This window comes from Pelobates fuscus, chromosome 2 (genome assembly GCF_036172605.1).
Source record: "Pelobates fuscus isolate aPelFus1 chromosome 2, aPelFus1.pri, whole genome shotgun sequence".
NCBI classification, from domain to species: Eukaryota; Metazoa; Chordata; class Amphibia; order Anura; family Pelobatidae; genus Pelobates; species Pelobates fuscus.
In genome coordinates, this window is record NC_086318.1 from 292,397,950 (window position 1) to 292,470,038 (window position 72,089).

General features: G+C 41.8%; 1 protein-coding gene across 1 annotated transcript; it reads left to right on the forward strand.

The window, feature by feature from the left end:
• The first annotated feature begins 23,827 nt into the window (after positions 1 to 23,827).
• LOC134585788 (protein unc-93 homolog A-like) lies at positions 23,828 to 60,271 on the forward strand. Its single transcript, XM_063441257.1, has 9 exons — positions 23,828 to 23,904; positions 38,135 to 38,263; positions 44,656 to 44,837; positions 50,928 to 51,157; positions 51,240 to 51,368; positions 51,455 to 51,663; positions 54,312 to 54,447; positions 56,310 to 56,441; positions 59,637 to 60,271. Exons 2-9 carry the CDS (start codon positions 38,174 to 38,176, stop codon positions 59,888 to 59,890), a joined length of 1,362 nt encoding a protein of 453 aa, XP_063297327.1. The 5' UTR covers positions 23,828 to 23,904; positions 38,135 to 38,173; the 3' UTR covers positions 59,891 to 60,271.
• The last annotated feature ends 11,818 nt before the right edge of the window (positions 60,272 to 72,089 follow it).

Sequence of the window (72,089 nt, forward strand, 5' to 3'; positions counted from 1 at the left end):
GGTCAGGTAGGAGCAACATTGCTGGGTCATCCCCTTCTGGGGTGAAATTCGCTTGTTGATAGCTGCTTAAAGTGAGATATTGAGGGAGCTCACACGAAGTGCGTCTTTCCTCCATGACAGCTAGGCCCTGCCCCCTGGAAGCTGCATTCTTAGTGAGAGGAGGGACAGTGTAGCTGCTGCTGATTTAATAGGGAAATCGATAGCTAGGCTAGTGTATTCAGTGTCCACTACAGTCCTGAAGGACTCATCTGATCTCTGCTGTAAGGGCAGCACCCCAAAAGGTCCTTTTTAGGGCTAGAACACCAGTGCAACTCATATCTGGTGTAACAGTAGTGTACATTTAAAAAAAAAAACTCGAAATTTGACTGTGAAATAATAGCAGTCAGTTTCCTTCACACGTGTGTGTTTCAGGGCCTGCCAGGGCACAGTGTCACACCAGTGCAACTCATATCTGGTGTAACAGTAGTGTACATTTAAAACAAAAATACAATTTTGACTGTAATAGATTGAATAGCAGTTAGTCGTCTGCAAGCGTGTGTGTCAGGCCTACATCGTCTACTCTGCCAACTTCTGCCAGTGCACAGTGCCACTCATATCTGTTGTCACAGTAGCTTGCACACATAGTACCACTAATCGAAAAAAAAAATGACAGGCAGAGGCAGGCCACCCGCAGGGGTCGTTGTGGTCGTGGTGCTGTGATTCCCTTTGGCCCTAGAATAATGCCCAGTGTTCAGAGGCCACGTACCCTGAACTCAAAAAGTTCTGTGGACATAGTTGACTGGCTAACACAGGACACCCAATCTTCTACAGCTTCCGCTCGGAACCTTGACGCACCATCCTCCTCCAGCTTAGCTTCGGGCACCTCTCAACTTACCACTCGCCCGCCTGCCGCCACCACCAACACTAGCACCACAGCCGCTTCACTTGATCTGTCAGAGGAGTTATTTACACATCAGTTGGAAGAAACGAGTGATACACAACCGTTATTGCCAGAGGATGTAGATAACAGGGATATGTCTCAGTCAGGCAGCATTACACACATGGACGTACGTTGTGATGATGATGATGTTGTACCAGCTGCTGCTTCCTTTGCTGAGTTGTCAGATACAAGTGAAGCGGTTGATGATGACGATGCGTCCGTGGATGTCACGTGGGTGCCCGCTAGAAGAGAAGAAGAACAGGGGGAAAGTTCAGATGGGGAGACAGAGAGGAGGAGGAGATGAGTTGGAAGCAGGGGGAGGTCGTCGCAAGCAACTAGTGGCACAGTTAGACAGCATGCATCGGCACCCGGGGTCAGCCAGACAGCACGCCAATCAACGCATGCTGTTGCCACCACCAGAATGCCGTCATTGCAGAGCTCAGCAGTGTGGCATTTTTTTTTGTGTGTCTGCCTCTGACAACAGCGATGCCATTTGCAACCTGTGCCAAAAGAAACTGAGTCGTGGGAAGTACAACACCCACCTAGGCACAACTGCTTTGCGAAGGCACATGATCGCACATCACAAACACCTATGGGATCAACACATGAGTACAAGCAGCACACAAACTCAAAGCCGCCATCCTCCTCCTGCTCCAGCATCTTCAACCACTCAACCACCACGTCCTCCTTGCCCCCTCTCAACCATCCGCCACTCCGTCTCTCGCCTTGAGCAGTTCTTGCTCATCTGCCCACAGTCAGGTGTCTGTCAAGGACATGTTTGAGCGTAAGAAGCCAATGTCACAAAGTCACCCCCTTGCCCGGCATCTGACAGCTGGCTTGTCTGAATTCTTAGCCCGCCAGCTTTTACCATACAAGCTGGTGGAGTCTGAGGCGTTCCAAAAATTTGTAGCTATTGGGACACCGCAGTGGAAGGTACCCGGCCGAAATTTCTTTACACAAAAGGCAATCCCCAACCTGTACTCGATTGTGCAAAAGGAAGTAATGGCATGTCTGGCACACAGTGTTGGGGCAAGGGTCCATCTGACCACTGATACCTGGTCTGCAAAGCATGGTCAGGGCAGGTATATCACCTACACTGCGCATTGGGTAAACCTGCTGACGGCTGCCAAGCATGGAATGCGTGGCTCTGCAGAGGAGTTGGTGACACCGCCAGACTTGCAGGCAGGCCTGCTGCCACCTCCTCTACTCTTCCTACTCCATCCTCTTCCATAACCTCCTTGGCTGAGTCCTCTTCTGCTGCTGCATCTTGCTTCACATCAACGGCACCCCCAGGTCCCCAGGTGCTATTCCACATCCCGGATACGGCAGTGTCACGCCATCTTGGGGTTGACTTGCCTGAAAGCAGAGAGTCACACCGGACCAGCACTCCTGTCCACCCTGAATGCATGGGTGGATCAGTGACTGACTCCGCACCAACTGGAGATAGGCAAAGTGGTTTGTGACAACGGAATAAATTTGTTGGCGGCATTGAATTTGGGAAAGTTGACACATGTGCCGTGCATGGCACATGTGTGTAATCTGATTGTACAATGCTTTGTGCATAAGTACCCAGGCTTACAGGACGTCCTGAAGCAGACCAGGAAGGTGTGTGGCCATTTCAGGCGTTCCTACACAGCCATGGCACACTTTTCAGATATCCAGCGGCGAAACAACATGCCAGTGAGGCACTTGATTTGCGACAGCCTGACACGTTGGAATTCAACACTCCTAATGTTTGACCGCCTGCTCCAACAAGAAAAAGCCGTTAATGAATATTTGTATGGCCGGGGGGCTAGGAGAGCCTCTGTGGAGCTGGGAATTTTTTTGCCACGTTACTGGACGCTCATGCGCAATGCCTGTAGGCTCATGCATCCTTTTTAGGAGGTGACAAACCTAGTCAGTCGCAACCAAGGCACCATCAGCGACATCATACCATTTGTTTTCTTCCTGGAGCGTGCCCTGCGAAGAGTGCTGGATCAGGCCATAGATGAGCGTGAAGAGGAAGAGTTGTGGTCACCATCACCACCAGAAACAGCCTTATCAGCATCTCTTGCTGGACCTGTGGCAACACTGGAAGAGGATTGTGAGGAAGGGGAGTCAGAGGAGGAATGTGGCTTTGAGGAGGAGGAGGAAGACCAACCACAACAGGCATCCCAGGGTGCTCGTTGTCACCTATCTGGTACCCGTGGTGTTGTACGTGGCTGGGGGGAAGAACATACCTTCAGTGAGATCACTGAGGATGAGGAACGGGACATGAGTAGCTCGGCATCCAACCTTGTGCAAATGGGGTCTTTCATGCTGTCGTGCCTGTTGAGGGACCCTCGTATAAAAAGGCTGAAGGAGAACGACCTGTACTGGGTGTCCAAGCTACTAGACACGCGCAGTGCCCCAAATTTGAAGTAGGAGGACCGACCAAGCATCTTTTTCCATCTCCCGCTTCCTAAAATTTATGCCTTATATACACGTCCCCTGATAGGGGACGTAACAGGGATTAAACTGATAGGAGTGGTGTGTTAAGTAGTACTATTCCTATCTGGTGGCAGGAGGACCAAGCATCTTCAAATTTGGGGCACTGCGCGTGCAATCTAATGTGCCACCAGATAGGAGTGGTGTGTTAAGTAGTACTATTCCTATCAGTTTAATCCCTGTTACGTCCCCTATCAGGGGACGTGTATATGGAATCGATTTTAGGAAGCGGGAGATGGAAAAAGATGCTTGGTCGGTATAAGCAGAAAGTGCCTGAAATGTTACCGAATTACCGCAAGTCGGAAAGGATGCAGCAGTTCCAAAATAAATTAAAAAGTATGCTTTACACAGCGCATAAGGGTGATGTCACAGCACAACGGGAATCTAACAGGGGGAGAGGTGGAAGTCATCCTCCTCCTCTCCCGTCCACCCCGGCAAGGACAGGACGCTTTACAGACGTGTTGTGTCACGATACCTTACCTTGCCTCCTCGGACCCGCGCAGCAAGGCATCCTCCTCTGGTGAGCGGCACGGCCCTTCTGACGCCGGCCGCTCACACAGCTCGGAATTTCAAGTTTCGGCGCATGCGAGCCACAGCCGTCGGGTTAAAGCCGACGCAGTCCAGACGCGGCCACGCCCCTGGACCTTTTGGGGGCGTGGTTTTAACCCCTTAACCCCTTAAGGACACATGACATGTCTGACATGTCATGATTCCCTTTTATTCCAGAAGTTTGGTCCTTAAAGGACCACTCTAGTGCCAGGAAAGCATACTCGTTTTCCTGGCACTAGAGTGCCCTGAGGGTGCCCCCACCCTCAGGGACCCCCTCCCGCCCGGCTCTGGAAAGGGGAAAGGGGTTAAATCTTACCTTTTTCCAGCGCTGGGCGGAGAGATCTCCTCCTGCTCTCCTCCTCCGATCCTCCTCTTCTCCTCCCCGTCGGCTGAATGCGCACGCGCGGCAAGAGCTGCGCGCGCATTCAGCCGGTCACATAGGAAAGCATTCATAATGCTTTCCTATGGACGCTGGCGTGCTCTCACTGTGAAAATCACAGTGAGAAGCACGCAAGCGCCTCTAGCGGCTGTCAATGAGACAGCCACTAGAGGACATAGGGGGAAGGCTTAACCCATTCATAAACATAGCAGTTTCTCTGAAACTGCTATGTTTATGAAAAAATGGGTTAACCCTAGAAGGACCTGGCACCCAGACCACCTCATTAAGCTGAAGTGGTCTGGGTGCCTAGAGTGGTCCTTTAAGGGGTTAAGGACCAAACTTCTGGAATAAAATGGAATCATGACGTGTCACACATGTCATGTGTCCTTAAGGGGTTAAAGCAATATACCCCACACTATAAAAGAGCTTCCCTGAGAGCAGTCAGACGCCCTAGTGTGGTTCTTGTTGGTTCCCCTAGTGCTCTTTACTGTGATATTCTTTTCTCTCCTGGTATTTGACTTTTGGCTTCCCTACTCGACTATTCTGCTCTCTGGTTCCCTGTACTTTGGCTTGGTTTACGATTATCCGTCTTCTGTAATCCCTTGATCTCGGGCTATTCCTTTTGACCACTCCAACGTTAGTCCGGCCATTCTAAGGTCCGTTATACGTTCTATTTTAAGGTTACACTCTGCGAGAAGGGGTCACTGTCGTGACATTACACTAGGGCCATGGACCCTGCAGGTGTTAACCCTCTTGGGCCAGTAACTGATAATCGGTTTGAGGTACTGGATCACCGTATGGACCAGATCGCTCTAGCCGTACAAACGTTACTGAACCGTACTTCTCATCTCCAACCGGAGGAGCAAGTCCCTACCCAGAGACCTCAGGAACACCCCATGGAAGTGCTGGCTGCTAGCACTTCCAATCAGGCTACGTCTCCTCTCCGATATGGGGGTGATCCTAAGGTATGTCGAGGGTTCTTGAACCAAGTCAGCATTTATTTCGAACTTCACCCTAGAGCGTATCCGAATGACCGGGCTAAAATTGGTTATATAATCACCCTGTTAGTGGATAGGGCATTAGTCTGGGCTAATCCCTTGTGGGAAAATGATAACCCGATAGTCTTTAACTACACCGACTTTGTCGCAGCTTTCAGGAGAACCTTTGACCCCCCAGGTAGAAAGACTAACGCTGCTAAATCCTTGTTGCGTTTAAGACAAGGCACCCGTTCCCTAGTAGACTATGCTCTGGAGTTCCGTAATCTGGCTGCAGAAGTTAGATGGAACGAACAAGCTTTCGTAGATGTGTTCCTGAATGGAGTGTCTGACAAACTCTTGGATGAAGTGGCCAACAGAGATTTACCAGACACTCTAGAGGAATTGATCACTTATTTGGCGCACATTGACGAACGACTTCGGTATAGGCAGAATACTAGGGAGAGACCTAGAAGGGTGCCGGAACGCCTAGCCTTGACTTATCCCTCATCCGAGACACCCACAGTTACTCCTCCAGAGCCAATGCAATTAGGTGTTACACGATTGTCTGAGACAGAGAGACAATACCGTAGAAGGGAGGGCTTATGTTTGTATTGCGGCAGGAAGGGACATACTCAAATTACATGTCCTAACCGCCCGGAAAACTCCCGCACCTAAGTCCTCAAGGAGAACAGGCCTTGGGTGTTATGTGTATGTCCTCCTTCAATGATAAGAAATATCTTAGGCTTCTTCTACCTGTGACTATAGAATGGGAGGGAAAAAAGGTATCTACCATTGCTTTAATAGATTCTGGGGCAGCCGAGAATTTTGTGGATCACGAATTCGGGCAGGAAAATGCTCTCCCATTCCAAAAGAGATCTGCAACCTTGGCCGTTGAGGCCATAGATGGTAGACCACTGTCGGTACCTCTTATTACCCAGGAAACTATTCCTTTATTATTATCTGTAGGTCTCCTTCATAGGGAGATTATTACCCTGCAACAGATAATATCCCCCATCTTTCCTGTGATTCTTGGGTTCCCTTGGCTCTCCCAGCATAATTCTTCAATTGACTGGGAGAAAAAATAAATTCTTAAATGGGGAGAATCTTGTCACAGTAAATGCATTACACCAATTAAACCGGTAGGTCTGATTAATACACCTACTATGAAACCTTTGACGACCCAAATACCCAAACAATATACCGATCTTTCGATCTGTCTTTGAATCTAAAGAGGCAGAAAAATTACCTCCTCACCGTGCTTATGATTGTGCTATCGACTTGTTACCCGGCACTATGCCCCCTCGAGGTACGGTTTATCTCCTTTCTATAGCTGAGAATAAGGTCTTGGAGGAATACATTACTGAAAACTTAAGAAAAGGGTTTATTACTAAATCGTCATCTCCTGCGGGCGCTGGGTTTTTCTTTGTTTCTAAGAAGGAGGGAGATTTAATTGTATTGATTACAGGGGGTTAAACAAGATTACTATACGGAACGCATATCCTATTCCCTTAGTTACTGAACTTTTTGACAGGTTGAAAGGAGCAACTGTCTTTTCTAAATTGGATTTGCGGGGAGCATATAATTTAATCAGGATTAAAAAGGGACATGAATGGAAGACTGCTTTTAATACTCGTTATGGTCACTATGAGTATAGGGTTATGCCATTCGGGTTATGCAACGCCCAAGCAGTCTTCCAAGACTTCATTAACGATGTCTTAAGGGACTAGTTACAGATGTTTGTAATAGTGTACTTGGATGATATCCTGATCTACTCCAAAAACATGAAAGAACACTATGAACATGGTCTCTATTGTAAGTTGGAGAAATGCTTGTTCCACAAGGAAGAAGTGCATTTCCTGGGTTACATTATTTCAAAAACGGGTTTCCAAATGGAACCAAAAAAGCTAGAAGCCATTCAGCAATGGCCCTTACCCGTTGGACTTAAAGCCATCCAACGCTTCCTGGGGTTTGCCAATTATTACAGGAAATTCATTAAGGGGTTTTCCTCTATAACAACCCCTATTACTGCCATGACTAAAAAGGGAAGGAATCACATGGAATGGTGTCCAGAAGCTAAGAGAGCTTTTGATAAGTTAAAGGAAGCCTTTTCTTCAGCACCGGTGTTACGACATCCTAATCCTTCCCGGCCTTTTTTGCTTGAGGTAGATGCATCCGAATCAGGTATAGGAGCTGTGCTATCTCAAAGGCCTTCGGATGATCTACCCTTACACCCCTGTGTTTTTTTCTCGAAGAAATTAACAGAGACCGAGAAAAGATACGATATAGGGGAAAGAGAATTATTGGCGATTATTTCTGCTCTTAAGGAATGGCGATATTTGCTTGAGGGGTCACCCGTCCCTGTTACAATTTTAACTGACCATAAAAACCTTTCTTATTTCGCAGAAGCTAAGAAAATGTCTGACAGACAGGTTCGTTGGTCCCTATTTCTGAACCGTTTCAATTATATTGTAACGTATAGGCCGGGGTTAAAAAATACTAAGGCGGATGCCCTATCCCGCCAATATGAACACTTATCACCCTCCGAAGACGTCTTGTCATCCATAATCCCCAATGATCGCATAGTAGCCACTGTCCATGCTAAGGTCTCATCGGGATTGATAGAGGAACTCTCTAAATTCCAAGATCGCACTACCTTGACTGTTCCTCAAGGTACATTATACGTGCCCTTAGCCTATCGGAACAGAGTACTCTCCCTCATGCATGATTCCAAATTGGCAGGGCATCCAGGAATACATAAAACTGTATCATTGCTTGAGGAACAGTTCTGGTGGCTTCATACAAGAAATATGTTCGTGAATTCGTCCTTGCTTGTGGTATCTGTTCCGCGACTAAATCTCCCAAAAGCCGACCCTTAGGTCTTCTCATGCCTTTACCTATTCCAGATGCTCCGTGGTCGAGTATTGCCATGGATTTTGTAGTGGACCTGCCTCGTTCTAGAAATCACAGCATCATATTGACGATTATAGACAGATTCTCCAAAATGTCTCATCTGGTCCCCCTTAACAAATTGCCTACCTCTTCTGAACTGGCTTCTGTATTTATAAGGGAGGTAGTCCGCTTACATGGTATACCCCACGATATTGTTTCTGACAGGGGTCCACAATTTATTTCACGCTTCTGGAAAGCTTTTTGTGGACAGTTAGGTATCAACCTTAACCTTTCATCTTCCTACCATCCCCAATCTAATGGAGTTACGGAAAGGATGAACCAATGCCTAGAACAATATATCCGCTGTTTCATTTCAGTTAATCAAGATGACTGGGCTGATTTGTTGCCATGGGCAGAATTTGCCCACAACCATCATGTACACGAATCTACTTTACACAGCCCCTTTTTTATCAATTACGGTTTTAATCCTACTACTCTTCCGAGTTCTTTTTCTTCTACGGGAGTGCCCAGTGTGGACGAAACTGTCCGGAATATGAAGGAGACTTGGTTAGGGGTTACATGTATCTTGATTCAAAAGGCCAGTGTGCATAAGACCAATGCAGATAGGCATCGGAAAAGTGCCCCCACGTTTATGGTCGGGCATAGGGTGTGGTTAAGTACCCGTAACATAAAACTTAAGGTCCCGTCCATGAAGTTTGCCCCACGTTTTATTGGACCGTTTCAGGTTCTTAGGCGTATCAACCCTGTCTGTTATGGTCTGTGTTTGCCTTCTGCCATGAGGATACCAAATTCGTTTCATGTCTCCCTTCTTAAACCGTTGATATGTAATCGTTTTACTCGAAGACCCTCTGCACCTCTTCCTACTGTTGTGGGGGAACAAAACGAATATGAAGTGAGGTCCATTTTGGATTCACGTGTTTCTAGGGGGCGATTTCAATATCTCTTGGACTGGAAGGGTTATGGTCCTGAGGAGCGTTCATGGGTGGACGCGTCTGATGTTCACGCCCCTCGCCTCGTTCGTTTATTTGAGAGGAGGCGTTCTGCCCGCCCTGGGGGCGGTTCTTGTGGGGGGGGTAATGTCACGATACCTTACCTTGCCTCCTCGGACGCGCGCAGCAAGGCATCCTCCTCCGGTGAGCGGCACGGCCCTTCTGACGCCGGCCGCTCACACAGCTCGGAATTTCAAGTTTCGGCGCATGCGCGCCACAGCCGTCGGGTTAAAGCCGACGCAGTCCAGACGCGGCCACGCCCCCGGACCTTTTGGGGGCGTGGTTTTAAAGCAATATACCCCACACTATAAAAGGGCTTCCCTGAGAGCAGTCAGACGCCCTACTGTGGTTCTTGTTGGTTCCCCTAGTGCTCTTTACTGTGATATTCTTTTCTCTCCTGGTATTTGACTTTTGGCTTCCCTACTCTGTATACAAAGAAAGAGGTGCACACAGCAACAGCAAGGTGAAAGCAGGCTCTTACACTTAAGTGAAGGAATCCCTTAACCTTCAAAACACAAAACATGCAAATAGAACAAATTATAAGTGGAGCTCTGGTTTACCTGTAAAAACAGTAGTATAATATAAGTGGACACAATGCTTCTACAGTATTCTGTAAAATAATGAACAAACAAATCTAAGTGCAGATGGTTTGTTACAAACTTTGAATAAGTGAAAACAAGTTGTAGATGGGTAACTCACAAGAGTAGAGCCAATAATACACTTGGCTCTAGTGTTCAGCGCCTCAGGATCTTCTAGGGGAGATCCACCACCCTCTTTGTTTCCTCCTGATCTCCTCCACCTTGCACCAATTAGGTAGAAATGGGAAACTCCAATGAAGGTTGAAACAAAATTTATTCAATTAAAAATGATCAATATAAATAAAATATTAAAAATCAATAGTAAAATGACGTCCAATAAATCCAAAACGCGTTTCGCCAGTAGCTGGCTTCCTCAGTTGGCATAATATTCGCAGCGTCCTCTTGTTCTTTTATATGTTCCTAATGGGATAATTGCCGGCATCTGCCGAACCGGAAATTCGCTTGATGGAACGCACGTATGGCTGATTGGAACGCACGTACTTACGTGCGTGTATACGTGCGTGCGTAAGTCATGTGTTCCATTCGCTTCACTTCCTTATTCCTCGTGGAACGCACTATATGCGTTCCACTGCCGTGAATCATATAATTCAGCTGCTTAGCTTTCTTGTTCTTTGTGGAACGTAACACTTGCGTTCCACTGCCGGGATCTATACTTCATGGCTCAAAGTCTTTGAATACATTGTCCATTAAGTCTCAGACACATCGAAATAGTAGGGATGAGAAAATATAACAGAGATGTGGCTTCATTAATAGTTACATTCCTTCCAATATATTATTGTTTGTTCCATATAAATAATAATTTACCTCTACAGTTATAAGAATGATGTATAAGATAGATAAAAATGGGTAAGAAATGGATAAAAACATGGAAGGGTAGAGAGAGAGTAATACAGTTTATGATTCCTTTTTTATATAAGAAATTATTTAATTCATAATATTACAATAAATTAGGGGGGAAAAAAAAGGGGGGTAAATTGCAAAAGGGGGGGGGGGGTGTTTATGACAAGAAATGACATAATTCAAAGTCCAGATTCAATCCATGGGGGACCATAGTATTAAAATTAAAGATAAAAGTCATCTCTTCTATACCAATTTTCTTTATGAAATCTCCACCCCTCCAATTTTTTTTAACCAGTTTAAGTGCACAAAACACAAGACCCTGTGGATTTTGATGGTGATGGTGTTTAAAGTGTTGAGAGACACTGTGTGTTTCAACTCCTTTTCTAATATTTCTCACATGTTCGGAGACCCTAACATGGAGACATCTAATAGTCCTCCCTATATACATCTTATTGCAAGGACAAATTAATAAGTAAATAATATTCTTAGAGAAGCATGTCAATTGGTCTCTTATTGTAAACTCTTTATTAGTAATTTCATTCGTATTCTTTATGTCTCTTTTTTTGCTTGTTGTTCCCCTACAAGCGGAACACGTTCCACACCCATAAAAACCTTTATTCTTTGACAAGAAATTGTCATTCTCGTTCTGATGATTCTTCAAATTACTATTTACTAAGAAGTTCTTAATATTCTTGCATCCCCTATGTACAATTTTCGGTCTCACTGGTAATACTTCTTTAAGAATTGGATCATCTTGCAGTAAGTGCCAGTACTTGTTAATGGCATGCCGTACTTTCTTATTATTGGCTGAGAAATTGCAGATAAAAGGAATGTTGCATTTATTATCTTCTATCCTCGTTTTTTTCTTTTTATAAGTTAATAAATCTTTTCGTTCTAGTCTTTTTATTTCCTCTACGCTCTTTTGAAGATCTTCTTCCTTATAACCTTTTTCTAAGAATTGTTTTTTGATTATCTGAGTCTGTCTTAGGAAGTCGTTATCTTTTGTGCAATTTCTTTTCAACCTCATGAACTGGCTCTTGGGTGCATTTGTAAGCCACGGGGCATGGTGACAACTGGTTAAATCGATATATCCGTTACAATCTACTTCCTTGAAATAATTTCTTGTACAAATATTGCCCTCTTCTATAAAAACAGTAAGATCCAAAAAATTGATTTCTATTTTACTTTGGGTGGAGGTAAGATGAATTCCCCAATCGTTCAAATTTAAAAAACTTAAAAAATTAGCCAGACTCAAGTCATCTTTGTACAAGATGTTATTTCAAGGAAGTAGATTGTAACGGATATATCGATTTAACCAGTTGTCACCATGCCCCGTGGCTTACAAATGCACCCAAGAGCCAGTTCATGAGGTTGAAAAGAAATTGCACAAAAGATAACGACTTCCTAAGACAGACTCAGATAATCAAAAAACAATTCTTAGAAAAAGGTTATAAGGAAGAAGATCTTCAAAAGAGCGTAGAGGAAATAAAAAGACTAGAACGAAAAGATTTATTAACTTATAAAAAGAAAAAAACGAGGATAGAAGATAATAAATGCAACATTCCTTTTATCTGCAATTTCTCAGCCAATAATAAGAAAGTACGGCATGCCATTAACAAGTACTGGCACTTACTGCAAGATGATCCAATTCTTAAAGAAGTATTACCAGTGAGACCGAAAATTGTACATAGGGGATGCAAGAATATTAAGAACTTCTTAGTAAATAGTAATTTGAAGAATCATCAGAACGAGAATGACAATTTCTTGTCAAAGAATAAAGGTTTTTATGGGTGTGGAACGTGTTCCGCTTGTAGGGGAACAACAAGCAAAAAAAGAGACATAAAGAATACGAATGAAATTACTAATAAAGAGTTTACAATAAGAGACCAATTGACATGCTTCTCTAAGAATATTATTTACTTATTAATTTGTCCTTGCAATAAGATGTATATAGGGAGGACTATTAGATGTCTCCATGTTAGGGTCTCCGAACATGTGAGAAATATTAGAAAAGGAGTTGAAACACACAGTGTCTCTCAACACTTTAAACACCATCACCATCAAAATCCACAGGGTCTTGTGTTTTGTGCACTTAAACTGGTTAAAAAAAATTGGAGGGGTGGAGATTTCATAAAGAAAATTGGTATAGAAGAGATGACTTTTATCTTTAATTTTAATACTATGGTCCCCCATGGATTGAATCTGGACTTTGAATTATGTCATTTCTTGTCATAAACACCCCCCCCCCTTTGCAATTTCCCCCCCTTCCCCCCCCCCACTTATTCAAAGTTTGTAACAAACCATCTGCACTTAGATTTGTTTGTTCATTATTTTACAGAATACTGTAGAAGCATTGTGTCCACTTATATTATACTACTGTTTTTACAGGTAAACCAGAGCTCCACTTATAATTTGTTCTATTGGCTTCCCTACTCGACTATTCTGCTCTCTGGCTCCCTGTACTTTGGCTTGGGTTACGATTATCCGTCTTCTGTAATCCCTTGATCTCGGGCTATTCCTTTTGACCACTCCAACGTTAGTCCGGCCATTCTAAGGTCCGGTATACGCTCTATTTTAAGGTTACACTCTGCGAGAAGGGGTCACTGTCGTGACAGTTGTTGATGGAGGACATGCAGAGCTTTTTAAGTCCTACGCATCGCCACCGCCCTTTGGGATCCACCCTCAGAGAACGATTCGACCGACAGGTAGCAGACTACCTCGCCTTAACTGCAGATATCGACACTCTGAGGAGCGATGAACCCCTTGACTACTGGGTGTGCAGGCTTGACCTGTGGCCTGAGCTATCCCAATTTGCGATAGAACTTCTGGCCTGCCCCGCTTCAAGTGTCCTGTCAGAAAGGACCTTCAGTGCAGCAGGAGGTATTGTCACTGAGAAGAGAAGTCGCCTAGGTCAAAAAAGTCTAGATTACCTCACCTTTATTAAGATGAATGAGGGATGGATCCCGAAGGGACTGACACTGGGCGATACATTCGACTAAAAAAGGCCTGATGAGGGGGACGTAACGGGGATTAAACTGATAAGAATAGTATACTTAACACACCACTCCTATCTGGTGGCACATTAGATTGCATGCGCAGTGCCCCAAATTTGAAGTAGGATGACCGACCAAGCATCTTTTTCCATCTCCCGGTTCCTAAAATCGATGCCATATACACGTCCCCTGATAGGGGACGTAACAGGGATTAAACTGATAAGAATAGTACTACTTAACACACCACTCCTATCTGGTGGCACATTGGATTACACGCGCAGTGCCCCAAATTTGAAGTAGGAGGACCAACCAAGCATCTTTTTCCATCTCCCGGTTCCTAAAATCGATGCCATATACACGTCCCCCGATAGGGGACGTAACAGGGATTAGACTGATAAGAGTGGTGTGTTAAGTAGTACTATTCTTATCTGGTGGCACATTAGATTGCACGCGCAGTGCCCCGCATTTGAAGTAGGAGGACCGACCAAGCATCTTTTTCCATCTCCCGGTTCCTAAAATCGATGCCATATACACGTCCCCTGATAGGGGACGTAACAGGGATTAAACTGATAGGAATAGTACTACTTAACACACCTTATAATAACACAGAGAGAGGCAACGCAGAGAGAGGAGTCTGAAGAAGAGGAGTCAGAGGAGGAAGGTGGCTTTGAGGAGGTGGAAGACCAAACACAGCAGGCGTCCCAGGGGGCTTGTTGTCACCTTTCGAGGACCCTTGGTGTTGTACGTGGCTGGGTGGAGGAAGAGACCTTCAATGACATCAGTGAGGACAAGGAACGGGACATGGCTAGCTTGGTATCCAACCTTGTGCAAATGGGGAGTTTGCGGTTGTGCAAATGGACTGTTTGCGGTTGTTTGCGGTGCGTTAAACGGGGAGTTTGGTCTGTCACTGTGAAGCGGGCGTAACCCTTACACTACCTGATCGATACAACATCATACCTGATGTTTTAAAGCATGTTATTCCAAACAATTTAGGAATGTTAGGTGATTTATGCCCTTTATGGATTAAAACTAGACTCTGCATCAACTATGTAATTTTCCATGGGAGTTTTGCCATGGATCCCCCTCCGGCATGCCACAGTCCAGGTGTTAGTCCTCTTGAAACAACTTTTCCATCACTATTGTGACCAGAAAGAGTCCCTGTGGGTTTTAAAATTCGCCTGCCTATTGAAGTCTATGGTGGTTCGCCCGGTTTGCCTGTTCGCGAACATTTGCGGAAATTCGCGTTCGCCGTTCGCAAACGGATCATTTTATGTTCGCAACATCTCTAGTTCTGTAAGATCTTTCTATAAACCGAATGCCAAAATTGAAGCACATAAACATTGTCATATTCTGGAATGGCACATCCCCAAGCAGAAGTACGTGTTATCTAAAATTAATGTTGTATGTTACATGGAATGCTTTACAGAGAAAAGTCTCTCCTACCACAAAATTTGCATACCCTGATTGCAAACATTTGTTGGTATGCTGGATTGTTATCCCCATCAAGGCTGTCTTTAATGAGGGGCAAACGAGCAGCTGCCATGTACCCAGTTACTCCTCGGTGGCCCAAAGTTGCTTCCTCGCGGGACCTGCTGGCCTTAACCATTTCTCCGCCACCCTCAAAGTCATGGACACAGACAGGAGTATAAACGAGAAGACAAAGCCAATGGGTCAGGGATACCAGAAATACAGATAGTCAGGAGAAGCCAAGATTAAACACCAGAATAACAATATACTGTCAGGGTACCTGTGGTCTCTACCTCCGAAAGAGGTAGACTTAGCTGTTCCTCCATCCAGACGGTCTGATGGCTCCCTTCCCCGCGGTCTATCCGGTCATGCTAGGCCGGCCGCGAGGGAGTGACTGCCTTTTACAGCATCTAGGCAGGAAGTAGTCATCAGGACACTCCCCCGGAACGACCTGTCAGTCAATTGCTGCAGGACCAATCAAGACGCCTCGGAGGCGTGGTTACTGCTCTGAACAGGGTATTTAACAGAGCTTCTTTCATTAGCTCATTGCCCTGTCGTGGTTCTAGCTTGTTCTAGTCACTCAGTGCTTGTGTATTCTATTATCCCTTTTGGTTTTGACCCGGCTTGTTTACCTTACTCTGCTTATCTCTGTTACCCTTGATTCGGCTTGTCTCTCGCTTACCTGTCTTCTGTTACCCTCGACCTCGGCTTGTCTTTGACCATTCTATACTGTACTACTTACGTTAGTCCGGCCATTCTAAGGTCCGGTATACGTATCTGGCTACTGTTTGTACTCTGCGTGTTGGATCCCTGTCCTGATCCTGACATTACGACAGGGCCAATGGATCCTGCAAGTACAAACAGTAAGCTGGCTGCTCCTGATCCTAGGTTTGAAGCCATGGATCACAGAATGGATCAGATGGCGCTTGCGCTACAGGCTCTATTAGCTTGTGCCAATAACCCACCAGAGGAGATACGTAATACCCCTGTTTCTCCTGTCGGTTCAGGTCTAGAGGTAGCCACAGTGGGTGCTTCTTCTCACATTACCCCCCCAGTACGCTATGGTGGGGCTCCTGAGAAGTGTCGTGGTTTTTTAAACCAAATTAGTATCCACTTTGAATTGCAACCTCGCTCTTATCCTACAGATAGGGCAAAAGTAGGATTTATTATCACCCTACTCATTGAGAAAGCTCTGAGATGGGCCAACCCACTATGGGAGAATGATAACCCATTAGTTTATAACTATAACGCATTTGTAGCTGCTTTTAGAAGAACATTTGACCCTCCAGGTAGAAAGGTTAATGCAGCCAGATTACTGTTGCGCCTGAGACAGGAGAACCGAACACTGGTGGATTATGCACTAGAGTTCAGGTCTCTGGCGGCAGAAATCAAGTGGAATGAGCAGGCGTATATGGATGTATTTTTGAATGGCCTATCTGATGTAATCCTTGATGAGGTTGCTACCAGAGAACTCCCTGAGAATTTAGAGGATTTAATTTCATTCATCTCTCGTATAGATGAACGTCTAAGAGAGAGACAGAACACTCGAGAGAGGAACCAGAGACCTTCTTTTAGGTTAGCTCCCGCTTTTCCAAGTCCTGACTCCACGATATCTTTGCTTACTGAACCTATGCAGATAGGGTATACCCGCCTCTCTGAGGAGGAAAGACAGCACAGGAGAAGAGAGGGGTTGTGTATGTATTGTGGGGCCAAGGGTCATTTACTCTCGAACTGTTCTAACCGCCCGGGAAACGCTCGCACCTAAGTCTCTCTAGAGGACAGGCCTTGGGTGTTTCTATTTTGTCCTCTACTCCGAATTATAAAGATCACAGGCTTCTGCTACCAGTTTCCTTAACTTGGGGGAAGGAAGTAGTAAGGGCTATGGCATTGATAGATTCCGGTGCTGCTGAGAATTTTATCGACCAAGCCTTTGCTAGTAAGAACAATTTCCCATCCCAGCTAACGGAGACACCTTTGGCCGTTGAGGCCATAGATGGTAGACTACTACTAGACCCTGTTATCTTTCGTGAGACCATACCCATTGATTTAAATGTTGGTATCCTACACGTGGAGAATTTATCTCTTATGCTCATTTCGTCTCCTTCCGTTCCCATAGTTCTGGGGTACCCATGGTTGAAAAAACATAACCCTATTATCGATTGGGAGTTAGGAGAGATACTCTCGTGGGGCCAGGGCTGCCAGGATCGGTGTTTGTGCAAGGTTTCTCCATTAGCTAATATTAACATACCGGAGAATCCTACTCAGTCCACAGAAAGACAAATACCAGACCTTTACCTAGACTTAAGGGCAGTGTTTGACAAGAAGAATGCCGATTCTTTGCCTCCACACAGGTCATTTGACTGTAAGATTAAGCTTCTACCCGGCACTATGCCTCCGAGGGGCCATGTATATCCTTTGTCTGTTCAGGAAAACTCGGTTCTAGAGGAGTATATTCGGGAGAATTTAGAAAAGGGATTCATCAGGAGGTCTTCTTCTCCGGCCGGGGCTGGGTTCTTTTTCATTAAGAAGAAGGATGGCACGCTGAGACCATGTATCGATTACCGAGGCTTGAATAAAATAACTGTCAGAAATGCCTATCCTATCCCACTGATTACCGAGTTATTTGATCGTCTTAAGGGCTCCAAAATCTTCACCAAGTTAGATCTCAGAGGGGCTTACAATTTGGTGAGAATCCAGCAAGGTCACGAGTGGATGACGGCATTCAATACCCGGTATGGCCATTACGAATACACTGTTATGCCATTTGGACTATGCAATGCGCCTGCAGTATTTCAAGATTTGATTAATGAGGTACTTAGGGAGTTTCAGCATGATTGTGTTATTGTTTACCTGGACGACATACTAATACACTCTAAGGAGATTGAGACTCACCATAGACAGGTCAGAAAGGTATTACACAAGCTGCTGCAACATGGTCTATATTGCAAATTGGAGAAGTGCAGTTTTGATCAGTCTCAGGTAGATTTTCTTGGATACGTGATTTCTGGGGAAGGTTTTAAAATGGATGCTGTAAAACTCCAATCTACTTTAGCCTGGCCCTTGCCCAAAGGACTCAAAGCTATCCAAAGGTTTATTGGTTTTTCCAACTACTATAGGCGCTTCATTAAAGGATACTCCTCTATCATTGCGCCTATTACCAATATGACCAAACAAGGGGCTGATACTAAGTTCTGGTCTAAGGAAGCTCTTGGTGCTTTCAAGACTCTCAAGGAACTTTTTGCCTCGGCTCCCATTCTAGTCCACCCTGATACGACTCTGCCTTTCTTGCTTGAGGTCGATGCCTCTGAGACAGCAGTTGGGGCTGTTCTGTCTCAAAGGTTAGGGGTGGATAAACCGTTACACCCTTGTGGTTTCTTCTCTAAGAAATTTTCTGGGCCTGAGAGCAGATATGACATCGGGGAAAGGGAACTGTTAGCAGTCATTAAAGCCTTAAAGGAGTGGAGACATTTGTTGGAGGGGACCCTACACCCTATTACGATTTTGACGGACCACAAAAACTTGTCCTATATTGGGGAGGCTAAGCGCTTATCCTCTAGACAAGCTCGTTGGTCCTTATTCCTGACTCACTTCAATTATGTACTGACTTACAGACCTGGTTCTAAAAACTCTAAAGCCGATGCATTATCTCGCCAATATGAACCTTCTACTGTACCTGAACCAGTTCTTTCTTCTATAGTTCCGAAATGCAATATCATTGCTAATACGAATCTCAGGATTCATTCTCCATTACTGGCCGAGATCATTAACTTGCAACATCTAGCACCTAAACAGACTCCTGCGGGTCGTCATTTCGTTCCTCCTGCTCTTCAACTGGAACTTTTACAGTGTTTACATAATAGCAGGATGGCGGGACATCCTGGTATTCGCAAAACTTACGCGTTGATCTCTAAGGACTTCTGGTGGCCTGCTTTATGGAGGGATATTGAGGAGTTCATCGCTGCATGTGAAGTTTGTACTAAAACCAAACAACCCCATACGCTTCCATGTGGATTCCTGCACCCCTTGGAGGTTCCATGGACTTTATTGTCGATCTACCTATCTCTAAAAGACAGACTGTTATCCTCACCGTGGTTGACAGGTTTACTAAGATGGCACACTTCATTCCCCTGCCTAAACTCCCGTCTTCTCCCGAATTGGCAGAGATATTCGCTAAGGAGATTTTTCGCCTACATGGGATACCCTCTCAAATTGTATCGGACAGAGGCTCCCAATTTGTTTCCCGCTTTTGGAGGTCCTTCTGCTCTCAACTTGGTATTAATTTAAACTTTTCTTCTGCCTATCATCCTCAGTCTAACGGAGCTGCTGAACGTACCAACCAGAAAATTGAACAATATTTACGATGCTTTGTTTCTGAACACCAGGATGATTGGGTCGGTTTGATTCCTTGGGCGGAGTTTGCACACAACAATCTCGTTTGCGATTCTACTCATTCAAGCCCCTTCTTCATGAATTATGTCATCCGTCTATTCTTCCTTCGGATTCTCCTTCCCAGGGGGTGCCGTCGGTTGATGTTCATGTTGCCAATTTGAGGAAGTTGTGGGATCAAACTCGACAAATCCTTGTGCACAACTCTATGTTGGTTAAGAAACACGCTGATAAACGTAGAAGGGCGGCTCCGGTCTTTGTTCCAGGTGATAGGGTATGGCTGAGCACGAGGAACATCCGTTTAAAAGTGCCATCCATGAAGTTCGCTCCTCGTTATATTGGACCCTACAGGGTGCTGACCCGTATCAATCCAGTTGCGTATCGTTTAGCTCTTCCTAATACCTTACGCATCCCGAACTCGTTTCACGTTTCATTGCTGAAACCACTCATATGTAACAGATTTTCCTCCACAATAGCCCCTCCTCGCTCCGTTCAGGTGGAGGGTCAGGAGGAGTATGAGGTTAACTCTATTATTGATTCTCGAATCTCCCGGGGGAGAGTACAATATCTGGTTGATTGGAAGGGATATGGTCCTGAGGAGAGGAGTTGGGTACCTCAGGAGGATGTTCATGCTCCCCGTCTCCGCAGGGCGTATCACTCTCGCTTCCCATCTCGTCCCGGTTCATTCCGCCCGGTGGGCGTATCTGAGAGGGGGGGTACTGTCAGGGTACCTGTGGTCTCTACCTCCGAAAGAGGTAGACTTAGCTGTTCCTCCATCCAGATGGTCTGATGGCTCCCTTCCCCGCGGTCTATCCGGTCATGCTAGGCCGGCCGCGAGGGAGTGACTGCCTTTTACAGCATCTAGGCAGGAAGTAGTCATCAGGACACTCCCCCGGAACGACCTGTCAGTCAATTGCTGCAGGACCAATCAAGACGCCTCGGAGGCGTGGTTACTGCTCTGAACAGGGTATTTAACAGAGCTTCTTTCATTAGCTCATTGCCCTGTCGTGGTTCTAGCTTGTTCTAGTCAATCAGTGCTTGTGTATTCTATTATCCCTTTTGGTTTTGACCCGGCTTGTTTACCTTACTCTGCTTATCTCTGTTACCCTTGATTCGGCTTGTCTCTCGCTTACCTGTCTTCTGTTACCCTCGACCTCGGCTTGTCTTTGACCATTCTATACTGTACTACTTACGTTAGTCCGGCCATTCTAAGGTCCGGTATACGTATCTGGCTACTGTTTGTACTCTGCGTGTTGGATCCCTGTCCTGATCCTGACATATACCAAACAAGCTCTCAGATAACCAAAGTAGTGGAAACCGCGGCAGGGCACTGAACACCAGCAGGTCTGGGTTTAAATAACCCAAAAACCCTGCTCATTGGTCAAAATATGACCCCAAACCGTGCGTGTGCATCGAAAATGTGATGCCGCACGCACGTTTACATCATAAATGACGTTAGGGGCGACACTATTAAGTAGTGCGGGACTTCCACGGCCGGCGTCCTCCATAATGCTGTACTGGTCGCTACACCAGATGCCGCATGGTGGGAGAGGTGCTGCGGATTAGGTGAGCCACAATATGCCGATTGAGCACTGTGCCAATCAGTATGTCTGTTTGTGTCAGTATGTCAGTGTTTGTCCATGAATGTTTCAGCATGTCTGTCAGTGTGTGTCAGTATGCCTGCGTGTGTATCAGTATCTGTGTGTATGTTTCAGTGTATGCCTATGTGTGTCAGTATGTCTATCACTATATATATATCTGTGTGTATGTGTTATTGCATATATATGTGTGTATCTGTATGTATTCTGTGCATGTATCTGTGTTTCTGCAAGTGTGTCAGTGTGTGTGTGTCTGTGTATCTGCATGTGTATTAACAAACAAAAAAGGTGTAGTTTGTGGCACTAAGAAACAGCTGCTGGAACACACTAGTGGGATTTAATCACCACAGTCCCACAATAAGCATAACACAAAAATACAAGAAAGTGTGCAGCGCTCGTGATAAATACACACAGTAATATATTAGTGGTATATCCCAAGGTATATGTATAAGATAAGGGTAAATACCTTATTGTAATAGGTCTCTATAAACATAGCTCCTATACATAATAAACAAAAAAGGTCATAGTATAATACTGCAGTGTAAAATAAATCAAATACAGCAGTCTTAATGGTCCCACTCACATGGGTTGGAGCCTGTTAATGAATAAACTGGCTCAGGTAAAAGCGCTTAGGGAGGAGTTTCCTCTGAAGTCCACAAGGCTGAAGCTTGAACCTCAAAATATGAGGGAAATAGAGCATGCAAAACACCAATTTTCGAAATATATCCAAAGTATTATTTATTAAAAAGCATATAAAATCTTACATTTCAAATTGGGTAATGTCAGCATCAAGCACAACGCGTTTCGACGTCACAATACGTCTTCCTCAGGTGATTTTATATGCTTTTTAATAAATAATACTTTGGATATATTTCGAAAATTGGTGTTTTGCCTGCTCTATTTCCCTCATATTTTGAGGTTCAAGCTTCAGCCTTGTGGACTTCAGAGGAAACTCCTCCCTAAGCGCTTTTACCTGAGCCAGTTTATTCATTAACAGGCTCCAACCCATGTGAGTGGGACCATTAAGACTGCTGTATTTGATTTATTTTACACTGCAGTATTATACTATGACCTTTTTTGTTTATTATGTATAGGAGCTATGTTTATAGAGACCTATTACAATAAGGTATTTACCCTTATCTTATACATATACCTTGGGATATACCACTAATATATTACTGTGTGTATTTATCACGAGCGCTGCACACTTTCTTGTATTTTTGTGTATCTGCATGTGTGTCAGTGTTTGTATCTGTGTGTCTGTATGTGTGTCAGTGTGCTATTGTATGCTGTCTTTGGGTGTTTCAGTGTATCTGTATGTTATCAGTATGTGTATCTGTGTGTGTGTGTCTGTGTATCTGCATGTGTGTCAGGTTGTGTATCTGTGTTTCAGTGTGTATATGTGTTTGCATGTACTTTGGCGTAAAGAATGCACAAGCAATTTATACCCTTAATGAAAGTGAATTAGGGATAGCAACACACGAGAATGACTTGGGAATTGTTATAGACAGACAACTATGCAATAATGTGCAATGTCAATCAGCAGTGGCTTAGGCCAGTAAGGTATTGTCATGCATGAAAAAGGACATTTATTCTCGGGATGAGAATATCATTTCGCCTCTTTATAAATCGCTGTTAAGACCACATCTTGAATATGCTGTGCAATTTTGGGCACCTGTTCTAAAGAAGGATATTATGGCACAAGAAAGAGTGCAGAGGTGGGCTACAAAATTAACAAAAGGAATGGAACACTGTAGCTATGAAGAAAGGTTAACAAATTTAAACCTCCTCAGTTTAGAAAAACATTACCTCTGTGTGGATATGATCAGGGGTGTATCTACTGCGAGACTGACAAGGCATTTGCCTTGGGTGGCACTTTCTGGGGGACGGCAAAAAAAGCCACCTCCAATCGCCCTGGCAAATGCCTCTTGTGCTAGGGGACCCAGGAGCTGGCCGGCTGGCCACCTCAGGGCCCTCCAAGGCTGGCAGCGGAGGCCCTTTCCGGGCGGGCGGCGAGGGAGCCCTGATCCTCCTGTTCAGCTTCCTTCGAGTGCACCGCAGTGATGCCGGAGCCGGAATATGATGTCACTCCGGCCCTGGCATCACTACGTGGCCCACGAGGGAGCTGAACAGGATCATCAGTGCTCCCTCGCCGACTGCAGTATGCATGTTTAATAATGTAATCTGAGTTAATAATAAGTTTATAAATATGTATTATATAGTATACGTTTTTCTTGTTTTTTCTAGCTTGTATATTTGTTTAAAAGTTTTGCTTTCTGGTTTAAAAAAATAATTGTCAAGTCTTGCATGTCCCTTTAATAAACGTCTGTGGCAGTTAAATAAAAAAAATACCCTATTCCTATATGGTTGTAGGGATCCATCTTAACCCCAACCTTAACAAACCATAATAAAATACATGGATTTAAAAGGTAAACTACCAAGTCCAACTTTTGTCCACTTAGCCTTAATTTTATCCAATGGAACGGACATACATTAAAAATAAATCTAATCTCTTGAACATAAAAAAACACCCAATAGTCATTAGCCAACAACACAACACACAAATATTTAGAATAAAATGGTTTATCAAATAACTATGACGTTTAAATGGCTAAAACCTGTTGACAAAGAAGAAAGGTGTGATCTGAAGCAATTTCCTCTAATTTCAGGGTGTGCATATTTGTCACATAAGTTGTACTATAAAAAGGTGACAGCGCTAATAGTTCACTCATTCATTTAAAAAAACACAATATAGTGTTTGGGATTTTTTTGGCTCCTGTATTAGGGTAACAATATAATTTTAAAAATATTTGACCGATTAACCCGCAAACAGTGAGTACTTGTTAATTATTAAATTTTCATTTATATACGTTGCATATATTTATAAATGATGTGTACTGTTTTTTGTTTTTTTACCTTTAATTTGCTAACTTGCATTTCAGTCACTAGTTAAAATAGTGCATCAATATATTATGTTTATTAAGTAATATATCAATAAAAACACAAAGCGCAGTACTGAATTATTTTTCATATTTTCCAATTGTGCAGCAACCAACCAACATAGAAACCACTGAATATTTTTTGTTACTTGCTGCTTAGTACTTCATAGAATGCATGACTGAAAACATATGTTAACTAATATTCAATCATCCAAAGTTATTGATTTCATATAGGTTTTTTTTTATTTATTTTTTATTTTAGATTTACTTATACAAAATTAATAGGAAAAAATAATTTACCTACTGATACAGGACTATTCACTAAGCAATCATATGTTAAGAGCTGAGGATGGACTTCCAATATTTAGACTAAATTATCTGAGCTGAACGAAAATCATCTTCAACTATACTGAAATATGTTATATTCACAGCTCAGTAATTTGTCCTAAAGTTTCCAAAATTGGCCCTTTAGTTAAATTATACTAAGATTAGAATAAAATGAGGATATAGCTCTTACATGAATAACTGAAATGTTTCTCACTTAGAACAAAAGTATCATGTTCTCAATGTGGTTAATGTATAGTACTGAATAAGAACTGTCTAAATTGTCTATATTTTAATTATATCAAAATGTATATATTTTATAATGTAAAAACAAGCATGTTCTAGATCTGGGAATGTTACACTCAAAAGCTCAGAAGCTAAATAGCTCAGATCATTATTTAATGTCACGTTATGTTTATGTATTCCTAGACAGAACAGGTACCTTGAAACTGACAGTTTTATAGTTTCAAACACGGCTAATGATCCCTAATGATTGTTATGTTGCTTGAATCATCAAGAGTCTCAAACATGTTACACACTATGTATTTTAAAATTAGAGTTGCACGTTAACAAACTGCATTTCAGTTTTATCTCTGGAAATGCATTGTATGTAAAATAAGGTGAATAGAAAAGGGAAAAATAAAAAGGTTCATATTTTATACTTGATAGTTGAATTACAATTATTCCTTGCAGATATTTTCAAACTTACTGAAATAAAATAATTTTAAAAACATATATATCTAAATAAATAAAATACCCAGCATAGTGATGTATGAAAGCAATTAATCTAGGAGATGTATCTTGATGACGACTCTGTGAATATAATGGTTGGGCTGCAACTCATATTGTGTTAGGTCAAGCCTCACTGATCCCAAAAATATAATTTACACCAAAAGCATTTTCTGATAGCAAGTCTAGCACAGCAGTGATAACCAGGATGTGAATTCTGTAGACCCAATGCACTCAACTCCTAGTGATGAAGGAACTTTCATAGCCTTTTTCTATTCTAAACCAATGTGCCAAGAGGATCAGTGCTGTGTTGTGGTTCTTTCTTGAAGATAATGACAATGATTACAAGATCAGTTATACACGACTATCCTATATTATTCCTGTACAAATGTTTGATCTGTTCTCTGCAAGTAAGACGTTAGACTAGTCCTGGCACATTGCATGCTGTAGTTCAAGTCAGGTAGGTTTTATAAAAATACCAATTTGCTACGCAGCTCTAGTAAAGAAGCATTTATTAAGATAGTTTAGGCATCTAATCAAATACTGAAGCTTTGAAACGCAGTTATGTTGGCTAATCAAGTCAGCAATGTAAAAGCATCTGTATAGTGTAAAAGCTAGATGTTACAATTGCCACATTTTTAGTAATTACATAAAAACAATACAACTAGTGAAAGTCTTAGGAATACTACTAAGCTAGGAGGTAGTACATATTTACCTAATCACTATCCACAGCATGCTCAGGAGCAGAAGAGATAGAAACATTGTGATTCCTCCATTAACCAAATTTGGAAAGATGGGAGGTAAAAATAACCACTGGGAGGGCTCCATATGGTAAGGAAGCGCCAGTGCGTCTGACATGAAGTGCCTAACGTCCCATACTAATTTATTAATTTATGTGTTGTCTGACACAATTTGTTCCCCTTTTGCAACTCTTCACACATAATAATGGGATATATGCAACAGACCTGTGAGCTTAAAATGAAGGGCTATTAAGGGATAATATTCAATAATACATTTTGATCAACAATACGATTAGTAGGAACCAACATGGTTTTATGAAAGACTAACTTAAAGGAACACTGTAGGGTAAGGAACACAAACATGGATCCCGGACCCTACAGTGTTAAAACCACCATATCCCCCCCTTGCCCTAAATATAGTAAATTCTTACTTTTGTTCCAGTCTGCAGCTGCTGGCTCTGCCCCTGATCTGACATCATCAGAAGTGTTGTTCTGAGCCAATCACAATGCTTTCCCATGGCATTGGCTGAGACTGTCAAAGAGACATATCAGGGGCAGATCTAACATACGTCAAATACAGCCCTGGCCAAACAACATGAGGAAAGTTCAGTGTCTGCATGCAGAGGGTGGAGACACTGAATGGCAGCACTGCACACTGTCTGGAGGACTGGTTAGGGAAACACTGGATTAACTTGTTCCAGTGGATGTTGTGACGAACCCTGCTGCATAGACCTGTATTGCGGGTTCATCTGTTTTCATTGGATTCGTGGATTTCCTGTCCGTACGCTGTTGTTTTTACGTTTTCTAAAGTACCGAGTAAAACTACTGAACATCGGCCACCCAGGAGAGGAGTGTGCGGCTCATTAACACCTTGACCACAAATTATAACGCTGTGGTTAACCGCAAACACCTCTCCATTCCATCGTACGGGTGGTCGTCGTTCGTATGCCGACCACGAGGCGGCGGCCATTTTGGACACGAGGCGAATCAGCGGTGTTCGGTGCGAAACCCATGGATCTAAAAACGGACTCTTTATCTACCGAACACCGCTGGAGACGGCCGTCTCCCCTTCTATTCCCTTGGAGGCATACGAACCCTGTTCCGTTCGGGGGTTTTCTTCATCCGTATGAACCTACCCAGATAGCCGTCCCATGGAGTCATTCGTATACCGAAGAACTTATGAGAGACTTTGACTCCATGGCGATTGGACTGTGTACTTCGGATCTGAGCGCTATTCGGTAGGAATATGCCCTCAGATTCAGGCTATCTGGGGATACGTGACACGAACACTATAGATTCGGTACTTCGGATTGTATGTATTTTATTGCATTTTTTGTGTTTGTGTTTAAAATGGCGATGGTTCCTATCCTCGGAGTTAATTAGGTTTCTCCCTAATTATCTCCAGGATAGGAAGAGATGTATTATGGGTAAAATGGGGAGGGCTTGTGTTATAGCCACTGCGATTGGCTACTGTTTAATATATTTTACAGTCTTCCACCAGGTCCCCTAGGGGAGTGTCTACCTGGTGGAGACCTGCATAAATACTGGGCAGGTAGCCCCCATTAAACACATTCTGCTTGACCTTCAAAACGGAGCTTTGTCTCGTTTGTGGAGGGATTGACTATTGGGACAGCGTTTTCGTTTATTTCTAGCTGTGGAAGGATTTCGGATGGATTGCTGATCGGGAGTTACCGTGTTCGTATGCTCCGGTCGGGAGTTTTATGATCGGTTATGCTGAAATTGCATTTCTGGAGAAAGGGGAATATCGACTAAACGGCGGCTTCACTCTCCAGGCGGTGAGTGTCGTAACAATTGGTGGCAGCGGTGGGATGAATCCCACCGCCCTGAAGGCCAGCTACACACCCCGGATTGGAAATGCAATATGAGGAGTTAAGGCGTGCTACCCTTAAAGACATTTTGGAGCGCAGAGGACGATCAGCGAGCAATCTCAAGAAAAGAGAGATTATTGCTATATTGGTAGAGATGGATACAGCACAGGGAAGGGAGATAGCTAATGTGCCTGGCCTGCTGGATCTAACACCCGAGGAAATAGCGTTTAACCGGGCAGTTCAGATAAGGCTGGCACACTTTGGCCCCAACCCTGCAGCGGATATTGTGGTACAAGTACAAGCCGCAGTAGCAGCACAACAGGCGCTCCAGAGAAGCGGAGCTGCAGCAGCAGAGGTACCCCATAATAACAATGGGAAGAAAAAGGTACCATTTGCTGCTTTTAAAAACTTTATTGAGACTGAAGGAGAGATAGACGGGTTCCTGGCGGACTTTGAACGACAGTGTGCTTTACACCAGGTGCCCGCAGAAGAATGGGTTCCTATCCTCTCTGGGAAATTATCCGGCCGGGCCAGTGAAGCTTTTCGGGCCATCCCAGAGGAGGAACTCACTAGCTACCGGACAGTAAAAGATGCCCTTTTGACCCGGTACGCTGTTACCCCTGAGGCGTACCGGAGGCGATTCCGAGACAACAATAAACAGGCTGGTGATTCCTATGTGGAATGGGCATGCCGGGTACACCGCACGGCAGCCCACTGGAGGACAGGGTGTCGAGCGGTAACTGGGGAAGAGGTGCTGCAAGTGTTCCTGCTAGAACACTGCTTTGACAAATTACCTGCAGGAGTTCGAGAGTGGGTCAGGGACCGTAAACCCGCTACCTTCCATGAAGCTGCTCGTCTGGCTGACGAATACACTGATGCCCGTAAGCTCGATCAGACAGCAGCCAAGGTCCCTGCCCGAGTGGAATACAAACCGGCAGCACCTCCAACCACCAACCTATATCACCCCCCAGCACAACGTACCCCCGCTATACCGCCAGCAACCAACCATGGGCAGTCAGCCCGATTCAACAAACGGGGTTACTCCAACCAGGTCCAGTGCTTTGGATGCAAGCAGATGGGACATAAAAGACCAGAATGCCCTTTAAACCACGCCAACCAAGCACCATCCTGGAGAAACCCAGCCGGCGGAGCCCAGCAGCCACCTCAGCCTTCTGCTCACTGCCTTGAGCAGGAGGAGTTTTGGGGTTTCCTTCACGAAGCAGACCCAGTTCACGCAGCTCAGCAGGACAACCGCCAACACCACAGACAGACCGTTAAGTTAAATGGGAAAGAAGTCACTGGTCTAAGAGACACCGGAGCTACTATGACCTTGCTCCAAAAGAACCTGGTTTCGGAACACCAACACACCGGGAACACTGTGGCAGTAAGGGTGGCAGGAGGCGCCGTGTTCCGTCTGCCTGTTGCCCGGGTTCATTTGGACTGGGGAGCGGGAGCTGGACATGTGAATGTGGGGGTTATGAAGGACTTGCCTGCCGATGTTTTGCTGGGAAATGATTTGGCCCCTCTGATTTCTGCCTATGCTACTATGGGACCTGGCGAAGCCAATCCAGTGACTACCCGTGCTCAGACCCGTGCTGCTGGAACCGGCCCACCTGCTGCTGAGACCCAGGTAAGAACCGATTCCCCGACTGACACCCCAGGGCAGACGTTAGCTGGTTGGGATTCCCCGGAGGAGTTCGGGAGGGAAACCCAGACAGACCCATCTCTCCAGAGGTATAGGGGCAGAGCAGACACTGGAGAAGAAGGAGCAGAGGGGGAGCGGTATGAGTGGGTGGGGGACAGGTTATATCGGATCCCTAAGCCGTCCCAGAAAAGTGTTGCCCCTCCGCCAAATCGACAGCTGGTAGTGCCCGCGAAATACCGGCGAGAGATTCTGCGGATAGGGCATGATGTCCCGCTAGCCGGACATCTAGGGTCCCGCCGCACAGGCCATAGGATTAAGCACTTAAGCAGGCCCTCGTGAATGCCCCTGTCCTGGCTGCCCCACTTCCTAACAAACGTTTTCTCGTCCATACAGATGCTTCCATGTATGGACTGGGGGCTGTGCTAAGCCAGGTCGGGGAAGATGGAGGAGAACACCCTGTCGCATATCTCAGTCGAAAGCTGTTACCCCGGGAAGTGAGTTATGCGGCAGTGGAGAAAGAATGTTTGGCCCTGGTCTGGGCATTGAAGAAATTGAGTCCCTATTTGAATGGACAGGAATTTTCCCTTATCACGGACCACAATCCCCTTGTTTGGCTTAACCGGGTCTCGGGAGACAATGGTAGACTGCTGCGGTGGAGTTTAGCATTACAACCATATAACTTCACCATCAGCTACCGACCCGGTAAGCAGAATGGGAACGCAGATGGGTTATCCCGGCAAACCGACGTCCTTGCTACTTCCTAGTCCGGTCATCCCCACGTTGACCCGCTAAAGGGCCAAGCCGGGTCTGCCGGAGTGTTCCACAAGGGGGGAGCCGTGTGACGAACCCTGCTGCATAGACCTGTATTGCGGGTTCATCTGTTTTCATTGGATTCGTGGATTTCCTGTCCGTACGCTGTTGTTTTTACGTTTTCTAAAGTACCGAGTAAAACTACCGAACATCGGCCACCCAGGAGAGGAGTGTGCGGCTCATTAACACCTTGACCACAAATTAGAACGCTGTGGTTAACCGCAAACACCTCTCCATTCCATCGTACGGGTGGTCGTCGTTCGTATGCCGACCACGAGGCGGAGGCCATTTTGGACACGAGGCGAATCAGCGGAGTTCGGTGCGAAACCCATGGATCTAAAAACGGACTCTTTATCTACCGAACACCGCTGGAGACGGCCGTCTCCCCTTCTATTCCCTTGGAGGCATACGAACCCTGTTCCGTTCAGGGGTTTTCTTCATCCGTATGAACCTACCCAGATAGCCGTCCCATGGAGTCATTCGTATACCGAAGAACTTATGAGAGACTTTGACTCCATGGCGATTGGACTGTGTACTTCGGATCTGAGCGCTATTCGGTAGGAATATGCCCTCAGATTCAGGCTATCTGGGGATACGTGACACGAACACTATAGATTCGGTACTTCGGATTGTATGTATTTTATTGCATTTTTTGTGTTTGTGTTTAAAATGGCGATGGTTCCTATCCTCGGAGTTAATTAGGTTTCTCCCTAATTATCTCCAGGATAGGAAGAGATGTATTATGGGTAAAATGGGGAGGGCTTGTGTTATAGCCACTGCGATTGGCTACTGTTTAATATATTTTACAGTCTTCCACCAGGTCCCCTAGGGGAGTGTCTACCTGGTGGAGACCTGCATAAATACTGGGCAGGTAGCCCCCATTAAACACATTCTGCTTGACCTTCAAAACGGAGCTTTGTCTCGTTTGTGGAGGGATTGACTATTGGGACAGCGTTTTCGTTTATTTCTAGCTGTGGAAGGATTTCGGATGGATTGCTGATCGGGAGTTACCGTGTTCGTATGCTCCGGTCGGGAGTTTTATGATCGGTTATGCTGAAATTGCATTTCTGGAGAAAGGGGAATATCGACTAAACGGCGGCTTCACTCTCCAGGCGGTGAGTGTCGTAACAGATGTGATCTGCATGTATTTTGCTAAGTCATTTGATACAGTTCTACGCAAAATGTTACTGTTAAAGCTGAAATCAATTGGCTTAGATGACAAGTATTATTATTGGATAGAACACTGGCTTGAAGATAGCGTACAGAGAATATTTGTATTTACAAATTAAAACTGTTGTCCAATTTGAAAATGTTCCATTTGGAACATTTCAAATTGGACAAAAGTTTTAAGTGCAGTGCCTCAGGGTTCTGTCCTGGTTCTATTTCTCTTTAATCTATTTATAAGTGATCTTGAAGTGTGCAATGAAAGTCGTGTGTTGGTGTTTGCAGATGACACAAAATTAGGTAATATCTAAACATGATATAATTTCTCTATAGGAGGTTTTGGATAGATATATAGAGATGGTTTTGTCTTTAGGCAGCACTGTTGCACCTTATCAAAGTTGCATTATTGTAATATTCAAGTGTCAGATGAGATTCAATACAGTTAAATAAAAAGTCATGCATTTTGGTATAAGGAAGCCACAAGCCTCATTCACACTAAATGGGGTTGAGTTATGGATAACAGTAAATGATAAAGACTTGGGAACAATTACAGAGAACAAACTAGGCAACAGTATGCAATGTCCATCTGCCACTGCAAATGCTAGTATATGCAATGGCAGACCGGCATTGTATATTGTGCTGTCTTGTGTAAAAAGGGATATTGATTCTGGTGATCAAATTATGATTTTGCCTCAATACAAATTAAAGACTGTGCCTTGAATTTGTGGTGCAATTTTGAGGACCAGTTTTTAAAAGAATTATTGCAAAACTAGAAAAAGTGCAAATACAAGCTACAACAGGGCTTCCCCAACTTTTATGGGCCGAGACCCACTTTTTAAAAGAGCTAATTTTTCTGTATGGGTCATTGACCCACTTGCTTTCAATGCATTTTTTAAAAATGAACACCATGGCAATCAGCTTTAAAGGCATACAATTGGCACACCATAGCACGTTTTAAATGCATACAATCGGCACACCATCGCAATCAGTTTTAGAGACATAAAATTGACACACCATGGCAATCAGTTTTAGAGGCATAACATTGTCACACAATGGCAATCAGTTTAAAATGCATAAATTTGGCACACCAAGGCAACTTTATGTGCATAACACTGGCACACCATGGCAATCAGTTATAGAGGCTTAAAATTAGCACACCATGGCAATACGTTTTAGAGGCATAAAATTGGCACATCATGGCAATCAGCTTTAGAGGCATAAAATTGGCACACCATGGCAAACAGTCAGATGCATAAAACTGGCACACCATGGTAAACCGTCTTGGATGCATAAAGTTGGCACATCATGGCAGTTTTAGAGGAATTCAATTGGCACACCATGGCAATCAGTTTTAGAGGCATAAACTTGGCACACCATGGCAATCAGCTTCGCACACATACAATTGGCACACAATGGCAATCAGCTTTAGAGGCATACAATTGGCACGCCAGGGCAATCAGCTTTAGATGCATACAATTGGCACACAATGGCAATCAGCTTTAGAGGCATGTAATTGGCACACCAGGGCAATCGGCTTTAGATGGATACAATTGGCACACCAGGGCAATCAGTTTTAGATCCATAAAATTGGCATATCATGGTAGTTTTAGAGGCATAATTTGGCACATCATGGCAATCAGCGTTAGATACATACAATTGGCACACCAGGGCAATCAGTTTTAGATCCATAAAATTGGCATATCATGGCAGTTTTAGAGGCATACTTTTGGCATATAATGGCAGTTTTAGAGGCAGAAACTTGGCAACTGCTTACTCACAGACTCAGTCAGAATCAGTGCTGTGTCCTGCTCGTTCATCCAGGCACCTCCCAGTGGTGGAACCAGGGCCGATGCAAGCATTTTTGCTGCCCTAGGCAAAAACAAATTTGCTGCACCATTTGCTCCACCCAATCATGCAGACTAACACACATGCTGACTCAAGTAGACACACACTGACCCATGCAAACTGACACACACGCACTAACCCATGTAGATAGACGCACACTGATTCATACACACACACTGATCCATGCAGACACACACATACAGACACACTGACCCATGCAAACACACACACATAGAGACACACTGACCCATGCAGACACACACACTGACCCATGCAAACTGACAGACATGCACTAACCCATGTAGATGGACGCATACTGACCCATATACACACACTGATCCATGCAGACACACACATACAGATACACTGAACAATGCAGACACACACACATAGTGACACACTGACCCATGCAAACTGACACACATGCACTAACCCACTGATGCACACTGACCCATATGCACAAACTGATCCATGCAGACACACACACTGACCCATGCAGACACACAGTGGCCCATGCAGATACAAGCACTAACCCAGACACACACAATGACCCATACAGACACACACACTGTCCCATACAGTCACAATGACCCATACAGACACACAATGACCCATACAGACAGACATTACACCCATGACATACACACACTAGCCCATGCAGATACACTGACCCATACAGACATGCATATTGACCCATAAAGACACACACAACGACCAATAAAGACACACACAATAACCAATACAGATAGACATTGCACACTGGCCCATACACACACACACTGACTCATACAGACACACATACTGACCCATTCAGAAACATGCACTGACCCATACAGACAGACATTACACACATAACATACACACACACTGGCCCATACAGACACACTGACCCATACAGACACACACTGACCCACACAGACACACACTGACCTATACAGACACACACACTGAGCCATACAGACAGATATTACACACATGACATACACACACACTGGCCCACACAGATACACACTGACTCATACAGACACACTGATTCATAGAGACACACTGACTCATACAGACACACACTAACCCATACAAACACACACACTGACCCATACAGACAGACACTGACCCATACAGACACACACTGACCCATACAGACACACACTGACTCATACAGACACACACTGACTTATAAAAACACACATAATGACCCATACAGGAACACACAATGACCCATACAGATACACACTGACCTATACAGACACACACAATGACCCATACAGGCAGACATTGCACACATGACATACACACACACTGGCCCATACAGACACACACTGACCCATACAGACACACTGGCTCATACAAACACACTGACCCTGTATGTGTGTCTGTATGTGTGTGTCTGCATGGATCAGTGTGTGTGTATGGATCAGTGTGCGTCTATCTACATGGGTTAGTGCGTGTGTGTCAGTTTGCATCGGTCAGTGTGTGTCTACTTGAGTCAGCATGTGTGTTAGTCTGCATGATTGGGTGGAGCAAATGGTGCAGCAAATTTGTTTTTGCCTAGGGCAGCAAAAATGCTTGCACCGGCCCTGGTTTCCACACTGACCCATACAGACACAAACAATGACCCATACAGACATTACACACATGACACACACACACTGACCCAAACAGACTGACATACACAAACGTAGTGACTAACAAACATTCTCTGACACACCTTACCTTCATTGCTGTTAGTTGCCTGCGCCTGGCTGCCCATCACGTCCTTTCTCAGCACATTTCCTGTTATGCTCCTGCCACTTCTCTCCATGTACAGGGGAAGGGGCGGGAACGATGAATTGAAGTGCCCTTGCGCTGCGGCCAATGCCACCACAATGGATGTCTAAGAGGGGGTCCTGGCTGACCGGGCTGATGTGTATGCCGTCAGACCTGTATTCTGAGTGCTCGGTAACTTGGCCGGCGGCATGCTCAAAATAATCTAACTCGATGGAGGGGTGGCCGCTGCACAAGCTATCATGAAATCAGGGTCGGCCCCCCCCTTAAGCAGATCTCTAAGCGGCTGCCTAATTTGCCTATAGGGAGCGCCGACCCTTGGTGGAACAAATGTGAATAGGACCATGGTGCAAGTAAGTTTTCTGGGCACCCCTCTAGTGCAAGTGTGGCCAAAAGGTAGGTCCACATCTGTCGGAGAACTTCAACAATGCTATGCCAGCTGGGGATCTACCATTTGCCCATTATTGCAGGGTTATATTTGTGAGCAGTGTTTGAGCGTTTTAATGTAAGCATGTTTTTGTATTAAATATATGTGTGCATATATGGGTGTATTTGTATGTACTGTTGCCATTAGAATGTAGTGGTGTACTTGTTTGTAATGTTTGCGTCTGAACAGTGTGAGGAGGGGGCATGGAGAGAAGGGGTTACAGTGTGGGGATGGAGACACAGAGAAAATGGGCTACAGTGTGGGGGGAGAGAAGGGGCTACAGTGTGGGGGCAGGTAGAGAAGGGTTTACAGTGTGGGGAGGGGGTCAGGGAGAGAAGGGGATACAGTGTGGGGGGGCAGAGAGTGATGGGGTTACACTTGGGGGGGGAGGGTGGCAGGGTGTGGAGGACTTTGTTCTACCTTCATTTTTAAGATAATAAAGTCTCTGGTTATCCAGTGTCTCTCCCTGGTGGTCCGGGGGATTAACCCTCTGGTCTGCAGCTTCGCCGGTTGCAGAGCTGCTGACCATGTAATAGAAGTCTCGCGAGCACCCCAAGTGTTGCCTTGGTAACGCTCTGGGTGCTTTCCAGATCTCTATCACACGGTGGAGCTGCAGACTGGAGTTGCTGGGCAGACTGATTGGAGGGGCCCGGCGGCATACAGGGCAAGCCCTGGCCCGCTGAGTGCCAGCGTGACCCACTGGGAATCACCCGACGACCCACCAATGGGTCGCGACCCACACTTTGGGAAACCCTGAGCTACAACATTAATAAGGGGGATGGAGAAGATTAGCTATGAAAAAAGGCTAGACAAACTACATAATGCATCTCAGAGGTAGCATGGTAGCACTATACAATTGTATACAGTGTCAGTACAAACAGCTAGGTGCTAACCTTAGAAGAATTTACAATAGACAAAAAGGTGATCCATTCAAATTGGAAGAAAGGCATTTTTTGCTACAGCAGAGCAAAGGGCTCTTTAGAGGAAGAACAATAAAGATGTGAAACTTTTTTATCCAAAGAGGTTATCTCATTAAAGGACCACTCTAGGCACCCAGACACTTCAGCTTAATGAAGTGGTCTGGGTGCCAGGTCCCTCTAGGATTAACCCTTTTTTTTATAAACATAGCAGTTTCCGAGAAACTGCTATGTTTACAATAGGGTTAATCCAGCCTCCAAATCCTCTAGTGGCTGTCTCACTGACAGCCGCTAGAGGCGCTTGCGTGATTCTCACTGTGAAAATAACAGTGAGAACACGCAAGCGTCCATAGGAAAGCATTGTAAATGCTTTCCTATGAGATCGAATGAATGCGCGTGCAGCTCTTGCCACGCATGCGCATTCAGCCGAAAGGGAGGATCGGAGGCAGAGAGGAGGAGGAGAGCTCCCCGCCCGGCGCTGGAATAAAGGTAAGTTTTAACCCTTTACTCTACCCAGAGCCCGGCGGGAGGGGGTCCCTGAGGGTAGGGGCACCCTCAGGGCACTATAGTGCCATAAAAACGAGTATGTTTTCCTGGCACTATAGTGGTCATTTAAGTTATACAGATAATCCAAATAAAAAGGCATTTTAAGGCCTGGCTATTTATATATTTTTTTTTTTGAAAAACAAAATGATTCAAGGTTATGAATAGCTTGTATGTAGGTTGTTGTTTCAATTACAAATCTGACCATTTGATTTCAATTATGACGTCAAGAGGCATCACTTTTATGTGTCTTTTTTTTCCCCCTTTGGATCAGCAGATTAAAAAGAGTTGTTGTTTTATAAGTTGAATTCAAATGAATTTTTCAAACAAAATTACTATGTAACTATGAATGGTTTATTATTCATTGTCTAAAATTTTTCTAGATTTAAAAAAGAAAATTGCAAAAATAATGTAATACATTTCTTTAGATTTGTCAAATGGTCACCTTCAGCCAATGAAACAGATATCTGTTGTGATTAGTGAATTCCCTTTTTATGAGACTCACACTTTAAGTTCCAATATAATATTGTTCATGCAATAACTTATTTTGTAAAGAGAAACTATTTTAATAAAATGCTCTTTTAAAAATAAAATATTAGGGTCTAAATAAACTAGAATCAATGAGGTAAAAGCAAAATTACAGTATATTACAATAACAAAAATTATAAGAATTCAAAGTAAATGTAAAAGTATATGGCAAAAAGGATATCTTTGTTTTCAGGTCGACCATATTGATATAACATTTTAAATTAAGTTTGAATTTCTATCAATAACCTCTATTAACAAATAACCCTATCTGAATCTCTAGTTCAGCACTATATTCCTGACTGCTAATGTAGGTTTATTTTTGAAATATGATTACAAATACGGCTGTTTAGGACATTCCTTCCCAGCCCCTGAATCAATGACAAATCTGATAATCTCACTAAAATGTGAGATCCTCAATGCCTTCCACCAGTTTAAACATTTTCCGATGCTGTTCGAATAGGGATTCTGACAAAACCTGGACCATTGGTGTGCTTTGAAGAACATGTTGCAGCTCCTACAAAACAGTAATGTTTTCAGTAGCATGGTTAAAAAGAAAAGGGTATTGCGCCCAGATCACTTAATGAAGTAGTCTGGGGGTCTATACAGGGTTCAAATCTGTTGGGTCGCTTTAGGGTTTGGTGTGATTGACTAAACACATTTCTACAATCATCACAAAAGTAATTGTATATGACATTTGCATGCACAGATGACCGATTTAGATATAGATATATAGATATCTGCATATAGATATCTGCATAGAGCACAATCAATCATTCATAATATAATAAGCATGCTCTTTCATGTCAATCACTTTTTAAAAATGGTTTCCTAACTTTTGTCTTTTTCTTGCCTTGGCAGATTGTGTTGTGAACCAGTACCATTAAAACAAAAATCACAATGCAGTGTTCACAAATGAAAAATATCCTTATTCTATCATTTGGAATTTTACTGCTATACACAGCTTATATGGGACTTCAAACTCTGCAGGTTAGTGGTTTCTGAGACATTTTTCTAAAGAGGTTATTGCTTTTTTTTGTTGTTTTTTTTAAAGTCACAATATCACTTAGAATTGTAAAATGTGAGGACAGTTCTTCAAATTTGATCTGAACTTGTGATTCAGGTATTTGGTAAGTGCAGTTCAGGGTCACATTATGAGGCTATACATCATTACAGATGTTTAAAATTGTCACAATTAGTTGGTAAAATAACAGAAATAAAAATTGTCAAAGTTCTATACTGTGTACATAGAATTATGTAACTATGTAACTATGTAATTAGAATGTATAAAACATCCAAGTGCTTAAAGAATGTATTATTTAAAGGTATATTTGGCTATAATTGGAAAATGCAGAAAAATACAACATGGCCACATTTACATCATAAGAATTAGTTTAAATATAAAATAAAGCTAAAAAAAAATAATTGCAGGGATTACCTCAGGTTCTTATTTGGAATTGTTGAAAATTGGAGTGGTAAGAAATCATACAATTCTAAAATGGTTTGATTCCTTACAAAGAGGGTGGGCTAACATTAACCACTACAGCTCACCATGGTGATCACGGTGCTTTGAGTATTTCTTTAATTGACTTTTAGCCTTCTGCCTGTTGACTGTACTTATTTATTTGTTTAATTTAAGAATATGTGCTAGATTCTATTAGATGAGATAAGCTTATGTAATTGAATAGCAATTTTCCATTTGACTTCCATTAGGTACATGCTGTTCAATCTCAAGAGATAAGCTGAGGTAGAAACATAGAAACATAGAACGTGACGGCAGATAAGGACCATTCGGCCCATCTAGTCTGCCCAGTTTTCTAAATACTTTCATTAGTCCCTGGCCTTACCTTATAGCTAGTATAGCCTTATGCCTATCCCATGCATGCTTAAACTCCCTCACTGTGTTAACCTCTACCACTTCAGCTGGAAGGCTATTCCATGCATCCACTACCCTCTCAGTAAAGTAATACTTCCTGATATTATTTTTAAACCTTTGCCCCTGTAATTTGAGACTGTGTCCTCTTGTTGTGGTAGTTTTTCTTCTTATAAATATTGTCTCATCCTTTACGGTGTTGATTCCATTTATGTATTTAAATGTTTCTATCATATCCCCCCAGTCTCGTTTTTCCTGAAAGCTATACATGTTAAGTTCCTTTAACCTTTCCTTGTAAGTTTTATCCTGCAATCCATGAACCAGTTTAGTAGCCCTTCTCTGAACTCTCTCTAAAGTATTAATATCCATCTGAAGATATGGTCTCCAGTACTGCATACAATACTCCAAGTGAGGTCTCACCAGTGTTCTGTATAATGGCATGAGCACTTCCCTCCTTCTACTGCTAATATACAACCCAACATTCTGCTAGTATTTCCTGCTGCTCTATTACATTGTCTGCCTATCTTTAAGTCATCTGAAATAATTACCCCTAAATCCCTTTCCTCAGATGTTGAGTTTAGGACTCTATCATAAATTCTGTACTCTGCCCTTAGGTTTTTACGTCCAAGATGCATTACATTGCACTTATCTACATTAAATGTCAGTTGCCACAACTCTGACCAGTTTTCTAGTTTAACTAAATCATTTGCCATTTGGCTTATCCCTCCTGGAACATCAACCCTGTTACATATCTTAGTATCATCAGCAAAAATGACATACCTTACCATTAACACCTTCTGCAATAACACTAATAAAAATATTAAAGAGAATGGGTCCAAGTACAGATCCCTGAGGTACCCCACTGGTGACAAGCCCAAGCTTCGAATATACTCCATTGACTACAACCCTCTGTTGCCTGTCACTCAGCCACTGCCTTACCCATTCAACAATATTGGAATCCAATCTTAAAGATTGCAGTTTATTGATAAGCCTTCTATGTGCAACAGTGTCAAAAGCCTTACTGAAATCTAGGTAAGCAATGTCTACTGCACCACCCTGATCTATTATTTTAGTTAACCAATCAAAAAAATCAATAAGATTAGTTTGGCATGATCTTGAAATCCATGTGATTTTAGATGTTCAACAATCATATCCTTTAACATGGTTTCCATTACTTTCCCCACTACTGAAGTAAGGCTATAGTTGCCCGACTTCTCCCTACTTCTTGTGAATGGGCACAACATTCGCTAACTTCCAATCTTTTGGGACTACTCCTGTTAAACAATGATTGGTTAAATAAATCTGTTAATTGGTTTACTAGCACACCAAGATCTTTTAATAACTTTGGGTCTTCAAATAAAATAGAGCTAGATTATGTTATACGAGATAAGTATATATCTGATAATACATACATTTTAATAGGAAAACTATTATTCATTTAACAGAGTTTAAAAAAAGTAACATCAGATAGTAATGAAATTTTGTAATAAAGTATGTGTTACTTTATCAACTGTGCAAATGAAATATTTGCTGTATGTGCATTCTTCTCACAATAACATTAACCCCTTAAAGACACAGGACATGTGTGACATGTCATGATTCCCTTTTATTCCAGAAGTTTGGTCCTTAAGGGGTTAAGGCAGATACTTGTTTATTGTCTTCAAGAAAATCCAGTTTAGATGCAGTTTTTTTTCATAATGGATCATATTTTCATGGTTATACAAGTCCGTAGTTAGGGTTAGTGGTTTATAGCAGCTGTAAAATTATAAGGCAGCACAGGGTTATGGAAAGGGTTATGGAAAGAGTGTCTCTTACCAACAGGAGCCGAACGGATGAGTAATTTTTGGGAATAGAGTAATGTTAAGGCTTCTGCATGTATTTAATTAATTTAATTTCAGTTAAAAAGTTCATTGTCGGTATCATTATATTTAATAATAAGGCATGACATAATCGTGTGTTACGCAGGGAATAAATAATATAATTGGGTGGGTTAAATGCTAATACCTAGCAATTTGGAAAGTGTGATATTTAAAAAAAAGAAATGAAAATGATGTCAGGTGAATCTCTCCAAGGTGTGTTAGCCTCTGCCCTTGAGCTGTTCCTGGTTATCCTTACTCTTTGATAATTTTAAAACTGTTCTATATAACGATAATAACTTATTTATATTTATGTACTTTTTAGTAATTTTTGCACATGTGAATTTGAAGTACATTTAGTTAGACTTATTTACATATTTACATATGTTGACAATGTACTCAACACATGCGTGTCTTTTTAAGACATTATGAACCCTTCCCATCTTATAAAACATGTCGACTAAACTAAGTACTGGTTGTATAGAGGAGTTTGCACGTAAAGCCTAATGCTAAGTGTGCTTAAAAGTATATTAAATTAATACTTCAATAAACTTAACAGTCAGGGAAGTGTGAAGTCATATTGTAAAAATAAACTTAACCCTTTCTATTTTGAAACTATCCTAATTTGACCCACAGGGGTTCATTGATGGGTCACTGGGTCAAAAATATATTCTATGATCAACAACATGAGTTGATCATACAATATATATTTTTTGGCATATTCCAATGTTTCTCCCTTTGTGTTATAACATTAATTGTCCCATTTTGCTCCTTCCTTTCCATCAAGGCAAAATGAGTTAGCAATGGTCATAAAATATGATTAGGTCACCTGGGTAAACCAAGATTAGGTTAATATCATTGGATATGGCAACATGAAAAGTCCTGTACAGTTCACATTTTTATGATTTGGGACAGAATATGCAAGGGCAAATTTCATATTTGCCATGTATTCAGAAGACAAGATCTGAGATTTTTAAGGATGCCAGTGAAGTACAAACATTTTACAAGCAATTTAAATGTCATTTTTTTTCATTTAAGGTTGTTCAATCTCAACAACCATGTGTCAAACACCAGGTGTTCTCTATAACTGTTTTGTACACTGGCATCTGATTGTGAATTACCATTATTAATTAGAATTATAAGGGTTATTAATTTCATTTAATTTACATTAACTACCTAATTTTCACTTCTTTTATTTTGTAAATGTTATTAAAAACCACTAAAATTAACCTTGATACATTTTTTAAATGGGACCAGTTTGGCATATTCTTTGTTATAATGTAACTAATCAAACATTCATGCATTTTAAAGGTTTTGACTTTGTTAACATTCAGCATTTTTGCATTCTCAAATCTTTATAGTTATTGCATAGAAAAAAATAATGTTTTTCTGAACTATAATCCTGCCTCCTTAGCTACACCCTCTAATTCTAGAATAACACTCTTTTTAATCAAAATTATGTGCACAGCTCAGCCACTAACAGCACTGTATGATCTGACCTACAAAACAACCTGCGTGATGAGAGGCTACCCAGACATACATATAGTAAGGATATTGTGGCGAACCGCTTGGCACCCCGACTGGGTACCTCCGCCAATCTCACTTCCTGTTTATCACAGAGCTACTTTAAGCACTTCACTGGGACACCATAAGCACTTCCAGCCCCTAGCCACCGCAACTTGGCTGCGGTCTCGCCACCTATTTCCGCCCTGGACCAACCACCTGGATCCAACTCTCAGAGGTAGAGCTGTCCTCCAGAGAGTATAGCTGTATAGCAAGTGATTATAGCAAATATAGCATTTCCACCACACATTACCCGAGACTTAATGCTGGGAGTAGTCTGTATTTATTCAAGGCAATACACTGCCTTTTATGCAAAAGCTCCATGCAAGGAGTCTCCAACATGACATTACAGTCATCCCTCCATGATTCTGTTCCCTCTCAGGTATAAAGAAATCCTTTTATTTTGTCACACATGGTTTGTTAGGCACAGACCCCTACATGGGGTCTACAGCACAATACAACAGGAAAAGGAAGGGGGAGGGGGAGAGGTATGGACAAGCAAAACATTCACAGACAAGCAATACATTGTTAAATAGCCCCCTAAGCAGGCAAGCCTGTGGGCATGATACGCAGCAACAGTGTTCCGTCACAGATATCACTACCTGTATGTCTGTAGTTCTCACACTGTCTGCAGACAAGCTGAAAATTAAATTTAACCTGTTATGGAAAAAGTAACTTACCTGAAATTACTCCATATACACTGAATAGAACATGTATCAGAAATAAACATGGCGTGTTCAATTTAAGATTTACTCACTTTTCCTTCATTCCAGCACTGCTTTGTGACCGTCCACCACTCTAGTTGCATTCCTCCTGCAGTCTTCTTTGATCGGCCCTGCTTGGGACACATCCCCAAGCAGGGCAAATTTTATCAGTGACATTGGCACACCGGCTTTGTTGCCCGTGTGTAGGTGTCGGAACAGAGTGACTTCACCTAACTCCATTGCAAATGTTAGTACTAGAAGGGCTGGCTAGGGAGTTTTCATAGCAACCACAGTGCATGCTGTGGGTGTAGAGCAGAGCACAGGGATCTCCTCTTTTCTGCTCTTCCTTGTAAGTCAATGCTGAGGCATGCCTCTTTTAAATAGGTTTTTCTACTAATCTATATATTTGCTAGCAAAACTGCTAGCACACTGTATAGATAAAATCTTATGCTCAATGTAATGAGCATAAGTTGTTTGGGGCATGAGAGGTGCCTCTTAAAAGCATCTCATTTTATGCTGCTAGTGGCTGAGCTGCACTGATACACTAATAAGTAAGTCTTTCTGACATGATGGGGTATTGTTAGGGACACTTAACAACTTTAGCTTAGTGAAGTGGTTTTGGTGTATAGATCATGTCCCTGCAGTCTCACTGCTCAATTCTCTGCCATTTAGGAGTTAAATCACTCCCTCCCTGCGTGCAATTTATACATTGCCTTCCTAAACACTTTCTAGAAAGAGACATCTAATGTTTAAACTTCCTTTAATTAATTAATTTAGAATTTATCTCCTGCTCTTTTAATAGCTTGCTAGATCCTGCATCCTCCTGTGTGTAATTAAAGTTCAAATTACATAGCAGAACAAAAAAAAAACTTCTAAAGTATCATCATGATACCATATTTTTTTTTCATTCAGGCTGTGTCAGTCACAGCCAGGGGAAGTGTAACTAAGGCTGCATAAACAGAAAGAAAAGTGATTTAACGAAATGGCAGAGAATTGAGCAGTGAGACTGCAGGGGCATGATCTATATACCAAAACTGCTTCATTAAGCTAAAGTTGTTTTGGTGACTACAGTGTCCCTTTAAGTAGAAAGGCTTATGGTTCAGCATTCTTAAAAAATATTTATTTTTTGTGTAAAAACTATAAAATTAAGAGCATGCAAAAAATACAGCACATTAATAAGGCCAAACTATAAAATGTAATAAAACTGTGTTGATGCCCAGTTCAGTTTTTGTTGTTGTTGTTTTATTTAAGTAGACATACACCCTTCTGTGTATATTGCTATCAACAACATAGCACTATAACATTAGGGAGTTTGTACAACATTATGCTCTGTGGTTAACTCCACCTATTGTACTCTTTTTAAAATCATTTTTCTCTTTACAACAGAGTAGTCTAAACAAGATTCAAGGACTTGGTGTTGCCTCACTAAGTGTGATGTATGTAACTCTCAGCATTTCATCTTTGTTGCTGCCTCCTTTACTGATAAAGAAACTTGGCTGCAAATGGACCATTGTAGCTTCTATGTTTTGCTTCATTTCATACAGCCTGTGCAACTTCTACCCAAGCTGGTAAATATTCAAATATAAATAGATATTATATTATATATGTTATAGCCAATGCTACTCTAGTCATGGGATTTTCATTTTAACACATGCTTATTTCTCATGAATAAAAAATCCCGGTGCTGCAGAATGTATCGTTAGAATGCAGAAATATCAGATTTAATTTAAATGACAGCATAAATTCCTGGAAGACCAAATATATACACAGGGCTTAAAATGTCAAGCCATATACTGCTAGCCAGGTCTTACAACTTACTTGCCACTGTAAGCTTGGGGAATCTTTGGTATATTCACCAAAGGTGAAACTGCTCAAAAGGGCGACATTTTTACTTGCCAATGACCAGTAGCAAATAGAAAATTCTAACCCAGCTTATTTTAAATAATCTGAATGCCAAAAACATAAGCCCCAATGTATCATGCTCCCCAACAACTTGCTTTACATGTCAGTAAAGAGAGTAATGGCAGCAGGTACTGCCTGGTGTGACCAACTACAGAACTGCAACTAGCCAAGAGATTGAGCCTGGAAAGAAACCCCCAGTAATTGTTTGTATGTCTGTGTATGTGTGAGTATATGTGTATTTATGAATATATATATTGTGCATTTATGTATGTGTAAAGGGAATGCCAACATGGCTATACCTGAAACAACCTCTAAAAAAAAAGAAAAGAGCATAACAAAAAAATATTTAAACTTCTCCTAGATAGAGGACAGATATAGGGACAGATATGGTATCAATGATTTACAAACTATAAGAAAGTGTAATCCCAACACCTACACCAAGCTATGATAGTCAACCAAAATATCTTCCAAAGCTTTGAATGTTAGGCTAGGAATTAATATAAAATACAGATTTGAAACAATTTAAAGGTAGCTCAGAAAAGTTAAACTAATGTGATAGCAATGTAAATGGCACACCCGTGTTTTCCTTAATTAAATAGCAGACTCGCATATCTTCTGCATATCTAAAGGTAATGGGTAGAAAACTCACTACCTATCAAACTTGTGCCTACATGTGCCAACCCTAATGATAAAAGGAGACATGTATTAGTTAGGTGTGTTGCCTTACTGACTACAGAGCCAAGTGAAAAAAAAAAAAGAAAAGTGAACTATTTCTTAGTACTTATCCTAAAGTAAAAAGAAGAGAGCAAATTCCTAATGCATGTTACAATTCATCTAAGCACCTTTGTCCATGTTTATTGCCTACTAGAGGGTTTAATCCCATTTTGCCAAGTTATGTATTACAAAGGTTTAATATACCAGCTAAAACATGCTAAACACAAGCATTTGATAGGTTGCAAGGTTTCTCCCCAATAAATTTAGAGTGGAAGAAAAGGTGCGAGTCTGCTATTGAATTAAGGAAAGCTTGGGTGAGTCAGTTAAATTGCTACCACTGTTTCGAGTCATTGTACAGTTTTGGAAAGTTTGTTAATAACTTTCATGAGTTACCTTTGAAGTTGTTTCTAATCTACAATTTATATTCCTTTTCGGCCTATTAGTCAAAGGTTTTGAAGCTATTTTCTTCAATTAATTTATTAGTCAAAGGTTTTGGAGCTATTTTATTTCTGCTGCCTATTCTGGCTTTGTGTAGGTGTTGGGATTACACCTTATTTTTAAATTAGTGACACCCTATATCTGTTCCCAATATAAGAGGACTATTTCTTGTATATAAGTGGAATGCCAGGAACAACAGCTGCTTTGGAACATGTCTTCAATAAAATTAAAATATCATTTAATTTGAAAGATATATAACAAGAGACAACTAAATTACCTTAATATTTCCTACAAACACAGAGTGTGTGTTTTACCTGGCTGTTGTCTATTTCCATGTAGAGTCAATCTCATCTGTCACAGTAATCCCTAAAATAGGTAAAAATAGAAAAAAATGAAAAAAAAAATCTTTGTACGGTATTTATGGCTAACACATTATCTTTCTTAATTTGATCGTATTTGTATGTTATATAACTTTGAAACTTGTACTCTTCAGTTTCAAACAAATTGCAATTTGTCTTGTGTCTGGTCATCCAAATTCCGTAACTCCAATGCACCATATAGATGTATCTTGAAACTAATGACAATGGATGAACAATGGATGAACAGGTTTGTTTGATTTGTGATTCGGAGTGATGCCAAAAAAAGTTGATTCATAGTTAGGGTCCATCTACTAAAGCAAATAAATAAATACATAAATCAGGGATCATCCAGTCTGAATACTTAAAATGCACATGAATATAGACAAAATGTCAACAAAATTTCCATGGTAAAATATAATTCAATTAGGTCAGAATTTGGTCAAAATGTGGTTGTTCAAATTCTAACCAGAATACTATCACAAATACAAATACACACACCAGTCAAGCCATAAGACTTGCTTTTTCCACATAAATCTCACTTTAACAGTGCTCTCACTACTGCAAATGAGCTTAGCAAAGAACCACATTTTTGCATCAATTTCACTTTATACATGGATTCCTTAGAGTATGTGTCTGCTGTATACAAACAGCTTAGGAAGAGGAGCAAAGCCAGTAAACCATTCATGGACAGCTGTTTCCTTGTTAATGCAACTCATCAGCATGAGGTTGGTTACTGGCTTGCTATGGAGGCTTGGCGTTACTTGTAAAGTACATACCAAAAAAAGTTATGGTGGGGAAAAAAAAGTGTGGATGAAAACCCCTTCCACCCGAAGTAAGTGGATAGTTAATACATTGATAAACACGAATACACACACCAGTCAAGCCATAAGACTTGCTTTTTCCACAGAAATCTCACTTTAACAGTGCTCTCACTACTGCAAGGGATCCTGGGTAGGCGTATGGAAATGAGCTCAACAAAGAACCACAGTTTTGCCTCAATTCCACTTTACACATGGATCCCTTGGAGTATGTGTCTGTATACAACATACAGCAGACACATACTCCAAGGAATCCACGTATAAAGTGGAAGTGAGGCAAAAATGCTTTCTGTTAGTCCAATAAAAAAGGTATTACAAGATATATACACACACACACACATATATATATATATACATACATTACAAGCAGTGTTGCACTCACTGTAGAAAAATGTTCAATGCCGGGTGCTTATCTGGCGAAAATATAGAGATAAAGGTAGATAGCACTCCACGGACTCAATCTTCAAATAAAAATTAACTTTTAATGCTCCAAGTTAAAAATCTTAACTTGGAGCATTAAAAAGTTATTTTTTATTTAAAGATTGAGTCCGTGGAGTGCTATCTACCTTTATCTCTCTCTCTCTCTCTCTCTCTCTCTCTCTATATATATATATATATATATATATATATATATATATATATATATATATATATATATTGCAGTATACAGTGATAGGCTAATTTTTTTTCTCTCTTTTGGTTAGTCCAAATAATTTTACCTGAATAATTGATAATATTCATATGAACTGAAATGCAGAATCAAAATTCAGACAACCAAATCATTTTTTTTTTACTGGATTTGCATTTTAGTAAACTAGTCATTCAATACTTATTGTGCTTAGCCTGGTTAAGTAATGGTTAGGAAAGGTACTTGGTTGTTGTGACTCTCCTGACACACCACCCATTAGTAAGAGGTGAAATGCTCTTAAAATGAAAATGCAAATGCAAAATGCAGTCTTATCTGAGTTATATCTCAAGTGCTCTAATCCTTTCATAGCCTTTTTTCCAAGTAACATTTGGAACAGGATACAACACGTTTGCAATTAAAGTTCCTACAGTTACTGATTTAACATGACTTTTCTAAAACATCAAGCTGTTTTTTCATGTACACAAGCAATTAAGTTGTGCTTGTCTTTCTGTAAAAGAACTTTCATCACCAAAAATCACTAATTATTTTATCCATGTGATTAAACTATCTAACTTTGGAGATTTTATTAGGAGACAGTAAAAATGTAAAATGGACTATCTGAAAATGATTTACTTGGACACCATAGCCACTAAAATCTAGTCAGTAATGGTGATGAATGTTGGGATGCTTGTTTGCCCTAATCCTCAGGAATTAAGCAAACAATCAAAGAGTGTCCATTAACAATCAAAAAGTGCATCTAAACAAACTTCCCCTTTCAAATTGGGATTTTCCCTACTTGTTTGCTTCCCGCTTCAATACCACTAAGACTGATATGTGCTGATTCCACCTCTAGGTGTGACAAACTACTTTATGTCCTAAAGAATCAGGTCAGTATTTAGTCAGATCTACAAGATTAATATAAGCATTCTCAGCAGAAACAAATGTTGCCTCATAATGTTATGTGTGCCATGGGTCGCAGCTATTACATTAATTTTCCCCTTATTGACCTTGAAGCTGTTCTTACATTTGTGATTCCTCATGTGGATCGTATAATATCGAATTTCTCAGGATCCAAATATTTTCCAAATAAGCCTGCACATAGAATTATTTACTTCTTTCTAAGCAACTAACTCATATGCAAAATATAAAATACACAATAGGAGTGTGCTTAAAATATTACTACTGAGAATACTTATCAACAATTCGTATGCAAAATATGCTTTACATTGTAATTCTAGCTATATGGTGAATTATGTAATGGGCAGGCTACCCCATAGTCAAATCTGTAGACATTCAATTTTATCCCCTTTTATATGCCTGCTTATTGTAGAAGCATATCAAGTATTTTATAGTGCACCTAATAAACTACAATGTGCAACACTTAAAACACTGTTTTATGAAAGTGGGTTATTGTACAATATTCGCCATTTAACAAAGTATAAGCATATGAAAGAAAATCAGTTGTTCAACAATAATTTGACTATTGTATACCTTCCAAGTGACCCTGATCGGGTGAAACAGCTCTATTTTGGAGGCTGGTTCCCAATATCTTAAATTGCTTAAAGTATTTTATGCCCAAGTCTTAAGGAACACCAGCTGTAACCTGTAAAAAGCACAGCACAGGCACAACAATACAAAGATTATTTGGAGCACGAACAGCACACTTCCACAGCACTTTGGTATGGTTGGCTAACTATTTATATATGTGTGTCTGTACATCAAACTTACATTTGACTCTCTTGCTAGACAAAACAATGTGCAGCAGTACTTGATTGTTGAAAGCCCTATCTTTTAGTGTGCAGTCTAGATATGCCAGTGGAAATATCACATGACACATAGTCAAAGATGTCTGTTCTATAACCAACCCATTATAATATGTATTTAAGGATGAATAAAAAAAATAAACACATGTTGCTTAAAGCTCCATATGCTTGTGCCCATTTGTTTTTCACCAAGTCACTTCACTTAACCTAGACATGAGCTTGGTCTTGCATTGCCTTGCTCAGCTCAGTAAATCTAGCAGAATTATCCTCATGGAAAATTCCAGAAGTGAGAGTAGTAGTGTTGGAGATTATGGAGCTTGGAGTTTTCCTTTCAGAGAGTTATTGTAATAGGCATCAAATCATGCAATGAATAGGACCATCTTGCATGCACTGAGGAGGCACAAGTCTTAAAAGGGAAACAATGAGACAGCAGGAACCAGAGGAGGTTAGAGACAGAAAATAATATCAGAAATATGAAAGAAGAGCTTCAAGAAAGATATGGTAGTTTGACCAAAACAAGGCAAATAGATTACAAGAAAGACCATAAGCAAGAACAGAGAAGAAGAGGGAATGCCATGATAAGTTCACAGTGTACTTCAAGATGAACTTGGAGATCTGTAAACAGGATATAGAAGATTACAAGTGAAACATAAGCAGTGCCTTAAGGAGAATATATAGTACAAAATGGACATGGGACATTAACAAAACATGCATAAGAGAAACAGGATAGACATAAAGACAATAAAGATACATGGATATCTACAAGGGGATAGTGAGATAACAGAATGATAACCTACAAAGAAATATCAAAAGGTACTTGGGACACCACCACATAGACAAGTGGCTGTTGTATATTTTATTGTTTTCTTTGTTTGTCCAGTTCTCTGTAAACATTATGTGATGTGTGGATATTTACACTCCCCCCCCCCCCCCCCTCCCCCCCCAGGGAGAAGGTTTAAAAGCTAGATGGTTTGGAGAAAATTGACTTATCAAAGGTAATAACAAAAAGTAACATCCATATTAAATATTTTTGCAGGCCTACACTGATAATCTCATCTATACTTGTGGGACTTGGCGGAGGACCCCTTTGGGCTAGCAAGAGTACCTATATCACAATAACTGGAAATAAACACGCTGAAATGTCTGGCCAACCTGCTCAACATGTGGTAAACCAATATTTTGGCCTCTTCTTTTTCATTTGCCAAACATGTCGTGTCTGGGGAAACCTAATCTCAGCATTAATATTCCACCTAACACCAAATGCAGGTAAGATAATCCATCTAACATTTATAGAAATATATTTCACCTTTTCAATACAAAATAATATATTTCTAATATGAATATCTAGGAAGCCTAGATGCCACCAATCAAACTATTTGTGGGGCAGGTGACTGTCCAGTTCAATCAGCACAGTCAGCAAATGATACAGCCGGTCCAACCAAAACTGTAATTTACATTCTTTTGGGATCCTACACTGGTACGTAACATAGACTGAAATGTTATAGAACCCTTTTCTCCTAGGCATTCCACAATTGACATGTTAAATCTTTACTTTACTTTAAGGATGTGGAGTATTAGCTGTGCTGCTAATCATTATATTCTTGGATCAAACACATACCGACAGAGAAAAGAATAAAGATAGCCAAACATCCTGCTGTTCAACCTTATTATCGGCACTGAAGCATCTACGTGATAAACGTCAGTGTCTTCTCATTCCACTTACTATGTTCAGTGGTTTTGAGCAAGGATTCATTGCTAGTGATTTTACAAAAGTAGGTATACTACATTAAATTATATTACAAGACACAGATATACTGTTTAATCAGATGTGTTGTAATTATCAACATTGGACAATACTGCATACAATCTAATTACAATCTACTGATGGAAATGTCTTGCAAAGGGTGACAATACGTTATTTTTAGAATCTATATATAGATGAGTGGAATGTGTGTTCATTGTTATTTGGGAAATGTCAATGTTCATAATGAGCCTATTTTAACTTGAATAGGGAGATAAAATGTATTTATTTGTTTTATGATTAGTAGAGACAGGTTTACCACTGGTTTGCTAAATGCAATGTGCCAAAGAAGTTCCTAGCCAATCACAAGATAAACATTTTATTGGTAATATAATTTAATACTCAAATCCATTAGATTTGATGGTTTGTGAAATTCCATTTATGATCAGCTTATTGAACCAATCAACATCAGTATCTCGCTAATATAAAACTACTAAAGTAATTCAGTAGCATAGTTTCACAAACAGAATTTGTCAAATGAATGCAGATTAAATTGAAACATTGAGTAATTTATCATTATTATTATTATTAAATAATGATTAATGAAGCACCAATATATTTTATAGTGGAGTAGAATGCGTAAACAACCACTGGCTTTTATTCTGTTGAAACTTGCAATGTGAGTTGGCTTACATAGAAGGGACGAGTCACAACTTGCACTTGGCTGCAAAACATTGATTCAGGCTGAAGAAAAAATTACCATGCCCACACTAAAGTAGCTGTTTTTTTTAATGCATACACTATAAAAAAAATACGCAGAAGGTGCAAAGCTCTTGTAAACCAAGTAAAAGCAAACCAAGATAATATTTCATATAAGGAACAATTCTATTTTACATTATACATTTTGAAGAGCAGCAGCAAACTAGATAGGCTAGTATCCACAACCCTTTCAAAATACAAATAAACTACAAAACAGAAACTGTACATACAGTCTATGCTACATATGATTTTAAAAAACAAAAGTTAAGGAATGCACATGCTTTTTTCGTATGGTCTTCATTTGTTGCCAGGCAGAGGTGGCAAACACTCAAACTTAGAACAAAAACTACAGAAGAATCTGAGTACAGAGGTTATATCTAATGCAGATTTTATTGAAATCAAAAGGCAATATTTTGACTCACAAAAGTCTTTATCAATTCATGATCCACAATGGCATATCCACTCAAACTGTTTAATTAATTTGATCCCCTACCTGCCAACTATTTGTAGGGGGTTGGAGGGAACACTAGGTTTCACCCCTTTAAATATTATAATTAGGGCACTACCCACTCCAATTAATATAATAATACCCCCCCAGGGGGGCATACAAATGTCCCTCACATTTATTATATTAAATGACCATCTGCCACTAGCCACTGCTGGGGGTAGAGGTGAGGAGAGTGATCTGCTTTCCCTCCATTATTTTTGTTTCCCAGTCGAGACCCATAGGTGGTAGTATGGGGGGAATATGTCTCCAGTGTTATTTCACAGGTCCCATCCCTATAGGATGGGGCCTTTTTAACGACTGGTCAACAACGGCTGCTCATTTGCTTGTTTAAGTCAAATATAAGGTATGTCCTAAACTGCCACATGGCTGGTGGGGGCATAGGAAGATTTTAAATATCCTTTATTGTAATATGGGGTCTTATTAAACCCCGTAGGCTTTTTATTTATTTATTTATTTATTTTTAACTATATAATGTGGCAACTTGCTATCAAGTGCTGGACAGCCACCACATGGTTAACCCTACCCCAATTAAACCAATTCTTTTCTGAGGTGTTTTATTTTTTTTTTTTAACTATTTGCCTGCTGGATGCTAGAGCTGCTAGTGAAGGCATCCAGACCCAAATTTGAAGCATTCTGATTGATATGGCTGAAATCCAGACAAAAAGAAGACCAATTTGAGGCTTGAATTTTAAATCTGGGGAGACCTTGTGTCCATCTTGTCCAGCTGCTTATGCTGCTTATTTGCCCTAAGAAAACAGCCTCTTCTCCATTCCACCCTCCTTTTTTTTTCCTGGTGCTTGTAATGGTACTCCAAATCAAGAATGAAAATTTGAATGTTTGGTCTTGCATAATTTGGTTCCCCTCAGATTCTACTTGTGACTTGGCAATAGGAATTAAACTGGATTGACTCAAGATGTATCTCCAAGTCTAATAAATAGCCAAGCACTTGTTTAAGTCACTTATGCCTTGAAGCTGGTTTAACCCCCTTAAGGACACATGGCGGAAATATTCCGTCATGATTCCCTTTTATTCCAGAAGCTGTGTCCTTAAGGGGTTAAAGATCTATGATATTTTGTGTGACATGTAACAGACTTGCTTCTAAGTGTATCGCTGGTCTCACTAGGTCGGTGTTGTATTTATGCCATTATAAAAGCTTTTTTTCAGCTTTACTAATTAGACAGTGTAAATTAATCCATTTAATGAATATAATTTATTTGCCGAAACTCTGCTAGGACACCAAAAAAGCCTAACAAACTTTAGTTAATCTACATTATTTTCTATGTATCAAGGAGCATAAAACTTATCACATTCTATCAGATAGTTAGAAAACATTTTGTGACTGTTGATCAGTTTAATGTCTAATAATTTTTTTAAATTGCCATTACAATATCCATTGTTTTTATCTTTTTAAGTCATATGTAACCTGCATCTTGGGACTAAAATATGTTGGCTTTGTAATCATATGTTTTGGAGTTACCAACTCAATTTGTGCTGCTCTTTTTGGAAAACTCGCCCAATATACTGGACGGATTCCTTTGTTTTTACTAGGTAAGATTCCATATTTAAGTAAAGTACTATATTTTGATACTTTCTTAAGGCACTCTATTTGTAAAATGGACAGGATTATTTACTATAATGAGAACAACCGGCAATTCAAAGTGAATTCAAGGTGAATTTCAAAATTTAGCTGGAATAGGTCAATTCTGCATTCGGTTTGGCTATATTGACCTTAAACTTGAAATTCCTTTTTGAATTACTAGCAATTCTCCCTTTAGTGAATAATCATGTGAATGAAACAACTGTGCAAAGGTAATTTTTATCAGTGTATTAATAGTACAACAATGTTTTAGCATGTGGTATTGCAAATCAGCCAAATCAAGAGTCAGTTACCGGGCACAAGGTTTTGCTAGATGTGAAAATTTACCTTGAGAAAGTAGTGGCTTGATTGTGTAGTAGAACGAATGTGACCATTGGATATTTCTGGATTTTATATTAATACAACAGGAAGGAACAAGAAAGCTAATCTGCATATTCCAACCAGGTCCATCTTTAATATTAATTTAACCCTGGGCAAACATTTGCTTGGGACCCCTGTTTGCTGTCCTGTTTGCCCTGCGGTAAAGAGGGCCCTGATTACAACATTGAGCCAGGTTCCAAAAGGGAGTCAGAATGTACAAAATCATAACCCAAACTGCTGTGGACAGTGAGAGACGATCAATTCATGCAATCAGTTATTAAAGGGGAGTACCAGAGGTCTTTACCAATAATTCAAATTTGCTGTGAATGCAGTGTTGCAAAAAGAATATAAAAGCCAGGGCTCAATCTGAACTATAGAAGATTGTTGCAGCAATTAATTTCGGAGTTTTCGGTAAGGGAGCCCAGGGGTCAAGTAAACAGGCTGTGAAAAGGTAGAGATAGGTTTAGAAAGTCAGAGGCCAGTCTTAAGTAACACCTTTTGGACCTGGAGAATAGGTTATTTCTGAAGCATTAGAAAACACAGACACATTAATCAAATCTGACATGTTTATGTTATATAAAATTATCTGCAGCAGTGTGTTGCTGTTATGGTACCAAGAGTCCCTGCGTTATGCCTTGGGTCCTGTCTGGTGATAATCTATCAAAATGCTCATGAACAGTTTGACACTAACCTTGCTATCATAGTTACTCAGAATGGAAACACTAGCACCTACAGAACCTCCATTCTTAGTTGCTATGATAAAGTGGAAGTTTACATATCCACATTATTACCCGGTTTGAACAGTATCAGCAGATGGCTAACAGCCAGTGAATACTGTCAAAACCTGCGCTGATATGACAATGTGGAGACATGAGCTTCCATTTTATCATTGCAACTCAAGTAGGTGTTAAACTATTAATAAACAATTTCACAGCTTTCCATCTGATAGCAGTGAGAACTCATTGCACCATAACCACTGCAATATAGTGAAGTGGTTATGGTGTTTAGAGTGTCCCTTTAATATTTTTGCTATGTTGTGCCTTTTCTTCTCTACTGGTGTCTTGAATACATTACATTTATTAATGTGTTTGTTTACATCCATATGCTTGCCTGTGCAATTTTGCAATTTTCACTGATAGTTCTTTTAGCAGGTGATCATAATTTATTTATTTGCTTTGCACATTTAAAATCTCACTTTCAGGCACATATGTCCTTTGCTTTTACCAGATATATGAGATAGTATGTAATATGATTTAAATGTAACATTGATATTTCCACAGGCATAACATTTTTTAGATTCAGTTTCTAGTTGGGAAGAGAATACTATACTAAAGCTGAATAATAAATACTGAATCTATACTTTCTAATATCAATATATAAAAAAAAAACTTGGATAGGAAACATATGCATATTTAAAGTAGTCTAAACAAGACATTTTATATTTCTTTGACAGGAGCAGCAATTAATATTGGATGCATAATTGGCTTTCTTGTATGGAAACCCAGTACTAGTAACTTTGCTGTATTTTTTGTGATGTCTGCACTTTGGGGGATTGCCGACGCGGTTTGGCAGACACTACTGAGCTGTAAGTTGATGCATGCAATTCTTTTAAACATTAATTAAAAAAAAAAAATAGATTAAGAAGAACGTTAACTGAAGATGAAAGATTCTTGATGTTTAAAATTTGGATACTTGAGTTACTTACTTAAGTGAGAATTCAAAGTGACTTCAGAGTTAATTAAAAATTGCTACTCAGGCCTTACATTTGAAATTCACATCCAATTCACTTTGAATTCTCACTTTACTAAATAACCCTGACAACTTTTCTACGGTATGGTTTTGCAACAATTTCAATCCACATAATTCTTCTCTTTGTGGTATGTTTTACTTTAGCATGTTGTCTTTTTTTGGATACTTGTAAAGTAGTGATGTCCCGAACAGTTCGCCGGGAACCATTCGCTGGCGAACATAGCGTGTTCGCGGTCGCGAACATGCGCGATGTTCGGTCCGCCCCCTATTCGTCTTCATTGAGTAAACTTTGACCCTGTACCTCACAGTCAGCAGACACATTCCAGCCAATCAGCAGCAGACCCTTTTATACTTGAAAAAAACAGAAATCTCAATGTCTCCTTCCTGGTAAAATATTTTATAAAGAAATAAATAACTGCAGATTTAAGGAAGGGAAAAAAGAATATCACAAGTCCTTACAATGGTTGAGCTTAACATGAAAGAGTGACACAGTAATATAGGATCAACTAGCCACAATATCACAAGCAGAAACCAGTTTCTAACCAAACCTGATCTTGCAGAAACCTTAGTATAAACCGGGGATCAGCAACCTATGGCCGGGCAAGGATTTCTGCCGCCCTTGGCAAAGATCAATTTTGCCACCCCCTTATGTCACTCACTCACTGACAGACACACACTGGCAAACACATACACTCACTGACATACATACACTCACTCACTGATAGAAACACACACACACAGACACTCACTGACAGACACACACACTCACTTACTGACACACACACACTCACTGACAGACAGACACACACACACACACACTCACTGACAGACAGACAGACACACACACACACACACAATGAAACTCACTGACATACATACACTCACTCACTGACAGACAGACACACACACACACACAGACCCTCACTGGCATACATACACTCACTCACTGACACACACACATGGATACTCACTGGCATACATACATACATACATACACTGACTGACACACACACACACACACACACACACTCAGTCACTCACTGACATACATACACTCACTCACTGACTGACACAAACACAGACACTCACTGACAGACAGACATACACTCAGTCACTGACAGACACACACACACTCACTGACATACATACACTCACTCACTGACAGACAGACCCCCCACACACACATAGACACTCACTGACATACATACACTCACTCACTGGCAGACAACCCCCCCCACACACACATAGACACTCACTGACATACATCCACTCACTTACTGACAGTAACACAAACACACACTCACTGACAGACACACACACACAGGCAGACACTCACTGACACACACACACACTTACCTCCCTGGGGTCCAGTGTGGGGCATCTCCTCACTTCTCCCTCCCGCTGTTTAGTATGCCGGGGCTGGAATGACGTTATATTCTGGCTCCCAGCATCACAGAGGACACACGAGGGAGGAGTGAGAGACTCCAAGAACAGCCTACCTCGCCGCCTATCTGCTTCATCCCACTCTCCTCCAGTCACCGGCATTTCATGGCAGAGCAGGCACCTGCCATCAAGGTAAGCAGATGCCTGCTCTGCCATACTTAATACAGCTTAGGGGTTGCCCTGAGGTGGCCAGATGGCCACCTACTGGCCCCCCCTGTGACAGGGCTCCTCTCGGCGCACCCACTTTCAGGTGCCTTGAGCATTGGCCTGGCGCTGGGTGCGGCTCAAGAGACGACGAAGCAGGCAGCAGGCAGCCCACCAGGAAACATCCCTGTGGGCACCCCCAGCAGACAGGCACCCTAGGCGAATGCCTAGTTCGCCTAACGGTGGCGCCGGCCCTGCATGCATGACACTCAAAGAGCCTTTGCACAGCACTTTTAAGACTGCCAGAACCGAACAGGCTCTGGCCTACCGTTAGTCCCAGTGGGACTTCAAATATTTTCTACTGCACCTGAGTGTTGATGGACAACCCTCAATTCATTCATTGCAGCACATAGAGGAAGTGATCACTACCTCCCAGTACTTATGAACGGGAATCCACACTGTAGTAGAGCAGCCAGCAGCAGCTTTCACAGCTCCTGCCTTTGACCTGTACCTGGTCAGCCCACACTGCTAGATATACACAGAGCAGCACTCTTCATGCAGATAATACAGGCAGCCCACACACAAACACACACAGTACCCACAAAAACACAACCACTGACAATCAACACACATACTACCCCACAAGCAGCCTCTCACACACAATTCCAAAAGCAGCCGCCATACGCATCTCACATTCTATAAGTATCATACACAAAACTACAAGCACATTACGGCAACATACACATCTCAATTTAAGGACCGGCACACCAAGTGACTTCAAGATCTTGTTTTGGCACAGTTTGACTTTAGTTTGACTTTCCACCTCTGCTCATAAGATGAACAGCTTTCTCTTATCCTAAAGTAACAGCCTCCCTAAAGGGTTACTCCATAGCCACTGATACCATGGCCACTGAAATAAACACTCAATGCTCCCCAAAAGCACTTCAGCTTGCCTTGCAAAGAATTCTCATTGAGCTTCTTTGACAAATATGTGAATAGCCAGCCACAGAAAATCTGGGTGGGCTTAGGAGGGGATGGCTTGCACAGTCTTCAGAACAGACGATCTGTAGCTGTTGCAAGCTGTTTTTTGATGTACCCCAATGAAAAAATGCATACTTAACCCCTTAAGGACCAAACTTCTGGAATAAAATGGAATCATGACGTGTCAGACATGTCATGTGTCCTTAAGGGGTTAAATAAATGCATGTTTTTATTGGGGTTTATCTTCTAAACAGTGATTTATTTATTTTTCTTGTATTTGGTGGTGTAGTTTCCATTTAAGTGCTTTGAAGGGGTCACCTTATGGTTAGCATATCTTCACTGGACTAAAAAGTACAATTCGTAACAGAAAAAGATTTATAGAAATGTTAACACTGGCTTGTATGTGATAACTGTTTATGGTAATTATACAATTAAAATAATACAAATTGGTCCTGTTTTACAGCTTTATATGGTATTCTCTTTGAAAAGAATAAAGAAGCTGCCTTTGCCAATTTCTCTCTATGGGAATCTATTGGATTTGCCATTGCCTTTGGTTACAGCTCGTTTCTTTGTGTCTACATCAAGCTCTACATTTTAATGTGCGTGATTGTAATAGGAATTCTTCTTTATGGAGCAGTGGAATATATAGAATTCAGGAATTCTCTCACAGTCACAGAAGAAGGGCCAAAAGATCACGATCAGCATGCCACAACATAGACCTCTGCAAATGTTTTTTTAAGATTTGTTCTGTATGCATGTTTATCATTAATATGTTGAATATTTCACATCTCTTGGCATTCGCTAGAATAACAGCAGAGTATGCCTGGCATATGATTGTTTACATTTTTCAGTTACTAATACTAATAGATTTTTACTGAATCTACAAACCACCCTGTATAATGTAGGTGCTATTTTCAAGGCACTGTTTAAAGATGGCCGGTTACTTAATTCCACCAATTCTTCATTTCAAACTACTACTAGGTAATATACTACTAGGTAATATCAGGAACACTTTGACAACATCCTTCGTTTAGGTAAAGACCATTTTCATCTCAAAATGTTTATTCAATATTAAAAAACTTTGGCCTTTATTTTCTATTGTTGGATAAGCTTTCGGTAGTATTTAATATTTTTGGATTCATTACTAAAATAATTTTTTCAACAAATTAAAATAGAAAAAAATATATCATATATACAAAAATATCAATATATCAAAACCGATCAACATATTACAAAATTGTAATAGTTTTCATAATATTAAATCATTTAAAAAGTTTATCCAAAAATAATAAACCATTTGGAAAGCTTATCCAATATTAAATTGAGGCCTTTGAAAGGTATATAATGCACAGCATAAACTTGCAGTTACTCATAGAGTAACTTAAATATTGATTAATTAAATGGACAAACATAGCTTATTTTTCTAAATACGTTGTAAACATAGTTTTTTTCTTCTGTAAATATGAACACTTTTTTGCTAGATATTGAAATGCATACTAATGAAAGGAGGGCACACACATAATTACACCAATGTCAAATCCATGAGATGTGCTCAACTATGCAATACTTCTTTTTCATGAGTAATACAATCACTATTCATAGTATATATTATTTATGTGCTCTTATATTTAATATTACTAAAACATTGGGTTTACATTTACTTACTCATACTTTGCTGTCATTCTCATTCTGTTTATTTATGCAAGCTCATATTGAGTAAAAAGTTAAATGTTGATTAAAGAAGTAAAAATAAAAATTCTAAATGGTATTTTCAATAGCATAGAAATAAAAAGTGTGATCATTTTTTTAGTTTTTCTTTTTAGATATTGTCAGGAAGTATCTTTATAAAGGGTTTTAAATGTTAGAAAAATAGCACATGGATGATTTAGAAGTGTTGGGACCACTGTTAACTTGGGATGCAATTCCATTTATAATTTATGATGAATGAAATAGGTGGTGAGATCTAAACTATATATTACATGAATCCTTACTGGGTAAGGGTTAATGTGATATGAAAAAAGGAAAGCTATTAATGTCAAACAAGTGTCTGCTACTTTTTAGTATTTTTTATTTATTTTATTTTTGTTTAACTATTTATTTTAGAAATATATATATATATATATATATATATATTTAAACTTTTTAAACAGGAGTTTTACTATATATACATACACTATATACAATATATATATATATATATATTATCAGACCTATTTTTTTTACTTTTGTATTATTTTTTATCTATAAAAGAGTTTAGCTCGAAGAAAAATAGAATACGGGACAAGCTTCATGGTTCAATCAGGGGCATCACTAGGAACCGCAGGGCCCTGGTGCAAGAATCAAAGAAGCCCACCTTTGCTCATCCTTAAGTAATGTACCTGAGTGGGATGTGTGTGGTGGCTGAGCATGATTGTGTAGTGGTTGGCTGGGCAATCCCTCGTGCTGACGCTAACATGCTTGCTTCACTGACAGCACATTGGTGCTAGTGCATCCAATACTGCATCAGCAAGAGTGAGAAATTCATGCTGGGTGAGTAACACAGTGACAGGGAGTAAGAGGACAGCCTGTCACTAAGTCTATGGCATAGGACCCTGTGTACCACCGTTTAATGTGGAGGATTTTATTGTGTGCACGAGTCTTAACGAGTCATTCACCAAAGTGAGGATCCAATATGAACTCAAAGTAAATTTCAGCTTTAGCGGAAATATTCTCCGCTTTTTTCTTTGAATTCTCTTTGAACAACCCCGTTAGTATGTGTGCATGAGTCTTAGTGTGTGTCTATACAAATGTGTGTAGGTATGTGAATAAGTGTGCATGTGTATGTGTCTGTGTTTACATTTGTCTGTTTGTGATTGTGCACAAATCCCACTCACTCCACACAGAGTCGTTTAATAAATATTCACCTTATATAGTATTAAAAATAGCAAGAGCAAGAGCAAAAATTCTCAGGTGCGCACCCTAATAAAATATGCTACACACGTCTGTGCAGAATCCAGTATTTAGCTGGGGGCAGCTTTATGTTAGCTTGCTGAGTTTGAGAACCATTCAGGCACTGGAATTTATTGTGACCGATACAGATGAAGAAACAAAGAAGTCAAGTGGCAAGTTAAAGCTCAATTTCAGGTTCACTCAATGGCAGACCTACCACCGTTGATCCAGTGCACTCAGTGGGCCCATCGGGTGGACTATGCACTTAGAATCAACTATTGGCAATGTGTCTTCAGAGGCCTGGTCATGAGATGGGTCCCTTTAACAGCACAACCGGACCCCTCTAATCTCGGTAGCCAGCGATAGGAGGAAGTGATAGCCGGTCACTTCCAAACATATAACACAGAGCTGTGTGTGTACCTTTGCGTTTGTACCTTTGCATCTGTGAATTTAGATGTGTTTATTTATTTTTTTAATTTTTTGAATTTCGCGCAAGTAGCAGGAATTCACATCAAGGTATTGGTTTCACAAATTAACAACAGTGAATAAGACATATTGCGAATAACAAAGTCAGACATATTGCATATTAGTATAACCTGGCTTGTATTGACTCTGGGTATGTTTGCAAATATATTTTAATGGATTGTCTGCATGACATATTAAAAGGGTCAACTACACCAGTACCATGTATACTCAAGTATAAGTCTAGTTTTTCCGCACATTTTTTGTGCTGAAAAACACCCACTCGACTTATACTTGAGTCAATGCCTGTATTATGGCAACTTACATTGCCATAATACAGACCAGGACCGCCGGGCTCATTACAAGCCCGGCGGTCCTGTTGGGGGCTGGCAGGAAGCGTTTACTTACCTTTCCTGCAGCTCTCTTCTCCTGCGTTCTGGTCAGCTCCCCTGTAAATCTCGCAAGAGCCGCGGTTACAGAGCGTTGCCACGGGTTACCAGACCACGAGAGTTACAGGGGAGCTGACCGGAACGCAGGAGAAGGGAGCTGCAGGAAAGATAGGTAAATGCTTCCTGCCAGTCCCCCTCCTGCACAGTACACACCACTGGACCACCAGGGACAAAAAAAAATTAAATAATAAAAAAATAATAATAAAATAAAATAAAAAATGTAATAAAAAATATTAAAATAAAAAATAATTATAATATTAAAATAAAAAAAATAGAATATTTAAATAAAAAAATTAAAAATAATAAAAATGCCCTCCCCCCACACACTACACACACACACACACACTCTGCATTATATACACACACACTCATACAAACACACACTCTGCATTCACACAAACACACAGAGTGTGTTTATATAATGCAGAGTATGTGTGTGTTTGTATGAGTGTGTGTGTATATAATGCAGAGTGTGTGTTTGTATGAGTGCGTGTGTGTATATAATTATAAAAATCACAGAATTTCATAGCCCCAAGTTTTACCCTCGACTTATCCACGAGACATAGCATATTTCACAATTGTTGGTCACAAAACTGCACTCGACTTATACATGAGATCGACTTATACACGAGTATATACGGTAATTATAATCTCGGTCAGAGGAGGAGTGGCAGCTGTGGCGAGACCGACACAGTTTGGAATAAGGGAGCTCAACAGTTTTAACTCTTAATGGCTCTTTAGGTAATTTTGATTAAGATTCATGAAGAATGATTTTATAAAGTCCAGTGAGTGCACCATTTTTGCCAAGTACCTTTATGCACAAGCAGTAAAATGCACCTGTGGGATTATCTGGTAAGGTAGGGTACAGGGATTTTTGCAGTATATATATATATATATATATATATATATATATATATATATATATATGTATATTTGTTTATTTTGTTTCCTTTAATTAATGTAGGATAAAAATAAGTCCTATAAGAGGTACTAGCCCTGAAGTTGCAAATGGTTTTGACTTCTGAAAACTCTATATTCCACAAAATTATATAAAAGTATTGCCAAATAAAAAATACTCAAATGTAACACCACATAACATGGTTGAATTTTAATGTACACCAAATTCACAGCGACACTCAAGCTCATACCCCATACTGCAAATACAAAAACTCAATGGAGCTTGAAAAGTATATTAACAATAATAACAATAAAAATGATAAGGAAACATGCTGGTGATTAGAGAACCTACTTAAAAAGACATACCAATTTGATGTATTCAATTATGGACCTCCAGAAGGTGGGTTTCACTATAGAGGCAATTATTATATGCAAATAAAAGATAAAACGTATCAAAGGACATCAGTGTTATATAATTATTACTTACACTCTGTCACTTTACATGTGCTTATTTTCTATAATGGTGGTTTCTTCATCCCCTTATTACTTACACTCTGTCACTTTACATGTGCTTATTTTATATAATGGTGGTTTCTTCATCCCATTATTACTTACACTCTGTCACTTTACATGTGCTTACTTTTCTATAATGGTGGCTCTGTCTCCCCTTATATTTTATAATCTGTCACTGTACAAGTGCTTATTTTTTATTATTGGGGTTCTTCCACCCCTTTCTCCCATTATTATTATAATCCTGTCACTTTGCAAGTGCGTATTTCTATATTGTGGTTTTTACATAATTATGATACTGTCACTGTACATGTGCTTATTTCTATAATGGTGGGTTTCCACCCCTTGCTCCCTTGCTATTTTATATACTGTCACTTTGCAAGTGCTTATCTTTTTAAAAGTTGTGGCTCTTCCACCCCTTACTCCCCATGCTATTTATAATTCTGTCACTTTGCAAGTATTTTACTTGTATTATTGTTGTTTCTTCCTCCCTATCTCTTACGCGAATCACGACATTTTATCGCGTTCGCGCTAGTCACGTTCTGGGGCTAGTCACGTTCCCAAGGGTTTTGGGGGCTCAAGGGGGCGCCTGCCTGTACCGGCGGATCCTCGGCGGCCATCTTGTTTTGCCAGTTCGGGATTCCCACGAATTGGCTCTCTATATTTGCTTATTTTTACTAAATTGTTTGGTTGCTACAGTAAATCAGAGGGATTGCACACCTAAATAATTTGCATTATGTACTTATAGACTTACTGCTTCACATATGTAATTATCTCTGAAATGAGCAAATAGGCACTATATGTGTAAACAAGTTAATAACCCAATCACGAGAAAGAGGGAATGGATATTACAAATTTCATCGGACTACTATATCACTATATATTTAACATGAAATTCAAAGGAAAGTACCAATTACCTGGGATAATGTATCTGTTCCCTTGCAGTGATATAACATGTGGACACAGGCCTTTTCTGTGCCACTTTCCTCTATGGATGTTCTTGCTCCACTCTTTGTGTATTTTAACTCCCTCTCTGCCCAGACTTTACTGCTTAAAGATAAAACCCTTAAAGGGCCAGCATTGGCAATTACACCTAGGGGAATACCTCTAATGGTTATTATTACAGGGGTGACCCCCACCTCCACTGGGTGAACCCCATGCGAGTCTGGCACCAATCCTAGTGACAAACTGATATAGGGCTGACCCCCTACGATGGGTAACCCCAAGCGAGTCTAACCCAGTCCTAAGTGACATACATATACAGGGGTGCCCCCCCTACCCTGGGTGACCCCCAAGCGAGTCTGGCACCAGTCCTAAGTGACATACATATAAAGGGGTGAACCCCCTGAGCTGGGTGACACCCAAGCAAGTATGGCACCAGTCCTAAGTGGCATACATATACAGGGGTGACCCCTCTACGCTGGGTGACCCCCAAGCGAGTCTGGCACCAGTCCTAAGTGGCATACATATACAGGGGTGACCCCCAAGCGAGTCTGGCACCAGTCCTAAATGGCATACATATACAGGGGTGACCCCCAAGCGAGTCTGGCAGCAGTCCTAAATGGCATATATATACAGGGGTGACCCCCCCTACGCTGGGTGACCCCCAAATGAGCCTGGCAACAGTCCTGAGTGGCATACATATACAGGGGTGACCCCCAAGCGAGTCTGGCACCAGTCCTAAATGGCATACATATACAGGGGTGACCCCCAAGCGAGTCTGGCAGCAGTCCTAAATGGCATATATATACAGGGGTGACCCCCCCTACGCTGGGTGACCCCCAAATGAGCCTGGCAACAGTCCTGAGTGGCATACATATACAGGGGTGACCCCCCTATGCTGGGTGACCGCCAAGCGAGCCTGGCATCAGCCCTAGTGTCATACAATTACAGGGGTGACCCCCCTTACAGACGGGCTGACCCCTGCACCCTACTAGGGACTAACCACAGAGTACGCTCTACCACTGTATACGCAGACCAGGTCGCTATAAGTTAATGTATTACGGCATCTCCATGCTACAGCTGGGGTCACCCGTACACCTCCTTACCAATGTTGGAAGGAGGGCTCACACTGTGGCCAAACCTCTACAGTACTATGACATAAGGGTGACACCCTTGGATTGCATACTGAGGCTTCTACACCTCCCATAAACAGTCCTGACTTTACTGACCGCACAACCCGGTCTTATTGAGGGTGACCCCCTCCTTAGACCACTCCTCGGAATATACTAGTGGTACTGATTGATTAACATCTGGATGAACCCCAGTGTATGTGGAAGCACACGGGGTAACAACAAGAGGACTACGGTATTGAACTGGTATTCTGTTTTCCAGGACCGAATGCCACACACCTACTACCGGACAAGAATGCCCTCACCCGGGAGTTTGATACCACGGTGGTGATATACCGTATATACTCGAGTATAAGCCGAGTTTTTCAGCACATGTTTTGTGCTGAAAAACCCCAACTCGGCTTATACTCGAGTCAATAGTCTGTATTATGGCAATTTGCATTGCCATAATACAGACAGGGGCTGTGGGGGCTGCAGAGAGCGTTACTTACCTGTCCTGCAGCTCCTGTCAGCTCTCTCCTCCTCCGCGCCGTCCGTTCAGCACCTCGGTCAGCTCCCAGTGTAAGTCTCGCGAGAACCGCGGCTCTCGCGAGACTTACTGTGTGAGCTGACAGAAGAGCTGAACTGACGGCGCGGAGGAGGAGGGAGCTGACAGGAGCTGCAGGACAGGTAAGTTACAGCTCTGCCAGCCCCCCTCTTCCCCCCACTGAACCACCAATGTCACTTGACCACCAGGGAGTAAGACCCCCCCTCCCTGGCCAGCTAGCAAGCAGGGAGGGGGGACGAAAAAAATTATAATATTAATTAAAAAAATATATAATATTAAAATATAAAATAATAATAAAATAATTAATAATAGATCAAAATGCCCACCCCCACCAACACATACACAAACACACACTGCATCACACACACACTGCATCACACACACTCACACTTCATTCATATACACACACTGCACTCACACACTGCATTCATACACACACTGCACTCATACACACACTGCACTCATACACACACACTGCACTCATACACACACACTGCACTCATACACACACACTGCACTCATACACACACTGCACTCACATTGCACTCATATACACACACTGCATTCAGACACACACACTGCACTCACACACACACTGCATTCATACATACACGCACTGCACTCACACACTGCACTCATACACGCACTGCACTCATACACACTGCACTCATACGCACACACTGCATTCATACGCACACACTGCATTCATTATATACACACACTGTAAATAAATATTCAATTAATATACACACACACACAATGCACTCATACACACACAATGCACTCACACTGCACTCATACACTCACACTGCACTCATACACTCACACTGCACTCATACACACACACTGCACTCATACACACACACTGCACTCATACGCACACACTGCACTCATACGCACACACTGCATTCATACACACACACTGCACTCACACTGCACTCATACACTCACACTGCACTCATACACACACACTGCACTCATACGCACACACTGCACTCATACGCACACACTGCACTCATACGCACACACTGCATTCATACGCACACACTGCATTCATTATATACACACACTGTAAATAAATATTCAATTAATATAATTTTTTTAGGATCTAATTTTATTTAGAAATTTACCAGTAGCTGCTGCATTTCCCACCCTAGTCTTATACTCGAGTCAATACGTTTTCCCAGTTTTTTGGGGTAAAATTGGGGGCCTCGGCTTATATTCGGGTCGGCTTATACTCGAGTATATACGGTATATGTCCCGATCAGGCTAAGAACCACGGAGGCGCTTAGGAAACGGGCTTAAAGCAGTTCAAGATTAACTTCTGACTGGCAGAAATACTCTAAATTTCAGACCTAACCCTCACCCAAGACACACCGTTAAAGACTCATGATGTGAGGGAATGGGTGCAACAGGCAATTTTCAAGTTGAGCTACACGAATGTGACCAGGTGCAAGGAATGACGTGAAGCGGCCCTGTTGAAAGGGTTCCCAGGACGCCTGGGTCCTCCAAACAATAAAGAGGTACCTGATAGGATTCACCAGTACTCCAGTGCAGGTCGACCAGTCACCCCACTGCGGGCACCGAAAGCCCACATATCATTCCAAGACAAGGAGATTTGACCACTGTTCGCCAAAGGAGCCGTAGGGTTCGCTCCAGACGATGAGGGCTATTTCAGCAATAATTTGGTGGTCAGAAAGAATAAGGGGGACTATTGTGCAGTCATCTACTTACACCACCTCAAGGGCTTTATGGTGTACCGATATTTCAAATGGAAGGTATTCACCTCCTACGGGATCTAATCCTCGACCACCACTGGTTCACATGGTTGGATTTGACGGACCGGTCATGACCCAGCTTGAGAGCACGGGGTATCTGCGGTCTCATATACCTGGACGACTTGTGGTTTTCTTGCGAGTCCAGTTCCAGACTACAGTCACAAACAAGGTTTGTAATAAGATTCCTGAAATGGTTGGGTCTTCGTAGTGAACAGAGAGAAGTCGGCTCTGTCCTTGTCTCGAGTGATTAATTTCCTCGGATTCTAAATATACTCCAACTCATGCATCTTTCGCCTCCCCGCAAAGATAGCGGCGGTTCAGACAAAATCAGACAGGTACTTCGGAAAGACACCATACCTCTCCGCCTACTAGCGAGGGCAGTCGAACTGTTCTCGTCCTCCACTACCTAAGAACCGGACACACGTACAACCATTGAGTAACTGTCTCCATATCACCTATCTGGTACTGAGCGCAGGATCCTTTTGCGATCCACAGTCTAACCAAGAGCATGTCCAATTGCTGCATTCTCTTATGCATGGACAATGTCTCCGTGGTTCAATACATTAACAACTTGGGTGGAGCCCGGTCACGCGTACTAACAGAGACAAGGGACATTTACAGTTTTGCCTTACCGCAATGTTACGATCAAGGCGGAATATCTACCGGGGATCAACAACCTCATGGCAGACCGGTTCTTCCGTCACTGATGGGATGGCAGCGACTGGCGTCTGGTCACATTAGTATTCTCTTTGGTGAGAGCACACAGCACCATTAGAGAGGAATCCAGCATTGTTCCCGGACTTGTTGACCCTTGTAATGGCAACCCCAGGCATAAAAGGGTTACATTTTCAGAATCAGCATACTTAAAATACAAACATAGGTCAAATTCATACAAATTGGTACAGTGGTTCAAAAGATAGATCGTAGTCCTTTGTGACCAAATGAAGCATGGCTTTTCTGCCCAAAACCAGTTCCACAGAGTCTTCTATCCTGGAGATAATTGGGAAGTAATCCAATTATCTCCAAGGACAGAGGCAAAACTCCATTAAGCACATGGCAGTAAAAAGACAGTAAAATACAATAAAATACACAAGGTTACATTTATTACATAAAATACAGACATGCAACATATCCCCAGATAGCTTAGGTCTGAGCACACATTATTACTGAATGGCGCTCAGACCACACACATACAGCTCAATTGCCATGGAGCCAAAGTCTTTCCCATAGTCTTTCATTATACGAATGGGCTCCATGGCATAGCTATCTGGGGTATCACCGCTCAAACAGGGCAAGCACCGAATGACCCGGCTTTCATGTCTTTGCAGGGGAAAATCAAGCGTTTCAACATGGGGCCATAGTCTAAAGGCAGCAGGCGGGCAACCAGGCTCCTCCAATGCACATTGGCGAGATTGGTCTTGTCACATCTCTCCCCTTTTCCAAACAGACTAACAGGGTGTCTGACCTCCTGCCGGTCAGTGCCCTGGTTAGTCCAGCAGCCCACCCACAAAACACAATCAGCAGTACAGCCGACCCACAATAACTGGTTACTACACCTGGGTAGAGGAGAAACTTGTCCAGGTCCAAGTGCCTCACCATGGCTGTGCTGGGTACTGGTAAGCTGCCTTGGTGGGTTGCTGAGTGGGCAGAGGCCAGCGGTACTCTGCCCTGGTGCCAGCGCTACCATGGAAGTAGCCTTGTTGGAGCCTGGTTGTTGGAGGGGGAGACCGACTGTCTCCCCTTTGGATACACAGCTCTGCTGCTGGAGGGGGAGACCGACTGAACAGCCCTGTTGCTGGAGGACAGGACCGACCATCTCTGCCCCCGGTAGCTCAGCCTGCTGCTGGGAAATGGAGACTGGGCTCCCAATTCCCCGTACATTGCTCTGCCGCTGGGAAATGGAGACTGGGCTCCCAATTCCCTGTGCATTGCTCTGTCGCTGGGGAATGGAGACTGGGCTTCCAATTCCCTGCAATTCACTCTGCCGCTGGGGAATGGAGACTGAGCTCCCAATTCCCTGTACATTGCTCTGCCGCTGGGGAATGGAGACTGGGCTCCCAATTCCCTGCAATTCACTCTGCCGCTGGGGAATGGACACTGGGCTCCCAATTCCCTGCATATCACACTGCCGCTGGGGATCTGAGCCGACCGCCCAGTATCCCTGTAGCTCACCCTGCTGCTGGGAAGGGAGGACGCTGCTCTCCTCTCCCTGCAAGGAATACTGCCACTGGGGAGGGGAGACGATGTTCTCCACTCCCTGCACTTCACACTGCCGCTGGGGAATGGAGACACGGCTCTCTATTCCCTGCAAATCAATCTGCCACTGGGGATCTGGGCTGACCGCCCAGCATCCCTGTAGGGCCGGTGGAGAGACCTCAGTCCCATCTCCACCTGCGCCTGGGGTTCCTCCCAGTAAAGCTCTACAATATCTTCCCAGCTGAAGGGGTCTGGATCTGGGTCTGTCACCTTGCTGTCCTGCTCCAGTTCCCACTCCAGGGTTGCTAGGTGAGCCAGGTCTTGCTCTACCTCATGGGGGTCATCCCAGTCATGCCTAGCCTCCCTCTCGTAAAAAATGTCCTGAAGTCTGGTCTGCGCAGGGCTCCCGAAGTCAGGCTCTGCAAAGGACTCCCATAACAAGCCAGGACCCTCAAACTCCTCTCCCTCTGGCTTGTCATGCTCAGCTCAGGATCACCCTCTGCTCCTACCATCATTTCCCCTTCTTCTGACAGACCTGAAAGGCGAACCTTCAGTAGTGTCAGGAGTTAGTGACCCTAAATCTTTCAGGGGCGCCGTGACCATCGACTATCACAGCCTACTAGAGACCTATTATGGGACTCATGGGTACCAGGTTCTCGACAGAGTCACGTATCAGCATGGAATATTTGGAGCCACTGGTATATGAGAAGGGATGTTGATCCCTTTACAGTATCTATTACCACAGGGTTGGATTTCTTATCTCACCTTTTTCCGAATGACCGATCGTTACGGTCCATTAACGTTACAAGTTCTGCGATTTACGGCCAAACTCACATTACTCTAGTATACTTTTAAACAAGTTTCAGACGTTCAGCGTTCGAGGACGGTTTCTCGATTTCCTCGGGAGGAGCGACCTACATGGTGTCCCATAGAACCAAAACAGAGTCTAAATCCGTGTCTTAGCCCTTTTTTTCCTAAGGTATCCATCTGGGTGTAGTGATCGCGCTTACTCGATATGGGGAGGTCACTACAACCCTAAGTTTTTCGCAATGCGGACAGCTTATGGTCTCCTATACC

What these genes read in the sequence shown, in the direction of transcription:
- LOC134585788 (XM_063441257.1), top strand. Translation starts at nt 38,174, where the DNA reads ATGCAGTGTTCACAAATGAAAAATATCCTTATTCTATCATTTGGAATT. An exon ending in TTGCTAGTGATTTTACAAAA is followed by an intron (nt 51,664 to 54,311) that starts GTAGGTATACTA and finishes TATCTTTTTAAG; the next exon opens with TCATATGTAACCTGCATCTT. An exon ending in TTGGCAGACACTACTGAGCT is followed by an intron (nt 56,442 to 59,636) that starts GTAAGTTGATGC and finishes CCTGTTTTACAG; the next exon opens with CTTTATATGGTATTCTCTTT.